Source organism: Drosophila ficusphila, unplaced genomic scaffold (assembly GCF_018152265.1).
Source record: "Drosophila ficusphila isolate 14025-0441.05 unplaced genomic scaffold, ASM1815226v1 contig_106, whole genome shotgun sequence".
NCBI lineage: Eukaryota > Metazoa > Arthropoda > Insecta > Diptera > Drosophilidae > Drosophila > Drosophila ficusphila.
This window is the reverse complement of record NW_025063993.1, coordinates 707,115-779,203: the sequence shown is the minus strand read 5'-3', so window position 1 is coordinate 779,203 and position 72,089 is coordinate 707,115. Positions and strand designations below refer to the sequence as shown.

Here is a 72,089-nt window from a genome sequence, read left to right as displayed (position 1 = left end):
AGTAGTCTTTGAGATCCCGGAGCAGCAAGTCGCAAATTATCGGAGTGGAAAATACCAAGCAACCAGAGCACGTGGACATGGAGTCCAAGGAGTGAACGGGTGAGCCGGCCGTGGGCCAACCCTACGGGGTGGCCAGGATGTGCGCGTAGGGAAGTAGGGACTGTTAGGTTTGGCATATATTATAATAAAACTATAAGAAGAATATAAACTACCATCGGCTTGAAGTTATTTTCAGTAAGGGGCGGTCTCCGGGTGACGGAGCCGCCCATTTCTCCCCATATCTTTCCCTCCCTCGTAGCTAGGAGCACCGGCCACCGGATGACAGGGCCGGCTAACCGATTCCCGGGTGACGGGATCGGCCGCTCATATCCCCCCCGCAATTAGAAGCACCGGCACCCGGATGACGGGGCCGGTCAACCGATTCCCGGGTGACGGGATCGGCCGCTCCTACCCCCTCCCTCGTAGTCCGAGCACCGGCCACCGGCTGACGGGGCCGGCTAACCGATTCCCGGGTGACGGGATTGGCCGCTCACTACCTCCTTCTCCTTGGAGCACCAGCAACCGGCTGACGGGGCCGGCTAACCGATTCCCGGGTGACGGGATCGGCCGCTCACTACTTCCTTCTCCTTGGAGCACCAGCAACCGGTTGACGGGGCTGGCAAGCCGATTTCCGGGTGACGGGATCGGCCGCTCATAACCCTCCACCCCTAGTAGGGCTCCGGCACCCGGTTAACGGGATCGGTCGCCCTTGGCCTGCCCAGGTCCGCTGGTCGCCCGGTTGACGGGCCGACGGCGTGATCACGGCACGCAGAGAACCCCGATTTTCCCCCTCGAATCACACACCTAATTAGGAAACCCGCCTCCTTGTCCTGCCTGTCTCCGTAAATAATAAATATTTCTGTAGGGGACCCTGGATAGACTGAGTATTTATCCTGGCCCGTGATTAGCATCCTTACAGATGGCGCCCGAGCAGGGACTAGGCAGGATAATGAAAGGACATTTTCGTCCTTCGTGGTGTAAAGAACCACCAGAAGAAAAATCAGGTCGAAATTAGGTCAAAATTTGAGGTTAGGGACGAAAGCTAGGGAAACGCGTTTTTTTTAACGAAAGAGGAATAGGGAGGAGAGAAACTATAAGAGAGGGAAAGTCGTCGCACACGACTCAAAACAAACGCAAGCAAAGTACAGTCGTACGAGAGAGTAAAAATGTCGTCGCACACGACACGAAATAAAGGCAAGCTAGTACACACACACACGAGAACGTAGACGCACGAGGGAATAAAGGGGAAAGATAGAGAGAAAACTTAAGCCACGTGGACGCCGCAGCCGGCAATTAGAAAATTTAGTTCCCTTACGCACTACTGGTCCCTTACCAAACGGGACGCCCGACGCCGGCAAAGCCGAGAAGTATTTAGGTCGCCAGCCGACACACACAGAGGACAGTCAATCAACAGAGCCACAGGAAGACAGTCAATCAACAGAGCCACAGGAAGACAGCCGATCACCAGGAACACTCAAGGACATCAAGGGTACACATCCCCTCAAGGACCACAAGGATACACACCCCTCAAGGGTAACAAGGATACACATCCTCCTCAGGACTTCAAGGACACTCAACAATCCAAGGACACACATCGCCGCTCCTGCACCCTAGCCAGGACACTCAAGGATACACAGGACTACAAGGACACACAGGACTACAAGCACAACCAGGACACACCAAGCAACATGGGAGTCTCTTGGATCTCATACAGGAAGAAGCACGAGCTCGAGGCTATCCTTCTCGATCTCGGCCTGGAGCAGAACGGCACAGTCGAGGATCAGCGAGCCCGACTCTTCGCGTTCGCCAGGCAACCGGAACACTCCGAGGACACACTGATCCGGCTTGGGGAGTTGGGACGCAAATACACCCCCTCCGGGGACATCAAACCACCGTCGCCGATACCCCCTACCAGGAGAAGGTACCCAGCAGCAACCACACGCTGGCAGTACCACGCAGCACTTCCCCGTCCCCAGGGACGCGAGGAAAATCAGAGGGCACCGCACGCGCCAGTGCATCCCAGTCCGACACAGGCGTCTACGCGATGGTGGTCGACAAGGCGACCAAATGGGGACTGTTTTTCAACGGCACCTCCGACCCGCTCAGCTTCGTGGAACACATCGAAGAACGAGCGGATACCTACCGGATCGACCGGAAGTATTTGTCGCACGCTATCACCGTCCTCTTGGCTGGTCGGGCGGAGAGCTGGTTCCGAACCAGCGATCTACAGGGACATACCTGGACCGAAGTCCGCCGGGAATTTTTGGAGTTTTTACTGCCGCCCCGGTATTATTAACGCCTCGACGACGAGATCCGCTCTCACTTTCAGAAAGCGAACGAGCCGTTCAAGGAATACTTGGTCGATCTTCGCCTCCAGATGCGCCGTGCTGGATTCTCACCGGAGCAAGAATTGGAACGAGTCTACGAGAACATGCTGCCCGAGTATCAGATGTTCACCCGCCGCCAGGACTTCAAGACGTTGACCGAACTCACGCACCTGGTGGCCAACTTCGAAGATGCCCGCAGCCGAGGAGGCCGAACCATCCGTGGATACCCATCAGCAAGCCCAGACGCTGAGTATCCATCCCATAGCAGAGTCGCACGACCCAGGGCGAACCCTGCTCACACACCGCAGGTGCCACGCCCTGGGAACGCGACCAACGACGCCGCCAGCCGAGGCAACGGAGGAAACTCCAACCAAGGGGCCACGCCCACCAGGTCAACCGACCCCAGCACCGCCTGCCGAAACTGCGGCCAGGCTGGTCACTACGCCACGGAATGCCGGAACCAGAGGACTATGTTCTGCTGGGACTGCGGCCGCCAAGGCATACGCACTGTCGAGTGCTGCCGGAATCAGACGACGGGAAACGGGCAAGGGCCTCGAGTATCAGGGAGTCGCTCGAGGAACCCACCGAACTCCCACACCCAGTAACCAACGCCATCCAACAGGATCGGAACCGTATCCGCGCACAGGTCACGGTCGAGGGACGCCCGCTCACCGCCACCTTGGATACGGGGGCCTCGCATAGTTTTATAAGCGAGCGCCTGGCAAGGGTACTCCACGATGGAAAGAATCATCGCGCCGTACGAACGCGGGTGAAGTTAGCAGATGGAACCGGCAGGGAGCTCACGCAGGCCCTGCGAATCACAATCCAGCTGGGAAAGGCTCGGGTCAGCGTCTCCGCCCTCATCATGGCGGATGTGCTGGACGACCTCCTACTCCTCCTACTTTCAGCAGGAGTTCCTCAGGGCTCTGTGCTGGGCCCTACCCTCTGGAACTGCATGTACGACGGAATACTTAACCTACAGCTCCCTGAAGGAGCTACGATCATTGGCTTCGCAGATGATATTGCCGTCGTCGCAGTAGCGAAGCAGTTAAATGAAGCCGAAGCTGTAACAAATGCGTCCATCGAGCAAGCTTCCCACTGGCTATGTGCCAATGGCTTGAAGCTAGCCGAGCACAAGACGGAATCCGTCTTGATTAGCAGCAGGAAGGCGGTAGAAACCGCCCAAATAATAGTGTGTAGGACTACTATACGGTCCAAGCCCTTCATTAGGTACCTTGGCGTAATGCTGGATCACCGGCTTACGTTCAAATTCCATTTAGAAGCGACGGACAACAAAGCGGCCAAAGTTGCTACGTCCCTAGTTAGGATGTTAGGGAATGTAAACGGGCCTAAACAGCAGAGTAGGCGCCTTCTTGCCAGTGTGGTAAAATCCACTATTATGTATGCGGCACCGATCTGGGCTCCGGCCATGACCTCGCCAACTTATAGCCGCTCGTGCAGGGCGGCATACAGACGCGCCGCACTCCGAGTCATTTGTGGCTTTCGGACCGTTTCCGAGGATAGTGCGCTGTTCCTATCCGCCATGACGCCCCTGGACCTGCTCGCAAATCAGGCCCAGGAACGGACCGGCGGAGATGCATCGATGGAGGAGACCAGCGCCTGCGTGGTCTCAGCGTGGCAAAGTCGATGGAGTAGCAGCTCCAAAGGTAGGTGGACATATAAACTTCTGCCCGATGTGGAGCGTTGGACAGAAAGAAAGCACGGACATGTTGACTTCTACATGACGCAACTATTGACAGGTGCTTCAAATCCAATCTCCATAGGTTTGGGCACGAGACAGACCCCTTTTGCACACACTGTGCGGGGGCAATTGAAGACGCAGAACATGTATTCTTTGTCTGTCCGAGATTCGAAGCTTTAAGGCATGAGCTCAGCTTAGCGATTGGGAAGCCGTTCACGGTCTCTGACCTGATGGATACGCTACTGGGCTCGCTACTGGTGGCCTCCCTGTTCGAGGCTGGAGAAGGAACGGACGCCGCCATCCAACCGGCCACCGCCACGCCGATCCCCGTGGGCCCACTGGGCGCCACAAACGAGGAGGTCTCCGATGCTGAGGTTGTGACCCTCAGCTCGGACGACGAGGAGCCACGGGGTCTGGCGACGATCACGATCGTCCTGTCCGACGGGGATGCAGAAACACTGCCTTGGGCACCACCGCGCCCGAGATATTCAGGCCGGGTCCGTACCCGGAGCCCGACCTTTCAGCCTCAGCCGGAGTCAGCACCGCCGCCACCATGGCGGTGCGGGCCACCGACGCCGCTGCCACGGGACAGACCGCCCCCACGCCTGACAACGCTGACGCAGCAACAGCCCGGGCGGGAGCCAGCACCCCCACGGGGAATGACATGCTGCAGCTGCTCCTGGGCAAGCTGACCGCGTCCCCCGACGGGCCCACCACATCCGCCGCTTCCCAGCAGCGGGAGGCCGTGCGGACCATCCTAGCGGCGATCCCCCAGCCGAACGCAATCACCCAGCCGGACGCCGCCATCCAGCCGGCCGTCGCCACCCAACAGGACGCCACCACCCCACCAGACTCCACCATCCAGCCGGACGCCGCCACCAAGCCAGACGCCGCCACTACGGCACGCGGACCAACGCCGCCGGATGGTACCGCGGCCATTGCGGCAGCCGGCCGCCCGGGCATCTTACGCCGCCGCCCGGCCCCATGGCCCATGGAGGAGGCCGACACGGAGGAGGACGCCGACTCGGAGGAGGAGCCTCTCCCGGAGGATCCCCTGCCACTGGACGCCCAGGTCCGCGCCCTCGACGGGTGGGTCACCGCCGACGGGTGGGTACCCATAGTCCTGCTGAGGCGTATCGATCAGCATCTACGCCAGCCGAGGCACCGGGAGGTGAGATATTTAGAGGAAGTAGCCGGCGTCCGCTACCAGATACAGCTTTTCCTAAACGGCCGAGTAAAAGTCCTCCCTCACCCCCGAGGAAGGGAAGGGGTGTGAGGTAACCCTCACAAGGGCCCCCTCCCCATTTGTACGTAATGTATATATTAGTTAGGTATAGTTTATAAGGTAGAATATTAAGGTAGAATATTAAGGTTTAGGCTAAGGATAGTTAAAGACCCATGGAGGGCACCTTATTAGTAGTTTAAGGCCCATGAAAGACACTCTTTTCCTTAGCTAGACCTACGGGCGAGCACCCGTACATACGTTGCCCGGCGGGCGCACTCGCCACCCCGCCCCGGCAACATAGCCGCTAACACCTGCCCCATCCCCGGCCACGCCAGCAACACCTATCGGCAACATTGCCGACATCATCAGCAACACACTTCGGCAACATTGCCGACATCATCGCCAGCAACACACTTCGGCAACATTGCCGACACAACGCCAGCAACATCGCTTCGGCAACACTGCCGACACAACGCCAGCAACATCATCACCGGCAACATCGCCAGCATCATCTCCGGGAACACCACCGGGATCATCACCGGCAACATTGCCGACACCATCTCTCCAAACTTACGCTCTCGGCAGCCGACTACCGGCAGAGCCGACGGCCGAACCAGGAGAGCCACGCACGAGAGGAGAGGAGCACGATCGCGTAGAGAGACGCGGGTGCAGGGAAGCTGCAGAGGAAGCAGGACGTCGACAACTGCACGGAGGCAGCGTAAGGGCGGCTGCCGCGGTCGGCAGCAGCAGCGAGAGCTTCGAACAGCCTCCGCTGTTCGCCGATCGGGGAGTAGTCTTTGAGATCCCGGAGCAGCAAGTCGCAAATTATCGGAGTGGAAAATACCAAGCAACCAGAGCACGTGGACATGGAGTCCAAGGAGTGAACGGGTGAGCCGGCCGTGGGCCAACCCTACGGGGTGGCCAGGATGTGCGCGTAGGGAAGTAGGGACTGTTAGGTTTGGCATATATTATAATAAAACTATAAGAAGAATATAAACTACCATCGGCTTGAAGTTATTTTCAGTAAGGGGCGGTCTCCGGGTGACGGAGCCGCCCATTTCTCCCCATATCTTTCCCTCCCTCGTAGTCCGAGCACCGGCCACCGGCTGACGGGGCCGGCTAACCGATTCCCGGGTGACGGGATTGGCCGCTCACTACCTCCTTCTCCTTGGAGCACCAGCAACCGGCTGACGGGGCCGGCTAACCGATTCCCGGGTGACGGGATCGGCCGCTCACTACTTCCTTCTCCTTGGAGCACCAGCAACCGGTTGACGGGGCTGGCAAGCCGATTTCCGGGTGACGGGATCGGCCGCTCATAACCCTCCACCCCTAGTAGGGCTCCGGCACCCGGTTAACGGGATCGGTCGCCCTTGGCCTGCCCAGGTCCGCTGGTCGCCCGGTTGACGGGCCGACGGCGTGATCACGGCACGCAGAGAACCCCGATTTTCCCCCTCGAATCACACACCTAATTAGGAAACCCGCCTCCTTGTCCTGCCTGTCTCCGTAAATAATAAATATTTCTGTAGGGGACCCTGGATAGACTGAGTATTTATCCTGGCCCGTGATTAGCATCCTTACAGATGGCGCCCGAGCAGGGACTAGGCAGGATAATGAAAGGACATTTTCGTCCTTCGTGGTGTAAAGAACCACCAGAAGAAAAATCAGGTCGAAATTAGGTCAAAATTTGAGGTTAGGGACGAAAGCTAGGGAAACGCGTTTTTTTTTAACGAAAGAGGAATAGGGAGGAGAGAAACTATAAGAGAGGGAAAGTCGTCGCACACGACTCAAAACAAACGCAAGCAAAGTACAGTCGTACGAGAGAGTAAAAATGTCGTCGCACACGACACGAAATAAAGGCAAGCTAGTACACACACACACGAGAACGTAGACGCACGAGGGAATAAAGGGGAAAGATAGAGAGAAAACTTAAGCCACGTGGACGCCGCAGCCGGCAATTAGAAAATTTAGTTCCCTTACGCACTACTGGTCCCTTACCAAACGGGACGCCCGACGCCGGCAAAGCCGAGAAGTATTTAGGTCGCCAGCCGACACACACAGAGGACAGTCAATCAACAGAGCCACAGGAAGACAGTCAATCAACAGAGCCACAGGAAGACAGCCGATCACCAGGAACACTCAAGGACATCAAGGGTACACATCCCCTCAAGGACCACAAGGATACACACCCCTCAAGGGTAACAAGGATACACATCCTCCTCAGGACTTCAAGGACACTCAACAATCCAAGGACACACATCGCCGCTCCTGCACCCTAGCCAGGACACTCAAGGATACACAGGACTACAAGGACACACAGGACTACAAGCACAACCAGGACACACCAAGCAACATGGGAGTCTCTTGGATCTCATACAGGAAGAAGCACGAGCTCGAGGCTATCCTTCTCGATCTCGGCCTGGAGCAGAACGGCACAGTCGAGGATCAGCGAGCCCGACTCTTCGCGTTCGCCAGGCAACCGGAACACTCCGAGGACACACTGATCCGGCTTGGGGAGTTGGGACGCAAATACACCCCCTCCGGGGACATCAAACCACCGTCGCCGATACCCCCCTACCAGGAGAAGGTACCCAGCAGCAACCACACGCTGGCAGTACCACGCAGCACTTCCCCGTCCCCAGGGACGCGAGGAAAATCAGAGGGCACCGCACGCGCCAGTGCATCCCAGTCCGACACAGGCGTCTACGCGATGGTGGTCGACAAGGCGACCAAATGGGGACTGTTTTTCAACGGCACCTCCGACCCGCTCAGCTTCGTGGAACACATCGAAGAACGAGCGGATACCTACCGGATCGACCGGAAGTATTTGTCGCACGCTATCACCGTCCTCTTGGCTGGTCGGGCGGAGAGCTGGTTCCGAACCAGCGATCTACAGGGACATACCTGGACCGAAGTCCGCCGGGAATTTTTGGAGTTTTTACTGCCGCCCCGGTATTATTAACGCCTCGACGACGAGATCCGCTCTCACTTTCAGAAAGCTAACGAGCCGTTCAAGGAATACTTGGTCGATCTTCGCCTCCAGATGCGCCGTGCTGGATTCTCACCGGAGCAAGAATTGGAACGAGTCTACGAGAACATGCTGCCCGAGTATCAGATGTTCACCCGCCGCCAGGACTTCAAGACGTTGACCGAACTCACGCACCTGGTGGCCAACTTCGAAGATGCCCGCAGCCGAGGAGGCCGAACCATCCGTGGATACCCATCAGCAAGCCCAGACGCTGAGTATCCATCCCATAGCAGAGTCGCACGACCCAGGGCGAACCCTGCTCACACACCGCAGGTGCCACGCCCTGGGAACGCGACCAACGACGCCGCCAGCCGAGGCAACGGAGGAAACTCCAACCAAGGGGCCACGCCCACCAGGTCAACCGACCCCAGCACCGCCTGCCGAAACTGCGGCCAGGCTGGTCACTACGCCACGGAATGCCGGAACCAGAGGACTATGTTCTGCTGGGACTGCGGCCGCCAAGGCATACGCACTGTCGAGTGCTGCCGGAATCAGACGACGGGAAACGGGCAAGGGCCTCGAGTATCAGGGAGTCACTCGAGGAACCCACCGAACTCCCACACCCAGTAACCAACGCCATCCAACAGGATCGGAACCGTATCCGCGCACAGGTCACGGTCGAGGGACGCCCGCTCACCGCCACCTTGGATACGGGGGCCTCGCATAGTTTTATAAGCGAGCGCCTGGCAAGGGTACTCCACGATGGAAAGAATCATCGCGCCGTACGAACGCGGGTGAAGTTAGCAGATGGAACCGGCAGGGAGCTCACGCAGGCCCTGCGAATCACAATCCAGCTGGGAAAGGCTCGGGTCAGCGTCTCCGCCCTCATCATGGCGGATGTGCTGGACGACCTCCTACTCCTCCTACTTTCAGCAGGAGTTCCTCAGGGCTCTGTGCTGGGCCCTACCCTCTGGAACTGCATGTACGACGGAATACTTAACCTACAGCTCCCTGAAGGAGCTACGATCATTGGCTTCGCAGATGATATTGCCGTCGTCGCAGTAGCGAAGCAGTTAAATGAAGCCGAAGCTGTAACAAATGCGTCCATCGAGCAAGCTTCCCACTGGCTATGTGCCAATGGCTTGAAGCTAGCCGAGCACAAGACGGAATCCGTCTTGATTAGCAGCAGGAAGGCGGTAGAAACCGCCCAAATAATAGTGTGTAGGACTACTATACGGTCCAAGCCCTTCATTAGGTACCTTGGCGTAATGCTGGATCACCGGCTTACGTTCAAATTCCATTTAGAAGCGACGGACAACAAAGCGGCCAAAGTTGCTACGTCCCTAGTTAGGATGTTAGGGAATGTAAACGGGCCTAAACAGCAGAGTAGGCGCCTTCTTGCCAGTGTGGTAAAATCCACTATTATGTATGCGGCACCGATCTGGGCTCCGGCCATGACCTCGCCAACTTATAGCCGCTCGTGCAGGGCGGCATACAGACGCGCCGCACTCCGAGTCATTTGTGGCTTTCGGACCGTTTCCGAGGATAGTGCGCTGTTCCTATCCGCCATGACGCCCCTGGACCTGCTCGCAAATCAGGCCCAGGAACGGACCGGCGGAGATGCATCGATGGAGGAGACCAGCGCCTGCGTGGTCTCAGCGTGGCAAAGTCGATGGAGTAGCAGCTCCAAAGGTAGGTGGACATATAAACTTCTGCCCGATGTGGAGCGTTGGACAGAAAGAAAGCACGGACATGTTGACTTCTACATGACGCAACTATTGACAGGTGCTTCAAATCCAATCTCCATAGGTTTGGGCACGAGACAGACCCCTTTTGCACACACTGTGCGGGGGCAATTGAAGACGCAGAACATGTATTCTTTGTCTGTCCGAGATTCGAAGCTTTAAGGCATGAGCTCAGCTTAGCGATTGGGAAGCCGTTCACGGTCTCTGACCTGATGGATACGCTACTGGGCTCGCTACTGGTGGCCTCCCTGTTCGAGGCTGGAGAAGGAACGGACGCCGCCATCCAACCGGCCACCGCCACGCCGATCCCCGTGGGCCCACTGGGCGCCACAAACGAGGAGGTCTCCGATGCTGAGGTTGTGACCCTCAGCTCGGACGACGAGGAGCCACGGGGTCTGGCGACGATCACGATCGTCCTGTCCGACGGGGATGCAGAAACACTGCCTTGGGCACCACCGCGCCCGAGATATTCAGGCCGGGTCCGTACCCGGAGCCCGACCTTTCAGCCTCAGCCGGAGTCAGCACCGCCGCCACCATGGCGGTGCGGGCCACCGACGCCGCTGCCACGGGACAGACCGCCCCCACGCCTGACAACGCTGACGCAGCAACAGCCCGGGCGGGAGCCAGCACCCCCACGGGGAATGACATGCTGCAGCTGCTCCTGGGCAAGCTGACCGCGTCCCCCGACGGGCCCACCACATCCGCCGCTTCCCAGCAGCGGGAGGCCGTGCGGACCATCCTAGCGGCGATCCCCCAGCCGAACGCAATCACCCAGCCGGACGCCGCCATCCAGCCGGCCGTCGCCACCCAACAGGACGCCACCACCCCACCAGACTCCACCATCCAGCCGGACGCCGCCACCAAGCCAGACGCCGCCACTACGGCACGCGGACCAACGCCGCCGGATGGTACCGCGGCCATTGCGGCAGCCGGCCGCCCGGGCATCTTACGCCGCCGCCCGGCCCCATGGCCCATGGAGGAGGCCGACACGGAGGAGGACGCCGACTCGGAGGAGGAGCCTCTCCCGGAGGATCCCCTGCCACTGGACGCCCAGGTCCGCGCCCTCGACGGGTGGGTCACCGCCGACGGGTGGGTACCCATAGTCCTGCTGAGGCGTATCGATCAGCATCTATGCCAGCCGAGGCACCGGGAGGTGAGATATTTAGAGGAAGTAGCCGGCGTCCGCTACCAGATACAGCTTTTCCTAAACGGCCGAGTAAAAGTCCTCCCTCACCCCCGAGGAAGGGAAGGGGTGTGAGGTAACCCTCACAAGGGCCCCCTCCCCATTTGTACGTAATGTATATATTAGTTAGGTATAGTTTATAAGGTAGAATATTAAGGTAGAATATTAAGGTTTAGGCTAAGGATAGTTAAAGACCCATGGAGGGCACCTTATTAGTAGTTTAAGGCCCATGACGGGCACTCTTTTCCTTAGCTAGACCTACGGGCGAGCACCCGTACATACGTTGCCCGGCGGGCGCACTCGCCACCCCGCCCCGGCAACATAGCCGCTAACACCTGCCCCATCCCCGGCCACGCCAGCAACACCCATCGGCAACATTGCCGACATCATCAGCAACATACTTCGGCAACATTGCCGACATCATCGCCAGCAACACACTTCGGCAACATTGCCGACGCAACGCCAGCAACATCGCTTCGGCAACACTGCCGACACAACGCCAGCAACATCATCACCGGCAACATCGCCAGCATCATCTCCGGGAACACCACCGGAATCATCACCGGCAACATTGCCGACACCATCTCTCCAAACTTACGCTCTCGGCAGCCGACTACCGGCAGAGCCGACGGCCGAACCAGGAGAGCCACGCACGAGAGGAGAGGAGCACGATCGCGTAGAGAGACGCGGGTGCAGGGAAGCTGCAGAGGAAGCAGGACGTCGACAACTGCACGGAGGCAGCGTAAGGGCGGCTGCCGCGGTCGGCAGCAGCAGCGAGAGCTTCGAACAGCCTCCGCTGTTCGCCGATCGGGGAGTAGTCTTTGAGATCCCGGAGCAGCAAGTCGCAAATTATCGGAGTGGAAAATACCAAGCAACCAGAGCACGTGGACATGGAGCCCAAGGAGTGAACGGGTGAGCCGGCCGTGGGCCAACCCTACGGGGTGGCCAGGATGTGCGCGTAGGGAAGTAGGGACTGTTAGGTTTGGCATATATTATAATAAAACTATAAGAAGAATATAAACTACCATCGGCTTGAAGTTATTTTCAGTAAGGGGCGGTCTCCGGGTGACGGAGCCGCCCATTTCTCCCCATATCTTTCCCTCCCTCGTAGCTAGGAGCACCGGCCACCGGATGACGGGGCCGGCTAACCGATTCCCGGGTGACGGGATCGGCCGCTCCTACCCCCTCCCTCGTAGTCCGAGCACCGGCCACCGGCTGACGGGGCCGGCTAACCGATTCCCGGGTGACGGGATCGGCCGCTCACTACCTCCTTCTCCTTGGAGCACCAGCAACCGGTTGACGGGGCTGGCAAGCCGATTTCCGGGTGACGGGATCGGCCGCTCATAACCCTCCACCCCTAGTAGGGCTCCGGCACCCGGTTAACGGGATCGGTCGCCCTTGGCCTGCCCAGGTCCGCTGGTCGCCCGGTTGACGGGCCGCCGGCGTGATCACGGCACGCAGAGAACCCCGATTTTCCCCCTCGAATCACACACCTAATTAGGAAACCCGCCTCCTTGTCCTGCCTGTCTCCGTAAATAATAAATATTTCTGTAGGGGACCCTGGATAGACTGAGAATTTATCCTGGCCCGTGATAGCATCCTTACACTCTTCACATTTCTGCAGAAAAATATTAGTGAATTGCCGAATTCGAAAAGAACAGATGCGATTATCGACTTAAGACAGTACTTTAATCTAAAGCACTATGAAGAAATCCCAGAAATCCCGAACGCGAGAAAAGGGGAAGAAAGAGAAGAGGGTCCTTTTTGGCTTTTTGGTTCGAGATCGTGTGACGGAGCAGACGTGCGCTCCTCGGGATCTTTTCGCCGGCACAGGCAAACTTCGACGCCAAACGCGACCACGTGCGGGCGCTTATTTCGCAACGGCTCGAAGCGACGAAGCTCAGGCAGGGTTTTTCGCGGGTGATCGTAGAGAAAACTCTATTGGATATTCAAGAAACGGGGCAGTCAAGGTTAGTACGGCTAGGTCCACGTGTGTTTAAAACGGTGTAGCGGACTCCGGATGTTGTGACAAATGCTAAGTTGTCAATGCTGAGCGTCTACCGCTCTGGGGACTTTCATTTGACAAGAGAAAAATAGGTACAACTGAAGTAACTTCAAGATTAAGTTTATTTAACAAATTTCACTAGATATCAAAACAAACTAATTAAATTACGAAGGTTAAGTTATATCAAAATTTTAGGGTTCTTCAAGGTATAAAAATCAAAGACACAGGCCGACCAGCACCGAACACCGCTTGCCAAAGAGTGGTTCGTCGGATTTTGGCATTCGTCTTTTGTGCTGCTGGGACGTCTCGAGAGCGTAGAAAACTGCATTAAGCACACTCTTTGTCTCCTACGAAATACTCTTAATAGATGCTCGAACATGCCGCCCGCCAATACTGATCCCAGTATTAAACTCCAGTGTTTTCCCTTGTTGTCAATTAAACGCTGTGAAAAGACAAGTGTTTGTTAGAGCATACATGTGTTGGATCAAAGATGTGCAAAATAATTGTCGTTAATTTGATGAATCGAGACCTTTAGCTACTGAGCTGCAAACTAAAGGCAGAGGACAAAGTTTTGAAAGCGATCGCTTATATATTCCTGACGAGGTTTTAACGGAAGCCACACGTACGAGGTTGTCTGATCCGGGATGCAGTTCTATAATTCGCCCAAGTTTCCATTCCGCCGGGGGAATCGATCATCCTTTATGATGACTATATCATCTACCTTTAGATTGGGTTTTACTTGCCACCATTTTGGGCGAGCTTGTAAATGTGACAACCAGTCTGCGCTCCAACGCTTCCAGAACTGTCTTACCAGGCGTTGGCCGTCAAAAAACTGCAAGTCCAAAGATTTATCCGCTGTGGTGAGATTTGGTAGAGACATCATGGAATCACCGATCAAAAAATGAGCCGGAGTCAAAGCCGAGAGATCCTCAATATTGGACGTCAACGGGCACAAGGGTCGAGAGTTTAAACATGCCTCTATTTGCACAAGAACTGTGTTCAACTGCTCGTAGGTCATCTTGACCCCCTGGAAAGTACGAAACAGATGCCTCTTGACTGTTTTCACGTTCGCTTCCCACAAGCCTCCGAAATTAGGGCTGTGTGGAGGATTGAAATGCCACTGAATGTTGCGAGATGTTAATTCAGGCAGCACAGTCGTTGTCATTTCTTTTACAAATTCCTTCTTCCACAATTGAAGCGATTTATCCGCACCCATAAAATTTGTGCCGCAGTCGCTGTACAGATGCCTGCAAAATCCGCGACGTCCAATAAAACGCTGCAAAGCCCATAGGAAATGCTGGGTAGACAATCCTGTGACGGCCTCCAAATGGATTGCTTTGGTTGCTAAGCAAACGAAAACAGCGAAATATGCTTTGTAGGTATGATGTCCGCGAAACCGAGATGCCTTAATTTCCAAAGCGCCAGTGTAGTCCACGCCAGTAGCTTCAAATGCTCGTTTTGGGGGGTTTACCCGATGAAATGGCAAATCTGCCATTAACTGCGATGCTGGTTTTGGACGATGTTTGAAACAGGGAACACATTTACGTAGGACTCGTTTCACTGCTTGTTTTCCGTTTACAATCCAGAAAATCTGTTGAATAGTCGCTAGTGTGAGATCCATTCCTCCATGTAGTGTATTATGATGAGCATTTCGGATCACAAGCTCAGTGAAGTGATGTGACTTGGGTAGAATGATCGGAGTGCGTTGGTTAGCAGAGATGTGGAAAGCATTCTTTAATCTCCCTCGCACCCGCAAGCTACTCTGCTGATCTACAAAAGGACATAACTGATGAAGTTTATTAGAGCCAGATAAGGATTTATTTGATTGTAATCTAGAAATCTCACATGGAAACGCTTCCCGCTGCACCAGTCGAACGACTTGAAGCATGTCATCTTGAAACTCCTGTGTTTTTTTTTTGGGCCTGTTCGACGCAATGCCAATGCAGATTTGGAATTGTGTACAAAGCGTAGCATATAGGCCACAACAAAGATGAGTCTGTTATAGGAAGAAAATGAGGTGATGATTGATTCATCAATCGCAGTGGTACAAGTGAGTGTTGATTTTTTAAGATCTCGCTGCTCAGCTCTGGCAACGTTATCCTCCGGTGGATCCAAGCGATTAGTTGGCCATTGCGTATCCGGTAGCTGTAACCATGGTGGGCCACACCACCACAAATCGTGATTTGCCAGCTGCGTTGGGGTAAGACCACGGGTGGCGCAATCTGCGGGGTTCATATCATATTGATTCCAAAATTTGTCCCACTCGATTGGCAGCAAAAGTCTTCAAGCGCATTGGATCTCCATTAATCCAGTACAGTATGATCATTGCATCGGACCAAAAATGAAGCGACATTGCTTGGTCTTGTAAATGTAGCTGTTGGCAGCACCACTTTGCCAGCTGGGTGGCTAACAGAGCACCAGAAAGCTCCACTCTCGGAATTGTCATTGGCTTCGTGGGTGTAACGCGACTACGTGCAGTAAGTAAATGGGTATGTACAGTATCATCCATCCATTGAACTCTGAGATACGCACACGCAGCATATGCAATGGTCGATCCGTCACTAAATACATGGAGTTGAAGAGATTTTAGACTGCTACGCTGAACATTTAACCACCGCGGTACTTGGATTGCCTCGACATCTGGTAATCTCGTGATATAATCGTTCCAGCGTTCTCGTAAATCTAGAGGAAGTGTTTCGTCCCACTCTAATGGCGAGGAAACTCCAGCAGTACGTTCCATACGAACACTCCAGACGTCCTTCAAAATTGCTTTGGCAGTGTGATAACTGGCACAATAAATCCTAATGGATCGTACAACCGGGCCACTGTGGAAAGTAATGCTCGTTTAGTAAATTCTTGACTAATTTTGAATTTTATATGAAAGCCATAAACATCTCTTTTAGGATGCCAATTCAAACCAAGTGTTTTTATTGAATCATGATTGTCGACTTCTAAAATGGTTGAATTCGACATATGTTCTTGCGCAATGTTAACCAGCAAGTCAGGATGATTAGATGCCCATTTCCTGAGACACATGCCAGCGGATTGAAGTGCAGCAATTAGATCCTCTCGAATTTTGATGGCTCCATCAACGGTGTCATGACTACTTTGAACGTCGTCAACATATATTTCCTTTTGCAGTACATGTTGTGCCAATGGATATCTCACACTTTCATCCTGAGCTACTTGATGCATAATCCTGATTGCCGTATATGGAGCCGACGCTGTTCCAAAGGTCACTGTAGTTAAACAATATTCCTGAATTTGATCCTGTTCGTTTCGCCAAAAAATCCGTTGAAACTGGGCATCATCCCGGTGCATGTCTATGCATCGGTACATTTTTTGGATATCTGCCGCAAAAACATATCGATGCATGCGCCAGTTTAGTATGACTCCCCCAAGATCAGTCTGCAACGCGGGGCCTGTGCAAAGGACATCGTTGAGAGAACGGCCATTGGAAGTTTTGCAAGACGCATCATAGACCACGCGTAATTTGGTGGTGGTACTCTCCTCCTTTAGTACAGCAAAACCGACCTGCCCCAATGGCGTGTGAGTGTGATGTTGCTCCTCAGTGCTTGCAGCTTCGATGATCTGGTTGAGATCAAAATACTCTTGGATGACGGCTGAATATTGCTAATGTAACGCTGGTTGTTTTTGAAACTTGCGCTTCAACATATGGAAGCGATTAAGGGCTATTTGCCGAGATTTCCCAAGAACTTGCGAGGAATCGAACTGCGTCTTGAATGGGAGCCGAACCATATATTTCCCATTGGGTTGACGTGTATGCGTGCGTTTGAAATGATCCTCGCACCATTGTTCTTCTGCTGTCAACTGTCGAGTTTCGGGAATTTTCTCTAGTTCAAAAAACTTATTGACCAAAGACTCCAAATTTGTCTGATGGCATCGAATGGATATGGCATGCGAAAGTATTTGGTTTGTCTTACCAAATACAATCCAACCCAGTTGCGTGCGCTGAGCTATTGGTTGATCCTGAGCTCCCTTCCGAACTTCAGGCAGCATGAGCTGAGGTATGACATCCACGCCAATCAGCAAGTCGATTCGACCGGATCGCGTAAAAGTAGGATTTGCCAATTCGAGTCCTTGGATATGCGACCAGTTTTGCAGGTGGATATTCATCTTTGGCAGAGGCGATGTTAAAGAGCGAAGCACAAACGCCGTATCCACTGACATTTGGAACTGAGGGTGTATACATGAGCTTAATGTAAACCCCGTGCGATGCTTGCACTTATTTGTTGAGTTTTCGCCAACTCCCGTGATTTCAGCAGAAACAGGGAATCGCTTTAGTCCAAGGGCTTGGACGACATTTTCCGTAACAAGAGTTCCCTCGGAGCCGTGATCAATTAAAGCGCGTACTATCATAGACTGACCAGTGATGTTGTTGTGCAGTCGAACCAGTGCCGTCGCTAGAATCACTGTAGGTGACTTATACGAGGCCATTGCACTCACGAGCTGAGTTGTGTTGGCTTGAATTGAGCTTGCCGATGAGGATGAATCCCTCGTTGACTGATGCTGTGGATCATTAGATCTAGCATTATTAGGCTGACTATGAAAATGTAAAAGAGTGTGGTGCCGTTGACCACACTGAGAACAATTCTTTGTACTACTGCACTGAGACCAATTATGTGAAGGGCTTAAACAATTCAGACAAACCTTGGTGTTTTCCGCTATCAGTTTTCGAGCAAAACAATCTTTAGACAAGAACTCTGGACAACGCCTTAAAATGTGGTTGCCACTACAATGAGTGCAACGCATTGCGGAATTGGTTCCGCTGGTGGTATGGTAGCTGCCGCGTTTATGTATGTTATTGTTGTTAGAGTTGTTCGGAAGCTTGTATGACGGTTTATGCGATGCATTTTGGACCGATGTGGGTTTTGCTGATGGGTTCCCTTTGCGACTTTCTATCATTTCGATGCTGACAAGGCGATTGTTTAGAAAATTTTCGAACATCGAAAAGGTTGGAATTTCTCCTGAGCTGCCCAGGTGATGCTCCCAGGCTTGGAGAGTAGTTGATAGGAGTTTCAGTGCATCATCTCGCGATGATGCGATCCAATGGTCACAAGTTGAGATTGCGATTTTGAGACGCTTGAATTCGTTTATACACACATTGGTGACGTTGAGTAGGTGCTTGAATTCCGTTGAACATTCCTTGACGATGACAGGCAAGTCGTATAGGGCATTCATATAGTGCATGAATAACAACCTTGGATTATTATACAATATTTATTTATTTATTTATTTATTTATTTTATTATTTTCCCAGGGCTACAAGCTATTGCTTATTTATTATTGCCCTAGTCACATAGAATTTAAATTAACATATATATATGCTTAAAGTAACTTAAAACTAACATTTAGACATTTAAAATTTAAAAAAGCTTTGCTTGAATTTAAGATCTAATAATTGAATTAATTTTAGTTTTAGTTTTATTTACTTTTATAATTTTAAGCTTATTTTCATTTTTATTTTATTTTCGTTTTTAATTTTAGTTTCATTATGCTGTATTTTGGTAAACTCTTAATAGCGCCCTTTTGAAGAGCATATCATTTCCAATCATTTTTATTGAAGAGGGTAATTGATTCCATATGCGAATAGCGTGAATAAAGAATTGCCTTTCTGAGGTCAATGTTTTGTGCCTTTTAACTATAATGTTTTTAATACGTTCTGAAGAGGCAAACTGAAGTTTTCTGTACAGGTACGCTGGTTCTTTTGAATAAATAATTTTGTGCAGTAATATTAAAGTTCTAAAGTTCATATAGTCTTTTATACTTAGTCCCAATATATTACATGCCAGTGTCGAGACATGGTCATATAACCTCAGACCGTACACATATCGGACAATATTATTGAAGCAAACATTGATTTTACGGAGACTAACTGAATCACAATTCGCAAAAATTTCAACACCATACATTAAAGTTGGGAAAGACAGGTTTTGGCAATTAAGAGCCGAATGTTCGTCGGTAGATAGTTTTTTGTTGTATGTAACATTCTCAGTAGACCATAAGTCTTGCCAGTAGCTTGATTTATATTGTTGTTCCACGTTAATGTTTTATTAAATATGACGCCCAAATTAGCCGTATGGTCCACGTAGTCAATAGGTGAATTATTGACATTGAGTTTGAGTATATTGGATGTGTCGATATTATTTTTGTATATTATCAATGCTTTTGATTTTGATGGGTTTAAACCAAGTCCATTTTGTTTTGCCCATACACTTATTTTTTTAAGTTGCTCATTACAAAACTCAATACCTTCATTGATTTGATGTAGTGGACGACTAACATACATTTGTACATCATCAGCATACAAGTGAATCAGTGGACCATCACACACAACATTGACTAAGTCATTGACATACATCACAAATAGCAAAGGACCAAGAACAGAGCCCTGAGGTACACCACGTTTCACATATTTAAAAGACGAAGAACAAGTAGACGTTACAACAGCTTGACATCTATTACTCAAATATGACGAAAGAAGTTTAATTGCCGTGTCAGAGAAGAAAAACAGTGAACGAAGCTTTGTGCAAAGTATCAAGTGGTCAACAGTGTCAAACGCTTTGCTATAGTCAAGGAGTGTTAAAATAGTGACTTCGCCTTTATCTAGGTGTTCTCTAATTTCCTCGGATATTTTAATGACTGCCGAGGTACAGCTTTTGTTTTTCCTAAAGCCTGATTGCAGATCGGTTATTAATTTGTTTTCAGAAATAAACTTGTTCACTTGTGTAGCCATTACATTTTCAAACACCTTCGATAAAAATGGCAAAATCGATATAGGCCTGAACTCACAGCTTCGTCCTTTGGGTACAGGAATAATTTTAGCCGCTTTCCATGCATCAGGAAAAGTGGATGTCATTATTGCTGTATTAAAAATGTGGGTTATATATGTCAAGATTTTGGGAGTGAGGATTCTCAAAAATTTAGGGCTTAGGTCATCCAGTCCCACGGCGTTAGATTTTATCCTGCAGATGCCTGATAATACGTCGCTTGGGCTGACACATATAAAATTAAATCTAGTATCACAGGTATGAGTTGGGGGGTAGTTCAGATATATATTTTCAGATGCTTCAGGTACATTTATGCTAAGGAACTTATTGTTTAACTCCTCCACATTTATATTCTCTATTATTGCGTGCTTCTGTTTTCCTATACCTAGACTTTTAATTTGATTCCATGTCTGCTTGGTGTTCGCTGCGTTATCAAATTTACTACTCAGATAGTTTCTCTTGGCCGAACTAATAAGTTTGGTGACGGTTTTCCTTAATTTAGCAAAGACGCTGTAATGAGATTCAGTTTTATATCTCTTCCATTTATGAAATGCCTTATTTCGTTTTGCTATTGCCATCCTAATGTCAGTATTGAACCAAGGGTTTTCTTTCAGCCTTACTCTTTTCTTTTTAAGTGGTACGTGTCTGTTATATAAGTAGTTGATGTTCGTTTCCAGCTGTTGAATTTGACAGTTAATAGACGTTAAGCAAAAAATATAATTCCAGTTTATTGAATCGAAATCATAGGCAAGGCGGTTGTAATTTATATTTCTAAAGTCACGGAATTCTATGTAATGGTCAGTGTAGTCTGGGTGGGTATTATACGTCAGGAAAATTATACCTCCTAACGAGGAGATTCCAGGCCACTGCATAGTTTGCTTCCATCAAATCCATTTGCTGGACATCCTGATCGCAATCCCCTGGCAAAGCTTGCTTAAGAAATGGGAATTTTTGAATGCTAGAAAGTGCCGTATTCTCGTTTATAAGCTGTGAAAATACATCAAAAAATGCTGGCCAATCTGTATGTTTGCCAGAAAAAGTGGGAACCGGTAACTTAGGGAGCTGAACTGAGGACACTGCTGTAGAAACCACCGTAGAATTATGGCTCGGAGCTCCAACTGTTGTATCAGTATTTGTTGTTGTCAGCAGGGCATCGTAGGCATCCAAAAAAGCACAAAAAACCGTGGTATAACTTTGCTCAAACTTATCTTCAATTGCATTTTTAAAATACGCATGCGTACGCGGACATTAGGAAATAACAATCAATTGGTGATTTTTATTAAATTGTCTAGAAAGTTCTTCTAATTTATCGCGACGGAGTTGAAAATAAGCTTTGGTTTTTTGAGCTGCACTATCTTTTTTAAAATTCGTATGCAGCTGTGTTAATCGTGTAAGAATATCAAATTGAAGAGCACTGAGATCTTCATAACCCGCTCTCTCCAATGAGACTTCTAGTTCACTTTCGTTTTTCTCCATTTGACTCAAAGATAATTGCACTCAATCTATGACCAACATACAAGCATGCAAATAACAAAACACTCACCCTTTCTGTGAAAGAACACCTTGTGTTTCGCAGTCGTTAGCGTTTAACGTTTGTTGTTGTTGTCGTCCGCCAGGCAGAGTAGAGCGACAAAGGCGAAAGCAAGGCGGTGATTTGCTTGTCACTGCAGCTGCGCTTCCAGCGGTCCAGCGAAGTGACGTGGGTGTATGTGGTCGTTGCACTCGGCCGTTCATCCAACGGGGCAAATGTTGAAAAAGAGACGCCGTTATTTAGCGAATCACTGCCGCTGCGCTTCTAGCGGTCCAGCGACGAAAGCACAAAGTATAGAAAGAGACGCCGGTAACTTAAGAACGGCGTCTATGTACCAATTAGGTTTGGTATTTGGCGGACTCTTTTTTGGGTGCGTGCTGGCACTGAACCTTTAGATTTTTATGAACACACAAAGAACCACTTTTGCCAATTTATGGGCAGATAACTGTTGAAAATTAATTTCACATGTAATCACGAAGTTATGATCAAATGGTTCCCCTCATGGGCCACCAAAAATGTTGTGACAAATGCTAAGTTGTCAATGCTGAGCGTCTACCGCTCTGGGGACTTTCATTTGACAAGAGAAAAATAGGTACAACTGAAGTAACTTCAAGATTAGGTTTATTTAAGAAATTTCACTAGATATCAAAACAAACTAATTAAATTACGAAGGTTAAGTTATATCAAAATTTTAGGGTTCTTCAAGGTATAAAAATCAAAGACACAGGCCGAACAGCACCGAACACCGCTTGCCAAAGAGTGGTTCGGCGGATTTTGGCATTCGTCTTTTGTGCTGCTGGGACGTCTCGAGAGCGTAGAAAACTGCATTAAGCACACTCTTTGTCTCCTACGAAATACTCTTAATAGATGCTCGAACACCGGAAAAGGATATATGAAAATAAATGGTAGAGAGTACCTAAAATTATTCCTCGCAACCGTGTGTTCTCCTTTCGTAGACTGAGATAAAAATAAAAAATCTAAATCTAACCTCACCTAACCCCGTTCCCATCGTTGCTTTGGACGCGAACGTGGATACCCTTCCCGTTCAGTCCGGCAGACGCCTCCCATCTTCTTGTACTTTTAGGGATTCGAGCGTGGACACCCCTCCCGCCGGATCCGACTCTCAATTAACCGTAGTTAGAGTTTCGAGCGCGGACACCCTTCCCGCCGGATCTGACTCCCAGCTAACCGTAGTTAAAGATTCGAGCGCGGACATCCCTCCCGCCGGATCCGACTCCCAATTAACCGTAGTTAGAGATTCGAGCGCGGACACCCTTCCCGCCGGATTGGACTCCTAGCTAACCGTAGTTAGGGATTCGAGCGCGGCCACCCTTCCCGCCGGATCGGACTCCTAGCTAACCATAGTGAGTCTACCCCCAGTTGGTCGTAGTTAGAGATCCGAGCGAGGACACCCTTCCCGCCGGGTCTGTCGAACCGTGCCGTCTCGCTCCCGCGTACGGAACCCACTCGCGCCCGCCGTATAGTCTCCTGGCTTGGCCTCGCCCGGAGATCCAGCCCCGTAAATTTTCCGCCCCGCCGCGAAAAGGGCTCTTACGCCCGCTGTATAGTCTCCCGGCTTGGCATCGCCCGAAGGTCCAGCCCGGTGGATTTTTCGACCCAGACACGAAACACACATCGTAGCCCGAGGATTACATTCCGTATTGGAGAAGTCGTCTGCGTATCCTTCCTCCCTCGCCTCCGGTGAAGACTCGACCCTCGAAATCACCCGTTTCCTTGTGGAACGAAACCCCCAAGTCTGGTGTCTCGGTGAGTTACTAATTTTCTTTTAAAGGACTCTGGTACTCGACTGAGATCTGTACCCCGGCCGAGAAAATATCCTTACAACACCCAGTATTCAGAACAAGGCGAGAGAGTAATTTCATATTCAAGTCGCTCCCTAAATGGAGCGGAAAGAAATTACTCCGTGACAGAAAAAGAATGCTTGGCGATTGTATGGGCCATATGGAAGTTGCGACCGTACCTGGAGGGATATCACTTTAAAGTCATCACGGATCATATGGCACTGAAATGGCTCAACAGTATAGAGAGCCTGTCAGGAAGAATTGCGAGATGGGCGCTGGAACTCCAGCAGTATGACTTCGAGATATCCTACCGAAAACGCCAACTTAATGTCGTGGCGGACGCCCTGTCGAGACAGCCATTGCCAGCGGAATGCCACCGAATGAAAACAGCAAAGGCAGGCACGAAGAGAGATGAGAAACAAGGTGGAGCAGAACCCGCAGAAATACCCGGACTACATGCTGGAGGGCGAGCAGATGTATCGCCACATACCACACAGGTCAGGAAACGAGGACCCGGTCGCGTGGAAGCTATGTATAACCAGAGGATCAAGACAGGGACAGGGACGTCAGAGCCTACGTAAGTGGCTGCGAGAGCTGCATGAAGTACAAGCCGAACCAGCTGCAGGCAAAATGTTGACTTCGTCGGGCCACTGCCGCGAGTGAATTTTGTGCATTTTATCATGAAATAATAAACTTTAACGATCTGATTTTTGTCTTTTTGACTACTTTCTTTTGTGCTTCGTCCGTCATCAGTAGTGTTGTTGTTAGAAGTGCATGCATATTAACTGACCCGCTCTCCCGCTTTTCTCTTTTGTACTAACATACTCGAAAGTTCTAAGCGTGCAATTTATACGCTCTTGCGGTACATTTGAGTTGCTCGCTTACCAATTTCGATTTGATTTTCTCTCGGCACAGTGGTCCGTAACATAATTAACATGGAATCCTACAATGTCTGCTTAAAAAAAACCTGCCTTCAGGTTATAAAGCCTGAGCAGGCTAAACTCGCTTGTTGGCTTTGTGACAGGATGGGGCACACTAAGTGCGCTGGATTCACAGGGCGGACAAGCGACTATCTTAGTAAAGGCCTTGGTTTGCAGTTCTGCTGTGAATCTTGCAGCGAAGTTGCGAAGGAAATGAAGTCCTTCATGAGCCAAACTAAAGGCGGCCTTAAGGGGCTGATCACTAGTTTTGGCATAGCTAGAGATATTCGAGTTCGAACGCCGCCGCGTATGGACGTGTTTTTCAATCGCTCAGTGAAAACTCCTATTTTACCAGCATCCAACTGCGAAAATATAGGCCCACTAGTGAACCCAACAAACCCCAGCGAAAAGACGCTTTCCCACACAAAAAAAAACCCTGTGTTTACCTTATTAAACCTATCATAAACAAATAAGCAAGCTCCAAACAAAAATGAGTGAGCGTTGCGCTCAAACTCAGAGCGCGCGCCCTCGTTCAAGCATCAACAACGCTTACTTTACAATAAAGTCAAGCGCCGACAACAACAGTGCACATAGCACCCTCTCAGTGCAGCCTCAGGGAGCACGCTCTTGCTCTCCCGCGCTTTTACAAGCAACGCCAAACACACCAACCGCTCTCCCTATGGAGCAATTACCTTGGAGCGAGCAATGCACCTCACCGCTGCCCCCGCTCTCTACTCTTCCGCCAACCTCAACGTCAACACAACCCACAAAATTATCAACAACGATATCCAATACCGCAGCAAGTACCAAACAAATAAACTCCAAGCTTTTAACATCGTCTCTGCCACTCTCCACAACATCTGCAACAACTACAACAACGACAGCTCCCCTAACAACAACAAGCTACTCCTCTAGATCGTCCTGTTCTATAACAACAACACTTACCGAATTAAACTAACAAAGCCTTAAACGGACTCGTGATAGACAGTCGCCTGGACAAGTAAACGAGCAAACGAACTCAACCAAAAAACAACGGAGTAAAAACCAAAGAGCCACTCAAAAAACACTCAAAGAGTATTGACTAGCAGAACCACGCTCAAACAACTGCTTTGAGTTGCTGGCGCATGAGCAAGACGATGAAGCTCAAAGCGACAATGGGACAGACCGGAACCTAATCGCGCAAATACAGCGAAAACCCAAACCTCCACAGATCTACGTACAAAATGTAGAAAATATCCACGCACTAACAACTGCACTAAACTCACTGCCCGAGACAAAACTCGAGCTAAAAGCACTCTCAACGAACGAAATAAAAATACAACCGCAAGAAAGTATACACTCTATACACCATCTATTACACAAACATCCTTAAGTTGCTTAAAGATAAAGAGGCAAAATTTTACACGTACAGACCGAAAGATCAGAGAGGATTTAAAGTACTACTCCGCCATGTACATCATGCTACCGAAAAAAACGAAATAAATAACGAACTAGCCGACCTTGGGCATACAGTACTAAACATCCACAACATTCAACGCAATGACACAAAAAAAACTCCTACCCCTCTTCTCAATTGAACTTAAATGGCAAAATAACAATAAAGACATATACAAAATAAGCCATCTATTACACTGCAAAGTTACTTTTGAACCACCGCACCAAAAACGTATAATACCGCAATGTACAAACTGCCAAAAATACGGACACACAAGAAATTACTGTACGAGAGATCCTATTTGCGTAAAATGCGCTGGTAAACACCAATCAGCCAACTGCCACCTACAAATAACCAACTCTGACAAGAGCCAAATAAAATGCGCTCTCTGTAGCGAGAACCACACCTCCAATTATAAAGGTTGTATGGTCTATAAAGCCCTACAACTTAAAAAAATATCCAAGTCTCCGGCAAAAAGAAATACCACAAATCCAGACCCCACCCGAAATTGCCACAAAAAGTACACCTGACCTGATCAATCCTAAAATATCATACGCAGAAGCCCTACAAAACAACAAACCTCCAACATCAACCCACCAAACTTTCCTACACAATGATGAGCCGTCCATTCCAACAAACAATAACCAACAACAAGAGGACATGCAAGAACTGAAGACACTTATGAAACAACTGATTGCACAGATGTCATGCATGATGAACATAGTTACCATACTTGTAACCAAACTTGACAAACAATAATTTGATTATCGCAGTCTGGAATGCAAATGGACTATCGCGCCATATCCTAGAAATAAAGAGCTTTCTACAAGAAAACCATATTGACATAATGCTAATTTCAGAGACCCACGCCACAGACAAAACATATATCAGCATTCTTGACTATAACATATTCTTCACAAACCACCCAGACAACAAAGCCCATGGAGGCACAGCAATCATAATCAAAAATGACCTAAAATGTGTAGAAGTAGAAGGCTATAAGGCTGCAAAAATACAACCCACGACAATAACAATTTCGGACCAGTTTGGACAACTAAACATCTCGGCTGTTTACTGCCCACCCAAATTTAATAACACGAAAGAGTAATACCTAGACTACCTAAATTCGCTTGGGAATCGATACCTGGTGGGAGGAGACTACAACGCCAAGAATGCCATGTGGGGATCGCGCCTGACAAATGCAAAGGGAAGACAACTTTACGAAGCTATCAAAGCAAATAATAGCCGTACAATAAGTACAGGAGAGCCAACATACTGGCCAACTGATACAAAAAAACTTCCCGACTTGATTGACTTTTGCATTACCAAAAACTTGACACACCAAAACATAAAATTAAAGTCAAGCCTGGACCTATCATCAGACCACTCACCAATCTTAGTAACTATAAAAAGCACACCAGACCTGACAAGCAACACTCCGAGCCACAACCACAAAACGAACTGGAACAAATTCAGGGAGATATTACTTGACAACATGGATACCATGGCCTCTCTAAAAACAAATGGAGAACTAGACTCTGCTATAATGCACTTAAACGACAACATAATTAAAGCTCTATGGCAATCGACGCCGGCTCTGATCCCCGTAATAACCAAATGGACTCCATCACACATAAAAGACAAAGCGCCAACTAAGAAAAATATGGCAGTCCACCAAGCACCCAAATGAAAGGCCAAGCTAAACCATGCAACAAAAGATCTCAAGCAAACGCTTCAAGAGTACAACGAAAGCCAAATCAGGAGTCAGCTGGAAAATCTGGGAACAACGACATCTACAAACTACTCCCTATGGAAAGCAACTAAAAAACTGACAAAAGCAATTATACATAAACATCCAATAAAGACAAAGAAAATTCATGGGCAAGAACAAACAAAGAAAAAGCTGACACACTGGCAGAACACTTTGAGGAAATTTTTACGAACAGTATGGACAACCAAAACGTTGAGCTTTTATCACATTTACCCAAACCCAACTGTGCAATCAGAAGAACAACGATAAACGAAATAAGAGAACAAATATTAAAAGTCAAAGAAAAAAAGACATCGGGCTATGACCAAATCAGTGGTAAAACACTAAAAGAGCTGCCAGACAATACGATTAAGTTTATAAGAGACATTTTTAATGCAGTGATAAGACTGAAGTCCTTCCCTTCGACGTGGAAAATGGCGCAGATTACAGCAATCCCAAAACCTCATAAAAGTGCATCTCTTGTTAGCTCATATAGACCAATCAGCCTGTTACCAATTTTATCAAAAATCTTCGAAAAAATTTTACTTGACAGAATCAACCCAATCTTAGTAGAACAAAATGTAATCCCACCCCATCAATTTGGTTTTCGAAAAAAACACTCAACGGTGCAGCAAGTGCACAAAGTTATCAACAAAATAACAGAAGACTTTGACAACAAGAAAGTTTGCGTAGCAGTATACATGGACATTGCAAAGGCGATTGACAAAGTATGGCATACAGGACTACTCCATAAGCTTCACAACATCCTACCATTTAACCTATTCACTATACTAAAAAGTTACTTGACTAACAGATATTTCTATATCAAATGCGACGATGAACGTTCAGATCTTATGCCTGTGGCAGCGGGTGTACCCCAAGGCAGCGTACTAGGACCAGTATTATACCCTATATACACAGCAGACATCCCAAACCCACTGGCCCATAGTTCCATGATTGCAACCTTTGCTGACGATACAGTGCTATTGGCCTCTAGTTACACAGAAAAAAGAGCAGCAAACACACTTCAAGAGATATTAACAACAACGATCCACAGAGAGCTAAGAATACAGACGATCTCAGAGATAATTAAGCAGAATTGCATTATCCACATCCAAAAATTACTTGCGCACCAGAATCATAGCCAAAAGACATTCCGAGAAGAGAAGCACAACCACGAAGACTAAAAGGGAGAACTCCCACAGCATTAGCGCACCATTAACAGAATAAAATAAAGTAAATAAAAATAAGCGAAATTAAAAGGTTATACCAACACAATGGTGTTGGTAATAAGTTAACCCCACATGTTGTCTTCCAAAACAATTACTTAATATTCTATTGAATAAATGTAATAAATAAAGGGGTTAGAAAAAAAAAAAAGTCCCCGAAGTGCAAAAAGGGTGCCGGTGCACTATGGTTTTTTTCGCGTTTTTTTTTTTTTTTGGCATAAAGTCAATTTTTTGTTTGTTTGTATCTTAAAATTTTTTTATTTTTAATTTTTAAACACCCTAGACAGATAAAAAAAATATGTAATTTTAATACATGGAGCAACACTGTCCTACTGGCGAGCTGTTAAAGTCAGCTAATTATGTACCACCTGTTTTGTATGAAATTGGCGCGAAAAATTGTGCAACTTTGATCGTTTGTTGTGGCAAAAGTTTACGAAAAAGTTAAGTGAATAAATATGGAAAACGATTGTCCAGGTATCCAAAACTAAAGTTTACCAATGTTTGTGTCGTTGTTATGTGTTTTTTCCAATTGTACCGTGTTTTGTTTATGTGTATTTTTAGAACGAGCTAAACAAGTGTAGTTGTGTTTCGTGGATCAGTACTTTTGCATGGCAAAGTGTTGCAAAAAGTTGTAAATGAGAAACTATTAACCAAAGTGTGCAGATTAATGAGAAACTAACCATTTTTATCCGAATCCACACGTTTTCGAAAAAATCAATAACAAAATTGAGTAACTTCTATAGTAATTAACATAACCAAACTTATTACAAATTTTGTAAAATGTATCTTTACTTTCAGATTGAAGCACTAATAATGGAGATGAATACTAAAATTTGATCTTGGATAATTGTTTTTTTTTTTTTTTATTAAATATAATATAAAAAAAATAAGAAATAAAAATGTTTAATGGAGCTTTTTTGTATGTCGGCCAGATCGGTTATATGGCAGCTATATGAAATAGTGCTTTAAATCATTTAAAATTTGGCAGGTCATCTTGGGAGCTTCAAAAATGTATACAAACCAAATTTAAATTCAATAGGTTTAAAATTAGAGTTTATGCAAAAAAAAAATCGAAAAAAAAAACCATAGTGCGGTGGTAGGCCTAAGGGAATCATCCCGCAACTTCAAAGCGACCAGCAGAACTCCTCTGCGGATAAGCAGCCGACTTTAGCAACCCCTCAAATGTTGCTAAGATCGGCAGCTAAAAAATATTCGGACCCCGATTAATCCACAGTGGAGTGTATGAGACCAATGCCTATAAAAAGTTCCGATTTGTCTGAAGGTGGTTCTCGACCTGTAATTCCACCTAATCCGCTAAATATTCCCCCACAAGAGGTTTCTGAGACCGGACTACCGGCCCAAATTGTCACTGCAGGTCCATACCCCTCATTGTGATTCCACAAACGAAACAAATATTTGTTTCTCGGCTACACCCTGATCTCACATCATTTGATGTTTCGTCTTATATCAAAGCCAAAATAAATGCCGATAACGTGAAGGTGGAAAAATTTAACTTTTCATATTCTACGAACATTTCATCTTTCAAGATAAGTGTTCCTGACGAACTTTTTAACACCATATGCTCGAGCGATTTTTGGCCGGCAAAAATGGTGGTTAAGGAGTTCGTGGAAAAAATAAAAAAGAAAGGTCCTACGGGAATAAAACTCCCCGGTCGGGACCAACAAACTGCGCCGTCCTTAGCTCCTTCCCCAAAAAACTAACCACTAACTTCTTAATTAGCTATCAGAATACAAGAGGTTTGCGTAGCAAGCTAATCAAATTGTATACTGATAGCTTTTCGTTTGCATTCCAAGTTATTGTGTTTACAGAAATCTGGTTAGCTCCGAAGTTTTTCCCGGTAAGTACACAATATATAGGCATGACCGTCCCTCTAGACGGGGAGGGGGCGTCCTTATTGCAGTGGACGCTAACCTCACGTCAGAAAAGGTTTTGACAGATGATCCTTTGAAATTAAAGTAAGAATTTTTATGGGTAAAACTGTCTGTCGCTGGCAGGTTAATTTTTATTACCTGCTCTTACATACCTCCTTCGTCCGATCTTGAGGACTATTTTAGGCACCTATCAGCTATAAAGTCAATTTCGATTTCTTTGTCCGATATGGATCAGTTAGTAGTTCTAGGTGATTTTAATATACCTGGAACTTCGTGGTCCTCGGATGATAATTCCAATGCTTTACAACCTATAGGCCAAAATAAATTCATTGACGGTCTACTTCACATACCTCTGTGTCAGGTAAACCATGTTCGAAATTCATTAGATCGTTTACTTGATTTGTGTCTTGTCTCAAATCCTGAAAGTGTTTTTCTTTCTAGAGCAACACCATTTACGCTGCCTGAAGATCCCTATCACCCTGCTTTCGAGGTGACTATCGACACTGGTATAACAGTTAAAAATAATGCTATAAAGGCAGCCAAGCGAACTCATTGTTTTCGCAGGACTAACTTTCTGAGACTTAATCAACTTATATCTGGCAATGACTGGTCCGATCTCTACTCCTGGCATAACATGGAAGAAGCCATTACAATTTTTTATTCGGCAATCAAATCGTTTTTTAGCTCGTGTGTTCCGCTATATATCCCATCAACATCCAATAAACCACCTTGGTTTAGCAAGAAGTTGTCACACCTTAGGAATTTAAAGTCCAGACTTTATAAAAAATATAAGATTTCAGGTTGTCAGTCTGTTTTTGGAAAATACATAAGAGCTCGGTTAAACTTTACCGTGCTTAACGCTCAGTGTTACAAAAATTATTTAGTTCGTTGCAAGTCCCAGTTTTTACGGGATCCTAAACGGTTTTATAATTTTGCTAACACTAAGCGCAGATCATCTTCCTTTCCGCATTCGCTTTCGTTTGAAACTGCTAATACTGACCAGGCAATAGCCGATCTGTTTGCCCAATTCTTTCAAACCACTTACTCCACAGTGTATCATTCAAATGAGCAATATTTATACGCCATACCTAAGTCGAACTTAATATTTCGTCCCTTTTTAAACGAAAGCTCCCTTCTTTTGGATCTTCAACGTGTTACACCAGTTTACTCCCCAGGTCCTGACGGGATTCCTGGGTGTGTTCTTAAACACTGTGCTAATGCATTGTGTAAGCCCCTTCTCAAGCTGTTTCCCCTATCCCTACAAACTTGTCAGTTTCCCCTTGTTTGGAAGGAGTCATTTGTTATTCCCCTTAATAAAAAGGGAATCAAGTCGGATGCTAGCAATTATAAAGGTATTTCTAAATTAGCAATTCCAACGCTTTTTAAGCGAGTAATAACTCCTCACTTGCAGCACCTATGTATATCAGTCATATCTCCATGCCAACACGGATTTATGAAGCGCAGGTCTACTACAACAAATCTTTTAGAGCTCACATCCTTCGTGATAAATGGCTTTAAAAATCATTTTCAAACTGATGTCATTTACACAGACTTCAGTAAAGCATTTGACTCTGTAAATCACTTCCTATTGATTCGCAAACTTGACATGATAGGGTTTCCAGCAGATCTTTTAAGTTGGCTCCTTAGCTATCTCAGTGGCCGAATGCAAAGAGTCCTTTTCAAAAATTCCTTAAGTAGTCTCCTCAGAGTTACCTCTGGTGTACCACAAGGAAGCCATCTGGGACCATTACTTTTTACCTTGTTTATTAATGATCTTCCATCGATCATTGCGCATTCCCGCGTACTTATGTACGCGGACGATGTAAAACTGTGTCTGCAGTGTAATAAATACTCCCGTCACTCAAACCTTCAAGCAGACCTAAACAATTTTCAAAACTGGTGTCACGACCATGGTACAATTATATAAGGTAGTCCCGTCGGCTGCAAAATCGTTCGGGTTCTTTCCCCCTATCGACCCGAACCCATAGGAAAACACTCTCTCTCTCGCTCTAATTGTAGTGTCGATAGGGGGAAGAAAAAGCCGACGGGACTACCTTATATAGTTGTACCATGGTCACGACAATTTACTGAAATTAAACAATTCTAAGTGCAAGCTGATGAAAATTGTCGGGTCAATCCGCATATTGTCACCTATTCGCTAAGTGGTAATGCCTTGGAAAGGATAACGCTTGTTGACGATCTTGGCGTCCTCTAGTCCTCTTCTCTTTATATCGTTGGTCCGACCAATCCTTGAGTATGAGGCACCTGTACTGGATAAAGTAGTGACAGTGTAAGATCCTTCGTGTCGCTGCTACAACCACAAGCAAAGGTGCCGATCACTAATAAATACATACATTTCTAACAGCGTGTTTTGATGCTTAAATTTTGCACTATTGCAATGTATTTTTTTTCTGCACGACGCAATATCCGGTAAAATTTTTCAATTTTCTTGAAAAATTTCGTTCGTATAAGCGGTTTGTCGCCAAAAGCGGCAACGCTCTAAGCGGAGGCCCTTTCATATAAGTTTGTATGGGGACCAACCAAACCATCGAGTTTTCGTCACACAACCCGGACGGACACTATAAGCGGAGTCGTTATAACAGGCTTGTACTGTATTTACAAAAAAAAATATAAGTTCGACAATTTAGAACCGGTGAAAACGACAACATGAAAGAACTGTGACGACGAATACCGATCAAATCATGGATGATGTTTGGGTGCCTTATGAATTGACGCAAAATACCCTTCTGGACCGAAAATGTGCATGCGATATGCTGCTGAAACGGTACGAACTCGACGTTTTGCTGTGTTTGGCATGATTGGTAGCGTATTATTCACCATGATCTGCTGGCGCTTGATTCTTCTATCTACTGCGGAAAACTGGACAGCTTAAAGCAGGCGGTCGACCAGAAACGTACAGAATTGGCCAACAGGAAGGGGGTAGTAGGAATTCACCGGGACAACGCCAGACCATTCACTTCGTTTATGACTCGTCAGAAGCTACGGGAGATCCAATGGGAGGTTTTATCGCATCCACCATAAAGGCCGAACATAGCGCCAAGTGATTACCACCTTTCCCTGTCCACGTCGAATGCTTGTAAAAAGTTTCCTTCGCTTCCACGAAGAGGGTATTATGAAGTTGCCGTCTAGATAGAAACAGATTATCGAACGTCGCATATTTTAACTAAATCCGATCACTGTAAAACTTTTAATAAAGCATTAAATAAAGAGCAAGCGGATGGGAGATATTCGACAACCTTATATATATTCTAACAGTTTATTTTTACTGTTTTATGTGGATAACCTCCTAGTGAGTTTACAAAATATTTGTAACTTACATTTTTTAACAACACCAAAATATACTTTTCTATTATTCAGAAAAACGTCAAGAGGATCTGTTTCTTGGTAAAAGATCTTCGCGTTTGGAAATAAGAATTAGTAAAAGTAAAGCGTATATATGAAAAAAATGATTTTATCTGAACTGATAAAAAAGAAATGTGTTTTTATAATATTTTTATATGTATATATTAAATGTTGACCATAAGGATAAGTATGTATTAATATTTTATACTAGTGTTTTAATATTTCTGCAAAAATTATGTGCAGATTAAAAAATCCTTTTATGTTAGTCCCACTTTTAAAAATACTTTACAAAACTAGTTTCACTGTGAGAAGTTATTTAACTTTCGTGTTTATTTCCTCTACAAACAGTTAATCAATAGTTTTTTAAGACAGTAGCTTATTATATTTTATTTCTCTTCTGATTTTATATTTTTCATAATTATTATCATAAATGTTTAATGGCTGCTATCCCGTTTTCGAAAATACAGTATTTGTAATAATGAAATAACCACTTATTGCTGATTATTGGGATTCATTTGTCCATTGACGATAGGTAAAAAATATGGATGAGCCATAGCTTCGCGAGCAGTGAGTCGGTCAACATGATCATAGCGTAATAATTTATCAAGAAAGTCTAGTGCTTCAGGAGAAACTAGATGTTGGTTGTCTGAATGAACAAACCTTTCCCATCGCTTTCGGGAGTGCCGTTGTAGAATGTCGTGAAATCTTGGATCTAGGTCAATATTGTATTTATCTAAATACGCGTAAAGTTCTTCAGTGCCCAGCACCTTAGCAATGCGTACTAACTGATCATAATTGTCGTGTCCATGGAAGAACGGCTCTTTTCGAAATATCATGGATGCCAACATACATCCTAATGACCACATATCAAGTGAATAATCGTACATTTGGTAATCTACCAGCAACTCGGGACCTTTAAAGTATCTGGACGCCACACGAACATTATACTCTTGCCCAGGATGATAAAACTCCGCAAGACCCCAATCTATAAGGCGCAATTTTCTATTTTCATGATCGATCATAACATTATGGGGCTTTACATCGCGATGCATTATTCCCATGCTGTGACAGTAGTCAAGTGCCTTTAGAAGCTCAAACAAATAATAGCGAATCTCATAATCAGTTAATGTTTGGTAAAGTTGCTTAAAATCCGTATTATTAACATGTTCGAAAATTAGCGCCGGGGTCCGAGAAACTGGATCCTTTACAACGGCTAACAGTGTTATTATATTGGTTCCGCCACGCAAGTTCTCCAAAATTTTAATTTCACGCTTTATCTTCTTCTTTTTCACAGGTTTTAGAATTTTCACAACACACTTTTCTGTGGTTGTAATATTTATAGCCTCGAATACCTCAGAATACTTTCCACGCCCTAATTTTCGGACCAATTGGTAATCGTCTTGATTGCCCCAATCAACAACATAATTCTCGTAGTCCCAATATTCATCTGGCTTGTGCGCATTCACATCTGTGTACACACGAGCCGCACTTGGTAATGTCATTTCGTGTAATGTGTCCTTTTTTTGCTGCTCTAATTTAAACCTCGGATAGGGGTGAATCAATAACTTTGTGTGAGCTGTTTCTGTTTTCAGTCGAATGGTCCAAGCAACACTCTTTTTGTTGAACAACAGTCTGAAATAAAGAAGATGTAAATTATTTTCTTATATAATATTATGCCCTAATCCAAGGGTGCTCTTCTTTTTGTAACTTTTGGGCTAGGCTTTGCTGATTCCCAGCGATATCTCCTATTGAAAAAGCCAAGCCATTATTTAAACACACTTTTTTATCGTTTAGACACCCCTGCCTTACAAAAATTGTAAAAAAAAAAAAAACAACCATGTTATATATATTTTTTATACCCTTTTGAAAATGTGTTTAAATTTCAGTGAGATGTTTCCAGTGGCATAGGAACTATAAAAAAATAATGGAGTTCAAATTATAACGACGTTGTTCTTTATCATACGAACATGAATATAGATTTTTATCGATATTTGATATAGAAATATCGATTTTTGCTTCACATATCAAATAGTTGCCATAGAAAAAGTTAAAATTAATACATAGGTCGAGAAGTACTATAGTACGCCTAATTGTTATTGGTGTACGTCGGGCCGTTTTGACTTACAGACAGCACAGGATTTATTCGGACACCCGTGATTATTCACCAATAATTCAAAAAAATATATAATGAAAATAAAAATGTAATATTTCATATTGAAGAACAACATCCTTCGCATATTTTAAAAGACTAAATACGAAACTTTTAACATAAATACTAATAGTATTTTAAAATAACCTAAAAAATCATTTTTTCTCGCATAAATATTATTCTTAGACTTTAAGGAATCCGGATAAAAACAACTTTTTTTGGTAAAATTTGTTTTTAACATTTGGTGAGCCCTCCCTTACCATCAACAAACGCTTGTAAACTTCTACCCATGCTGTTGACCCACTTGACTGTCTCATTAGCGCTTATTTTATCTCATTCCGCCTGCAAGGCGGTTCTTAAAGATTCCTTTGAGGATATACTGTGCTTCCCTGTTTGATGTTCCATACGTGTTCTATTGGGATTAAGTCTTGAGAATGGATAGCTGTTTGCAGTTCATTGGCCATTCTTGCACCAAATAGGAAGAGTGCTTCTTGTTAAAACATGAGTTTCACTGGATCAAATCCAAGGTTTAAAACACTAGGAATTTAAATAAGGCTTAGAATATCCTTATACAAATTATCCTTTGTCAAAATAAAAGTGAAATATACTCGAAACTTGAACTTGCTTCTTTTAACTTTTGGTATCAATGGAAAGGTAATTCAAATGCCGTTTGAATAATACCATACTTTTCTCAACTCATTCGATATTTATTGAAAAGGGCCATTTTAAACAAAAAAGTCAAAAAAAAAACTTTTTCCCTCGGCTTCAAAACTAAAATTTTTGGATGCAAAAAGTTTCTTTAAACAAAAATAATAGGAACTGCAAAAAGAATTTTTCAAAAATAATTTTTCTTCTATTTTTAATGATTTTTTGAAAATGATTAAAAATACGCATTTCAGCCGTATTTTTCTCTTTTCCATACAAATTTTTTCCGACATTGTCACCTTTAAAAAATCATTAAAAATAGAAGAAAAATTTTTTTGAAAAATTCTTTTTGCAGTTCCTATTATTTTTGTTTAAAGAAACTTTTTGCATCCAAAAATTTTAGTTTTGAAGCCGAGGGAAAAAGTTTTTTTTGACTTTTTGTTTAAAATGGCCCTTTTCAATAAATATCGAATGAGTTGAGAAAAGTATGCTATCATTCAAACGGCATTTTAATTACCTTTCCATTGATACCAAAAGTTAAGAGAAGCAAGTTCAGGTTTCGAGTATATTTCACTTTTATTTTGACAAAATACTTATGGCCACCATTGTATGTATATAGTTTCGCTCCTTTTATCTTCTATAAAAACCATTCTGCCGTCTCTACACGAAGCTACAGACCCCCAAACCATCACATTCCCGCCACCATGCTTAATAGATGGTAACAAGTTTTTCTCTTGCACAGCTTCACTTGCCCTTTTCCATACTTAGGGAGGACCGTCGTGTCCAAATATGTTGTATTTCCATTCGTCACTTAAAACTAAGTTTTCTCAGAACGAATACCTCTTGCTTAAATACAATTTTGTAAACTCCAAACTTTTTTTGTAGATGGCTGAAATAAAGTCAGCTTGTAGCAGATATTGTTTTTTCCGCTCCCGGCGTGGTGTCAGTATGGTCTGCAGCAAAATCTCATGTTTCAAAATATTTTGTTGTCACGCTATGTATTGTGGAAGGTGATTTGCCAATTAACTACCAATTTCCCGATAGCCACGAGTCTCCATATGCTGTTTTAGTATCGATTTTCGTAACTTCAAGGACAAATCTTGACTACGTGCCATTTCGTCAAATATTATTAATAAACGCAGCGAAAAAAACACAAAGTGATTACAAGTTAAATACAAAATAAGAATGACCGATTTACTGTGCAATCAGAAATAGAAGACAATAAATAAAAAAGGGTACAAACAACTTGTGTGCCGTTTTGGATTATATTTGGATGGCCCTGATGGGCTCAAATTAAGTTTTTTTTTCATCGGAAAATATAATCCAAACATTAAAAAAAATTAAAATGAAGCTTAGCAGGAGCCTTTAAGAATAGCTTACTGAGCGCGAATTCGTTGCAAAATTTTCTTCTGCAAAATTGTGCCGCGTGTGCCTCATGAGTTATCCCAAAAAAACCTTTTCGACCGTGTATCAATCTGCGAATCTTTGTTGCACCGTAATAAACTCGACTCATTTCTGGATCGGTTAGTCACTGTTGATGAAAAATGGATCACATATGACAACATAAAGCGTAAAAGATCCTGGTCGAAGCACGGTGAGTCGTCTCAAACGGTGGCAAACCCAGGACTGACGGCTCAGAAGGTGTTGCTGAGTGTATGGTGGGATATCAGAGGAATTATCCATTATGAAGTGCTGCCCTATGGCCAAACCATCAATTCTGACCTCTACTGTGAACAACTGGAGCGATTGAAGATTGCACTTGAACAGAAGCGGCCAGCCATGGTGAATCGTAATGTTCCATTGTGTTCCATCATGACAACGCCAGGTTCCATACATCTTTGGTAACGCGTCACAAGCTACAGGAGCTTGGTTGGGAAGTGTTAATGCATCCACCTTATAGTCCGGACATTGCCCCAAGCGATTACCATCTGTTTTTGGCCATGCAACATTTTTTCAATGGACAAAAATTGAGTTCAAGGGAGGATTGTGAAAATCGAATCGCCGAGTTTTTTGCCAGTAGGGACAAGGAATCCTTAAGGAGAGGCATATACAAGTTACCATCAAAATGGCAGAAAATCATCGAAGACAACGGTACACATAGCACTTAAATCGGACAATAAATAACTATGTTAAAATCGTCGTCAAAAATCAATAAAGAAACCGGTATATCATTACCAAACAACCCAATATATATACACTCAAAATCGTCAAAAAAAAATTTCGATTTTTTCGAAATTGCAACTCGATATAACCCCTTAAACGTCGACCCATGCTGTTGACCAAATTGGCCGGGTCTTTTATCCAATTCCACCTGTAATGCGGTTTTTAAGGATTCCTTTAAGGATATACTGTCATTCCTAATTTTTTTCTCAAGTTTGTCCCATACGTGTTCTATTGAGTTTAGGGGCACAAGTAGTGCGACGGCCTAAAAAAAAGGTGATTTTTGGGTTTTTTTTTTTATTAAAAAAAACTACTTTATCAATTATTTCAAAATTTTCAGAATATATTTATACATGTTTTAAGAATATACAGTGAAATTTTTGAAAAAAAAAAAAAAAATATTTTTTAAGTTATAATCGATTCTCTTTCAAAATTTATTTTTATATAGCTGAAATTAAAGCCTTTCGGCGATGTAAACCATCCTTGTACAGGTTGCGGATTGTTGGGGGCAAATTATTAAGGTTCAAGGGGTTATATACCTTTTTCAAGCTCAAAAAATCGAAAAAATTTTTATGATTTTTTTTTTTCTATTTTTCTGCAAAATTTTGTAGAGATCAGGGCACTAGAACCTAAGATACAGCCGTTCATAGCGCACGGTGTACGGTGTACCTAATGTCCACCTAAAACTTTAAAGGCGATTATCTCGGAATCGCATTTTTGAGAAAAGGTCATTGCGGTGAGCACGATATCTCGGTAACCACTACATCGAGCGATTTGAAATTTTGGGGGATTGTTTGTAGATACAATAGCTAGTTCGTGAACGAAGGAATTTTATTTTCGACAAATTTTTCTATTTTTTTGGGGCGAAAAACTAAATTATTAGACCTCGAAAAATCGGTTTTTTTGAAAAAATAATCACTGTAACTTTAAAAAATTTTTTTTCGTAAAATCCTTTGTTCACGAACTAGGTAACACTATATACTAACGAAGTTTTTTTTTTTTTTTTTCGTTGAGCCGTTTTCTTGTTTTCTTGTTTTCTTGCTCACCGTTAGCCACTACTTAAAAAAGGACATCTGCGGCAAGGACTATAACTTCCACAATTCTCAAAATTTTCACTCGAAATTTTTTTACGAATTAAGTTAAGGACACGTACTTTGATAAAATTTTTATTGAATTTAAATAAAACAATGGTAACATGCTAAAAAAAAATAAATAAAAACCCTGTATTTCTCTGGTGAAAAAGGTACCTATATAGCCCCTTAAGGTTTTAAAGGCAAAAAAGGCTATATTTGTCTTTTTTGCTGCGACATGAGTAATTTAATTTTATTAAGTTTAATGACATATTATTGTTCAACTTTTGAAGAGTATTAGAAATAATTTTGAATGAAAATATTAATAGGCTTTGACGGTTATGTTGAACAAAATACGTGAAGGCTAAACAACATCGAAGCTATGACCATTTTTCTATTATTTTCCAAATTTTCGACCAAATTTTTTTTTTTTATGAAATTTAATTCGTTATTCAAGAGTCGTAAAAAAAACTCTATATTCCAAAAATCACGCTTGACTGATGAAAAACAACGATGTTATAATTTTATTTCAGTTGTTTCTATATAGATTTTTCGATCTTTCCTATGGCAGCTATATGATAACGTTGTCGGATTTTAATAATGCTCATGGGAATAAAAACAACGACGTTATAATTTTTTTTGGTAAAGTTGTGCTTTAGCGGCTTTTGCTAAAAATGGGCTAGGATTTTTTTTTTTCTTTTTTAAGGGATACCTTGGGGCCTAAACATTAATAAAAAAGTGCTTAATATATTTTAATTAATAGATATTGAACTTGCATAAAACGCTTATAACGGTGAAAAAATATTTTCCCAATATGGTATTATAAGGCTGTGAAATATGCAAAAACACGCGTTTTTGGGACCTTTGAGTGTGCGTAGAAGCTGATTGGCTATTGATATTAACAAATCCAAAAACTTGTATTCTTATTTTGACTAGTAGAAGTGAAAAATAAGAAAAAATCAACTCAAACATTTTTTTGTCGCACAGTGTAATCAGCACATCACATGCAAATACGGATTTCCAACGGATTTCGAAATTTTGGAAAAAAAAAAAAAACACATCATTTGCATATTTTACTTTATTTTTTAAGCTGTTTTTACCGTGCACCGCACTTGTAAACAATTACCCATATATGTATACTCAAATTAACTTTAAATTTTATATCACATATTCAATAGCTTTTCATGAAATTTTTGAAGTGAAATTGTTTTTGTTTTTCGCAAAATTTTTTGATTTATTAATTTAAATTATAAAAGTCAGGTGAAGCATTTGTTAATATATTTTATGTAAAGATATTTTATGCAATATTTTTTCTCTGTTATGTCGAGAACGATTTCCTTTTGTTAAAAAAAAACATTTTAAAAATCAGTCAATGGTTTTATATTATTAATAAAAAAAATAAAGGCATGTTCTTATTGAAATTTAATTGTTTATATTTTATGAATGCTTTCTAACATTTAACCAAATATATGTATGTTCATAATTATTCAAAACAGGAGGCCTATTAAAAAGCCGAGTCCGTAAAGAAATCTCGGAAGCCAGACATGTTTTAATTTTTTTCTAATTTATATAATATGCACATTTACTGATGTACATATGTAGCTATATTCTTGTTTTTCATTTGCTTTATGCTGTTATAAATATATATATGTATATATATATACATAAGTGTGGAAGGGTGATACATATGTAGATATGTATATATACCTTAATATAGTAAAATGTACTCCTAAATGTATGTATTCATGCGAATGGAAGGTGGTCTACTTAATATTAGTTTCAACTCGCGCAAATAAAATAATTTCTGTCTCTACTTAATTGACATATGAGCTATACACTATAGATTTTACCGGCTTTTGCATAACAAGAAAACACAATGTGTGGATACTTGTCTATATGTAACCACCATATTGCCACATTAAATACTGATATTAGCTAAGACACATCGTACTTATACAAACACAGGATTTAACACTGAACACATGCTTTATTTCAGTTTTCAGTCATGTACAAAATCAGGCCCATTTCTACTCACGTCTTTAATAAGGCAGCATGCGTTTTTAGGACAATTTTTATATTTTAAGAAGGTTAACTTAACCACTGTCTGTTATAGAATTAGTACTGCATAACAACACAGGTGAAAGTAAAGACTTGACAACAAATCATTGCCATTTTAGGAACAACGGCAGAGAAACAAAATGTTTCCAATCCGATTTTCTTTCCTTTTCTTTGTTGGATTGAGGCGTTATTTAATTTCTTTAGAATTTCAATAAGGAATTAACCAAGAGTTAATCAACAATAGGAAAAACTAATTACATGAAGAGAAATTAATTACTGATTTTTTGAATGTCATTGCACACTGTAATCATATCAGTGTAATAAATGTGTTGTTGGTATACAAAACCATATTCCCCATAGGCACGATTTTAGTTTCCGGGGCGCCAAGATTTGAGGATATGTTTTGGGTAATTGGCCCAAAATAAATACTTTTTACTAAACAAAATTTTTTGATATCTCGACCCGTTTACGAGATATCGAGCCTTAAATATCGGCTTATAGTGCGGCCGTTTCACTGGGAAAAAATTTTTTTAAAAGAAATTATCTCAAAAATAAATATAGCATATGTATCAGTGCATAAGTGCGCGCGCACTTATGGGACATTCTTTTACAAACCGTACGGGTTCGAGAAAATTTTTTTTTTCATATCTCAGAATTGAATGAAAATTTTTTTTATAGCTTCTATGGAAGATTTTATTCGACACGTGTAAAAGGATTTTACTCAAAAAAAATAGTTTTTTATTTATTTTTTCTATATATTAAATATATTATCTCCGCTTCCAGTAGTCACATAATAATTTTTTTTTTTATTCAATAGGTATTAATGTTGCCTTTCAAGTTTTTTACTTACAATTTTTTTATTTGTTCAGAAAAAAAAATTATAAACAATTTAATGGTTTCAAAGCTGATCCCCACAACATATATAATTAGGAAAATTACAATTTAATTCTATACGTCATTCCTAAGAAAAAACACTTGGATTTAGAGTGGGGTCTCGATTAGGTAATAAGATATAAAATAACATTGATCGCGCTGCGGCAGCATGTGGAGCGCGCGCTGCGCAAAGAGTCGAAAATTATTTAATTTCTCTTGATCTGATGAAGACCCCACTCTAATTCCTTTTACTGGTTATTAAGCGAAACATAGGGATAATAAATTGATTTTTTTCAATTAAATAAGTTGTGGGGATCGGCATTGAAATGTCGATATAATGATTAATTTGTTACTAATAAATAAATAAAAAATTAAATTGAAAAATAAAATTACTTTTTGAAAGCTGAATTCTTGAACTAAATAATAAAAAAAAAATTGTAACGATACGATTAATAGAACAAGAGATAAATGATTTAACGTGTTCAAGGATAGAGAGAACCATTGATATTGTCAAAAATCATAACTTTGTAAAAAAAAAATTTTAAGCAAAATACCGGATACACGTGTCTTTTTATTTTGCTTCCTACACCTGGAAAAAAATTTTGACAAAAATCGGAATTGTTACGCAAAAAAAGGTGTACGATTTGTAAAAGAATGTCCCTTATGCATTGATACATATGCAATATTATTTTTTGAGCCAGTTGTTATAAAAAAACTAAGCTTAAAACTGAACAAATAAATTTAAGTGTTCGTCTTCGACCGAAAGTACCGCAAATCTTGAAAGTTCCACGAAAAATATGTGCAATATGTAAGTAATTTCGCCTGCTACCAGCGCTCACTATAATTCGAAATTTAGGGCTCGATATCTCGTAAACGGTGCGAGAAATCGAAAAATTTTATTTAGTAAAAAGTGTTTATTTTGGGCCAATTACCCAAAATTTGTCCTCAAATCTTGGCGCCCCGGAAACTAAAATCTCCCCATAAATATAATAAAAGCATAGTTTTTCCCTTTTAATTCTATCATCTTTTTAGTTTCATATATATAGTTTTCATGCATAGCCACCCAGAAAAAAATCATCATGTTAACATATATGTACAAACACGCTCAAATATGTCATCCTTTTGTTTTTTGGGAAAATAAATTTTTCCGTTTTATATCAACACTATATGTGTTAGGTTATGAAAATGTATATTTTGTATTTTGGAAAATGGGAAAATTCCCTTTTTTTAAGCAGAGAATATACATATGTATTTAAGTAATACCTACATATATACATTTTTATTATGGCGTCTGTAAATTTAATTATGAAAACGTTAATTACAGAACACATTCCCCGACAATAATGATTTTGGGAAAAAACTAGTTTTTACTAAGAAAATGTACTGCTTTTGAGCTTTTTTTATCATCAATAAGTAACCACACTAGAGCTGGGATAAAATCGATGTCAACATCGATTATATCGATTCTTTTTTTTTAGGCCGATGCATCGATTTGGTTTTTAGGGAATCGATGTATCGGAAGCCTAAAAAAAAAAAATGCCATCACTGTGAATAAGAAAAGAGAAAAAACTAGCAAATAAGGGTAAGTTAATTAAAATTGTGATTTAAAATGATAAAATATATCTAAAAAATAAAATATATCTAAAAAACATAAATATTTGTTTTTTTTTAGCTTTTTAAGTTCATTGTTCCATAATTTATAAGATCTTACTGAAAAAAAATATAAATATTTGTTTTTTTTTAGCTTTTTAAGTTCATTGTGCCATAATTTATAAGATATCACTGAAAATAAAATAAATATTTGTCTTTTTTTTTAGCTTTTTAAGTTAATTGTTCCATAATTTATAAGATATCACTGAAAATAAAATAAATATTTGTTTTTTTTTTCGATTTAATCGATTTAAATCGATGTTTTTTTCTGAAAAATCGAAAAGAATCGATGCACCGAGAATCGATTTTATCCCAGCTCTAAACCACACATTTTAAATTGTGAGATGACATGTTAACTTTTGCTTTGGTTGTAAAACATGTACAGATCTATGTATAAAACGGTAGTATCACACAACTCACCGTATTGAAACGATTGGGAAATTTGAAAGATGTGAAATTTACCATTAGTGCACAACTTCCATTCGACAGTGTCGTGAACTATTGTTCTAATTAAATGTTTGGCTCCCTAACTGATCTTAAGAAAAATCTTTATGTCCTAGAACCCTTAAATTGGCATTTTTCGTGCCTGTATTCCGTGCGGTAAATCGCTGATTGCAGCTGTTTTTCAGGGATGCATGCGTAAGAAACTTTACCAAAGCATAACCCGTGCGTAATCGGTTTTACAGGCAGTTTTGCACCAGATTTTTGACAGATACGGTACTTCCTGAATGAAAAGGCAACAAAAAAAGCTAGAGAGTAAAGTAACGGTGAACAGTGAAGTAAGAAGAGTAATGTTAGAATAGTAAAGAATAATAAAGAAAATATATAATAACAAGTTGAAAGCAATGTTTGTTAAAATCGGGGGTTCGGGTTTTGGCCGACCTCAGCATCTCCCTCTAGGCGCCTCTGCTCTTCGCGCGACTCCTCCAATCGAGAAATACCAAGTGCAGTCAGGTTCTCCTCCATTTGGTCCTTCCATCGGAGCTTTGTTCGTCCCCTTCGTCGTCGCCCGTGGTCGACTCTCGCTTCAAATTCCTTCTGAGCTGGAGATTCTTCATCCATACACACGACTTGGCCGAGCCAGCGCAGACGTTTTATTGGGATGCGCCGGACCACGTCCATGTCGTCGTACAACTCGTACAGCTCGTGGTTCATCCGAATGCGAAAGTCGTCCCCAATCCGAACGGGACCAAAGATCTTTAAAAAAAATTTTTCTCTCGAACACTCCAAGCACGGCTGCATCCGGCAGTGGCATTACCCATGCTTCTGCGCCGTATAAGAGCACGTGTAAGATAAGAGTCTTGTTGAGTGTCAATTTTGTTCGGCGAGAGAGGTCTCTATTGCGCATTTGCTTACTCAGACCAAAGTAGCATGATTGATTCTTCTCAGTTATTAAGGCTTTAGATAGCTTCCGAAAGACTTCTTTAAAGCTTTGTTTAGAGGCTGGGGATCGGTGTGTCTGCCAGTTTCGGCGAAGTCTACGCTTTTCTTGAAGGAGCGATTGGATCTGCATGTTTGTACGCATAGTATTTGGGAGGGATGTAGCTAAAGGGTCAGGTGTAGAGTGTTAGGCAGCTGAGGACATTACATCTGCTATGTGCTTAAGTGAGTTTTCAATGTCAGCTTCACACGAGATATTGGGTTCGATTTCAATGTGAGAGCTGATATATTTTTTATACTTTAGCCAGTTTGTTGTATTGGAAGTCAGAAATTGTGGTCGCCCACAATTGTAGAAGCCCAAAAATTCATTTTCTGGAATATTGAATCGTGGGGGACAATACACAGCTGATAGTGTGAGTGGACCGCTGGTTATATTGATACGTATGGATGTGGCCTGCAAGTAGTTAGTAGCGAATGCGTCCTAAGGATGATGCTTTATGCGCTGTTTGACGAGAATGTCGGTGCCTCCATGCGCTTTGCCATCTGGATGGTTGGTCGCGTGAAATACATAGCCGGTGAGATAAAAATAGTTTTTATTGGTTAGATGTGTTTCCGAGAGAAGCATGATATCGATATCATGGTTGTTTAGGAATTGAAGGAGTTCGTATTTGTGTTGGGAAACGCCGTTGGCGTTCCAGAAGCATATTTTTAAGGGATTCATTTAGATTGTTTAATTAAAAGCTCCAAAAGAAGATTTTGGTTTCGCGTTAGGTCTTGCAGGGTACTTTGTATCGATAGCATAATTTTTGTAAGCGTAGCTAGTGTGTGTTCAAGTCCGCTATGTGCTGGTGGGGGGGGGGAAGCTGGTTTTGCTGAGTAGTGGGTTGAGTTGTTCGCTGGGTATTTTGCTCTGGCAGCGAGTCATCTTTTCGATTTGGTATGTGCTGGAGAGAATGCACAACTTCAGGGTGAGAAAGACTTACTGGCACTGGCGATGCTCCAGAGTATCGAAGAGCTCTGGCAAAGGAGACTCCGGGTGTTGTTACTGATGGCGTGAAGTAGTTTGGTTGAACAACATGTTGAGCGGTAGTCGGTTTGCTGCGCCTCTGAGTCAGACGAGTCTTGAGTTCTTTATAGATAGGGCAGCCCCTATAGTTGGCAGTGTGGTTTCCACCACAGTTACTACATTTCCTCGTTGCAGGATCTTCTTTGTTTCTCAGACATGCATCTATGGAGTGCAGATCACCACAGGCGACACAGACTGATCGCAAGGTGCAGTAGCTCCTTGTGTGCCCAAACTCCTGACAGTTAGTACATTGTACCGGGCCGTTTCGCTTGTGTGGTTCCTCTACGGTAATTCTTCGGTGAAGAAGATATTGTAACTTGTAAATAGGGTGGACTGCATTTTTCTTAAGAGGTGCAGTCTCTGGCGCCAGTTCAATCTTAAATAGCGGCTGAGGGATTTTTGCCCTGTTGATTATATTGGTTACATGTTTAACGTCAAAACCTTGCTCTTTTAGTCCCTCGGCTATGTCAGCTACTGGGACGGTTGATTCTATTCCTTTTACTACAACTTGTAGCCCTTTGCTACTTTTGAGCTGGTAGGTGTAGTAATTTACCGGCACATGGTCGAGGAAATTCGTCACAGTGAGGTAGTTGCTTTCATTTTTTATTTGGATTGACCCTCATCTTCTCCAAGGTCACCAAGTATGGAAAATCTATTTTCAGAAGTTGCCTTGTTGTTGTTGCCTGAGGTTTTCGATACTTTCGGCAGGTTTTTTTTTTTTTTTTAATTACGGTATTTAATTATCGGACCTTCTCACAATGAGACTAACGACAAGTATTCAAATCTTAGCCTAATACATGTAATTAATTAATTAAAATTAAGTTTTTGATATAACGGCCCTAGCTATTGTTGCTGGGTGGGGAGATCTCTTCGCCGGAGTCGTGTGTGGCTAGTGTTCCACGTTAAAGACCGCGCCAGCCTGTTTGGATGATCATATACTTTGCTTTTACTTTGTCTATTTCCTCTTTAACAGATCCCACGTTTAAATCCTTGTGAATATTTTCATTTCGTATGTACCACGGTGCACCCGTTATTGTTCTTAGTATTTTTGATTGGCCTCTCTGGATCACTTCTAGGTTACTAACGCATGCGTTCCCCCATAGCTCGGAGCCATACTTCCAAATTGGTTTGAGAACTACATTGTACAGAAGTACCTTGTACTCCAATTTAAGCGGAGAGCGAGCATTTATTAGCCAGTGTAGGCTTCTTGCTTTTAATTTTAGTTGTGTTCTCTTGGCTTCTATGTTCCTTCTCCAGGTAAGCCGTCTATCAAGGTGGACTCCAAGATACGTTACTTCCGTTGTTTGTGGAATATGGATGTTGTTCAGAGATGGTGGGGGGCAAGTTTGTCTATTAAGGGTAAAAGTAACGTGTTTGCACTTTTGCTCGTTAACCTTTATACGCCAATCTGCTAGCCATTTCTCCAAAAGCCCGAGATGAGCTGATAGATTTTGCGTTGCTCTCATGGGGCACTTAGATCGACTTAGAATGGCAGTATCATCAGCAAATGTTGAGGTTATTGTAAGGCCGGTTGTCGGAAGGTCTGCTGTGTAGATTAAGTACAGCGTTGGTCCAAGCACGCTTCCTTGAGGTACTCCAGCTTCGATTGGATGGTAATCGGAGAGGAAATCTTTACACCGTACTGCGAAACTTCTATGCACAAGATATGACTCCAGTATTTTGTGGGTGTTCTGTGGTAGCAAATTTTGAATTTTATAAATCAGGCCGTCTAACCAAACGCGGTCGAAGGCCTGAGCGACATCCAGAAAGACTACGGAACAGTACTCTCGACTTTCAAATGTATTTCGTATCTCTGCGGTTATTCGGTTCACTTGTTCAATGGTTCCGTGTTTCTCGCGGAAACCAAATTGGTGGCTTGGGATGGCATTATGGGACTGCAGGTGTTCTTTTATACGATTCAGCAGAAGCTTTTCAAATATTTTTGATAGGCACGGGAGAAGACTGATTGGCCTATATGATGAAGGCAGGGACTTGTCCTTTCCAGCTTTATGGATCATTGTGATAACGGACTTTTTCCATTGTTGTGGATAATAGCCCCATTTCATCATGCTGTTGTATATGGTGGTGAGAAGATTTACTGCACAGCTTGGCAATTCCATAATCATTTTCGGGGAGATTAGATCGTGTCCTGGCGCTTTCTTTTTTTCCTGAGCCTCGATCACTCTTGTCACTTCTCTTGATTCGAATGCGATAGGCAGGGTAGCCTCTGGAGTGATGATTGTTGGGAGCACAAAGCTGTTTGTTGATGGAAGCGGTTTGAAGACGTTTTCCAGATGCGCAGCAAATACATTCGCCCTCTCTTCGTTGCTGCGAGCCCACTCTCCTGTTTGTGTGTGTAATGGCGATTCACTTTCGATTGGTGGACATATACCCGATTTAGCTTTCCACAGTGGATATCGTCTGCTGTTAGGGGAGAGATTCTGCAAATAGAATAATTGAGATCGATTACTTTCATCTTCTAGGGCTGTGCGTAGAAGATAGTTGGCTGTTTTGAGCCGCTCCTTCGAGGCAGGCGATCTGTGGGCTTGCCACTCCCTCCGCAGCCTTCTCTTATTGCGTAGCAGTTCGTTGATATGCCCAGAAGCTCGACTGTTGCTAAAATTAGAATTAAACTTACAAGCCGATATAGTAGGTGTGGAGTGTTGAGCAGCTAGTGACATAACAGACACTAGTGCTTCGACTGAGCTATCAATCTCTTCTTTTTGGTACATGTTTGGGAAGCCATCAATATGGGTACTTACATACTTTCTGTATTTAAGCCAATCTGTTTTACTGGAAGTTAGGAGATGTGTTTGTTTAGAAAGCTGTGGATGGGCGAGTGATCCGATGAAAGATCTGATAAGTGTTCCACATGAACATGACCTCTAGGCACTCTTCTTGTGACGGCAAAATCCATCAGGTCAGGCTTCTTGTTAGGATCTGTTGGCCAATATGTAGGCTTACCTGGAGAGATAAGGTCAAGCTTGTTTCTTGGTGTTATTATGGCGTTGTACAGCTGTCTTCCTTTCGGATTGGTGAGTCGAGAGCCCCAATGGGGGTGTTTCGCATTGTAATCACCAGCCGCTATAAAACGGTCACCTAATAGGTTAAAGAACTGTACAAATTCATCTTCGGAAATGGAGAAGCGTGGTGGGCAGTATACAGCAGATAGGTTTAAGAAACCGCTTTGGGTATCGATGTGTTTTGATGTAGCTTGTAAAAAGGTTGTTGCGAAAGATGGCAACTCATAATGCCTGATGCGTTTCTTGATCAGTATGCCAGTGCCGCCATGAGCCTTGCCATCAGGATGGTTTGTTTTATAAAATGAGTAGCCATTTAGGTAAAAGTAGTTTTTGTTAGTTAGATGAGTCTCTGATATAAGCATGGCGTCAATGTCATACTGATCTAAGAACTGCAAGAGCTCATATTTGTGCTGAGAAATGTCATTCGCATTCCAGAAACATATTTTTAAGGTAACCGATTTTTGTTTAATTAATAGCTCCAAAAGGAGATTTTGAGAGCGCATAAGTTCCTGCAGCGTTTGCTGTATTGCTACCATTGTGTTGGTTATAGTTACCAACATTGCTTCTACGCCATTAGGCAATTGAGTATTTGCATTCGCATGTTGGCCAGTAGTTTCTGGAGTCTGGTTCAATAGTGGTTGCCGCACTGTATCAGCAGTGGTTTGCCGAACTGTCACCTTAGATACTGGGGCGTTCGCCCCGTTGTTGTTGCTTAAAGCCTGTGCAAAAGAGACTCCCGGGATCGTGGTCGTTGATATAAATGGAGAACTGTTTCGGGTTACAGGATTTCGAGCTGCAGTTATGTGTTGGCCTAGTCGCCTTTTCAACTCTTTATAGACAGGACAACCTCTGTAATTTGCAGTGTGGTTTCCTCCACAATTACTACATATTATTGCAGAATGGTTATCCTTATTTATTGGGCAGGACTCAGTTGAGTGTGCATCTCCGCAGCCAACGCAGACTGCACGTAGAGTGCAGTAAGTCTTCGTATGACGGTATTCCTGCCAATTCATACATTGCACGGGCCCATTCCGCTTGTGGGGCTCATCAACAGTGATCCTACGGTGCAGCAGATATTGAAGCTTATAAATTGGGTGGACTTCATTATTTTTTAGTTTCAAAGTTTCCGGCTCCAACTCTACCTTGAACATTGGCTGCGGAACTTTGTTTTTATTTAATATGTTCATAGCCTGTTTGACATTAAAGCCCTTTTCTTTAAGTCCAGCTATGATCTCAGAAATAGGGACTGTTGCTTCGATGCCTTTTATTACTACTTGTAGTCCTTTGCAACTTTTAAGTTGGTAGGTGTAATAATTTATTTTTCCATTGTCAAGGTGTTTGACAACAGATCGATAGTCTTGTTCGTTGTTCACTTGTATTTTTGTTTCATTTATGTTTCCCCTTTTTAAGGATTTAACATAGAAGTTGTTTGCTCCTATTTGATCAGTTATTTTTTTGACCAATTCAGAACAATTTGCCTGACGTACAAAGATTGGTGGTGGCCTTAGTTGCTTGGTCTGAGGTTTTTGAGCGGTATCATCTTCTTTTGGGTCACTCAAGATAGCAAATCTATTTCTTGATAGCGCATTGTTTGATACAGTGGCTTCAGCTTTCTTCGTGACTTTTGATGCATTTGTTTTTTTTGCTGCTTGTGGGCTTAATTTTCTTTTAATTTGCACATAACGATCGATTCCGGTTTGAATTAACGAACCGTTAACATTTTTGTTATTTTTGGGTTGGGTATTGGCTAGCTTGTCAGTAAGGGCTGACGAAACAGAAACTGCAGTTGATGTGGTTGTTGTAGTGGTTGTTGTCGCCGCTAGTGTCGATGTCACCGTCTTAAACGATGGCATTGTGCTGGTCGTTGTTGTTATCAGCAGATTGTTGGTAATGTTGTAGGGGTCGGGGGACGGGCATTGGGCACTCCACGGCTGATTTTGTGATGCGCCGCTTGGACATAATAAGGCGGGAGAGAGCGAGCGTGCTCTCTCCGTACTCACTTTTAGTGTTGCAGTTGTTGTCGGTTCTAACTCTTCCGCTCTTATGGAGAAGTAAGCGTTGTTCCTAAATGACGAGAGCCGACATTCGTCTTGTTGTTGTTGCCGAGCCTTGCTCATTATCGCTCTTCGTTACAGAGCTGGTGCTCTTAAACGTTGGCTTTGTTTATGATCAGCTGTATTATTGTTTATTTTCGTAATTTGAACACAACTTGAAATATTTCCATAGGCAACACGAGTACATGTACCCATGCGTTACCTCAGCGTCTTTTCGCGAAATGGAATTCGGATATTTACGATGTATTTTTAATTACATGGCGGAGCGATATAAAACACGTCTGTTCTCATTGACAGTGGCAAGAGAAAAAAAATGCAGGTTTGCATTAGTTTTTTGTGGGCTAAGCTTTCTTTTTATTTGTACATACCGATCGATCCCGGTCTGTACAAGCGTAGTTTGTGGGAGAGAGGCAGCAGAGACACATTTTAATTGCGATGATAATATCGGCCACAAATTTGCCACCGACGTTAAAGTTGTTGTTGTCGTCGTCGAAACAACAGTTGTAATAGAGGGCACCGTGCTGGTCAGCGCAAGAGCTGACGTAGTCAGTGCAATGAGTGGTGAGAGTGGAGATGGGCATTGGGAGCTCCACGACTGGGCCATGGCAGTGCTGCTTGAGCTTAGGAGTGCAGGTGACAGTGAGCGCGCTCTCTCGGGAGCAGTCAATGACATTGCTTTTGTTGTTGCGTCTTCGTTCGACTTTGACTCGTGGGCATACTAGTTGCACTTATTATTGATTTGCCCGCAGGCATTGTATTTTGTTTGAGATTAATTGTTTTCTTCACTTTGATCATTTAGAAAACTAGGTAATGGAGCTAATATGATTTGGCATTGCTGCCAGCGTCTTTTCGCTACTATTTCAGTTTTTATTTCACTTAAATATCGAGCTAATTGACTCGCTTGGCGGAGCGATCAAGAAACACGTCTGCACGGGGCAAAAGTAGAACTTGCTCCCGTTTTTCTTGCTCCCGTTTTTTCTGTCTGAAAAGTCGCCTCTCTTCCTTCCTTTTCTCCCTGTAACGTTCACACGTAACTCGTGTTGCACCAGATTGCAGCGTTTTTCTGTGGGCGGCGTTTTTTGCCGCAGCTGCGAAGCGACACTCCTTAACACCATCGTCCTTCTCCTCCGTCGGGACGTGCGCGCAAATTATGCTAAGATTGAAATCTAGCTTTGACGCTGATTATAGCCAGCTGTTCACTCACTGCACACTGGTCCCAATGCCCAATATTTTTGCAAAAACCCATTTTTTTTTTGTAAGTTACGAAAAAAAAACTTTTTAATTTCCATAGAATAATATACGTTGCATTTAAAATTCGCAATTTCGTTACTGAAAATGCAGCACTGCTAAATTCGGTGGCCCTGAAAGTTAGCTGTTCATTGATCAGAAACGTTGACTTTTTGGCGCGCTAAATAATAACACATTTTAAAGTAATATTGCAAAAGTTCAACTTAACATTTTAAAACAAAGTAAAATGGAACATTTTGGTGGAGGTATGTAAAATTTAAGTATTTAATTCAATATTTGTTTAATGTGAAGTGTCTGTGTGTATATGTGCTTTTGTAAAGTTGTATATTATGTTATGTGCGGCCAAACAAACAAAATTTAATAGACCAAATAAAATGTAAACAGTGTTTGTTTACCAACGGCCGACGATAATAAGTATCGATAGACTCGTGAGTCCGGACAGGGTTGCGACCGTTTAAGCCTCTGGAACTGGTTCCCCAGGAATGACTAACTCCAAAAAGGTGAATTCGAAAATTTCTGAGTATTTTTTTTGGCAAAGAGAATATAGAAAGGAAAAAAGTGCATGAGGTCCAGAGGTTAGATCGAAGTTTTCAAGGAGGCAAAAAATTTTCTAAAATTATAGAAAAAAGTGCATGAAAAGTGAGTTAAAAAAAAAATATAAATAAAAGATAAAGTGGTCAAAGTAAAAAGGAATAAATCGTTGTTTAGGTTCAATCACGGAGAGGATCTTGGAGTTAATCTTTTTGGACAAGTGGAAGGAGGAGGCACACCCAAAGAAGAGGGCAAATTTTTTTTGGAAAGGAAAAATTGGCCACTCATGCTGGGTGGCCCCAGGTTTTTTTGTAGCTTAACTATTTATTTATCAAAATTAATTAGACTTAAGTAAACAAAAAACAGAAACCCCAAGATATGAAGTCCATGTGAGTGAATTAATTATATAGGCCAAATATTTATTCTTGAAAATCATCACATATTTATTTATTTATTTATTTATTGATATTAACATGTGATACAAGCCTTATTTATTTATTATTCTCTGTTCAGTTAATTATTATTTATTTATTATTTATTTATATACGTTCTATGTATTCGTCCCGCGGTACCGTGGTTAGGTGTTAGGTGTTATATGTGTTAATGTATAAGTGCAAGATTGAACTTATAATGAATTAAAAAGAAAGATGAACGTAAGCGAGTAGATTCCTCAAGTGGGGGGGAGTGAGATGGTATAAAAGATGTTTCCATAAAAACTATATTTGGGAGATGTGTCCGAAATTGGAACGAGGATGCACTCATGGTTGGGTGGGACTCCGAGGGCTACCCAATTTGGTGAGGTGGTCCAATCTGGATATTCCAAAATTTTCCGTTGTGTTCAAATTAGTTGTCCAGATCCAAAAAGATTCCGTTTTGTTTGTTCTTTTTTTTTGTTGTGTCTGCTGCGCGAATATTTGTGGTTGTTCCCCCCCTGGGATCACGCTAGTTAGCCGGCAACACAACCGCGCGAAACGGCAGGACATGACAATTAAACATTTTTAAACTAGCATTTTTCGTGTTTCGTGAAATAAAAGTAGGTTGGAATGTGCCGGATTATAAAAACTATTAACGCAGTTTTCTTCTTGAGTTTATTTACAATACGATAACAGAAACCTTTTTTGCTCGTTTTTGCTCCATTTTACAAAAAAAAACTTTTTGCTAGACAACATAAACCTGAGTTATGCAAAAATGCTAGACTATTGGCTGGCACATGGACGCGAAACCGAAAGCCTTTATAACTTTGTGTTGCAGCATCGAATTGGAAACCTAAAGAAAAACATAGAGGATCCTTTGAAATTAAGAACTTTGTTACCCGTTAGAAGTTATTGATCTTTTAACACCACCAAATGTCAATTTCCTAAATAGTTATCCTACGACAGATAACGATGATGATGATGACTTGGATACATTTGAATGTAGCGAAGCCTATTCCTTTGATTTAGACGTTGAAAGTGATTAAAAATTAATTTAATAAATATATTATAATTGTTCAAGATGCATTTTTTAGTTTGAAAGCTGAAGATTGGTAGGGCGGGAGGGGAAAGGGGACTGAGGGTATATTTAATAAACTTATTTTCTATATATTTAAAATTTATTGGATATATTGGCCCAATTTTCATGGATATTTTGTAAATTTTTGTCCCAGGGTGCATTGGTTTCTATGGGACGAAAATGAAGGCGTGGCCCGATCGGCACAAAATTTTGTCCAGACTTTTTATATATAATAACTACCTATATAGTGTGCCAAGTTTCAAGTCTGTAGCTTCATTTTTCTAGTTTATGTGTGTCAACTTGCAATCATTCGAAGACAGAGATCGCACTGGCGTCCACCAAGATGACCGCCATCAGAAGACTTTACTCTGTACGAATGAAAGACATTCCATCCCACAAAGTAATTTTACTTATAGCCCCCAAATTGACTAGGTTCATTGTAACGGCCCGAATTGGTCGTACAACTATTTATAGTTATATAGTGTGGTTATAATGAATATTCCTATAGTTTAGGAACATTAATTCCCAGGTTAATTTTATTAATAAATAAATACAAGTTTGATCTTGAACTTGAAACCTGACCTACGAAGGCGGCAGAGCGAGAGGAACATTACACGAAAGCCATCTGCAAGCTCAAGGCCCCGATCGTGCGAGCAGAGGACGGAGGTAGAAGGAATGAAGGAAGGGAAAGAACTTCGGCCGCGGCATTAGCTGTCGCCATAATTTAATAAGTACAAGGTAGTCTCGTCGTCAGCGTCGTCCCCCTATTGCGCACTACAATGAGTGCGAGTAAGAGGATGTTTTCTTATACGTGCTAAAGAAAGAGGAAAAGATAATGTCGTTTAACCCTTATGCTGTGCATGGAGCTTTAAAAGGACTTTTATATGTCAATGAGAATTAATTGCACCGTAATTTTTGGTTTTTACAAAAATCTGCCCCTCAGGACTTCCCTTTTTAAAATATTTTTTTACTAAATTAAATGTTACTCCTTGTATGTGCTGGCTGCAATAATTAAAACAAGTGTTCTTCAAAGGCACACAAGGGTTAACATTTTGAAAAAAAAATCGTCCGCGTACAACCTCTCACTTCGCGACGCTCTGCAGTGCCGTCCTTGTCTTTGCCCCACGTGCCAGGCCCCGCTTCACCCGCCACAAAAAACCGCCAACTGCTTGCCGAACTCTGTCTGGATTGTTTTTGGGATTAAGTGAGCCTGCCTGAGTGAGTAGCGTTAAATCAAGGAGTGCGGTATAAGCAGGATCCCATCGATTGCTCAATAAGAAATGTTGTATATGAAGCTTGAAAATTCGAGTCCAGTCAGTGCGAGAAGCCGTCCATAGTTCCGGGATCCCGGTGCCCTTCCCCGCGTGCATCTTTCGATGATCGCCAGCCTCTGTGTCCGCGAGTGTACCGTCACCCGTCTCTGTGCATATCCAGTAACCGCACCAGTAGAACATCCTCTGCCAGTGTACAGCCGCCTACTTCTCCGTGCATGTCGCCTATGTTTCCGCAAGTTCACGACCCGCCCAGCCGATAGGGCGAAAAGCCTCGGCCGAGACCAGTTTCCCCTGGCAACTGCTACCGGCGACCAGCCTCAGTTGTTTTCCCACTTTTTCCCTTTTGGGCACGGTTAAACTACCAACACTACCGTGAGACCGACAACTCACACCTTAGTCGGCTCACCCTCTACGAAATTTTCCGAAAGTCCCAAATTACACATTTTCTGTAAGCGACCCTGAGCGAACTGAGACATATCCCAGCCAGGACACTACTTTACATCATCATATGAATATAAGACGGCTTTGTTTTAAGGGGGTTCATTTCCATCCTTCAATCGGTACCGTTTTCCTTAAAAGGTTCTATTGTCCTTGCTTTGCTTCATAATACAATACATAAAGCATAGTATTGAACAAGGAAGACTTCAGCGACCACAAGGGCGAAAAATTGCAATAAGCAAATTCAAGCGTGAAATTAGATCGCTAATCATATTTATTATTATTAGGGGGGGGAAAAGGTTACCTCGACCCAACTGGATCTATTGTACCCCCTATCTGAGCTTAGAGCTCACCCATCAACCCGGCTCCTTCGATAAGGTTAAGGAGCTTTATCGGGTCGATGCTTCCAGAGGTTCCAAGTGTAAGGAACCTGGACCCGAGGGTTCTGCTCCTCAGGCTTCTTAGTGCTGGGCAATCTGATATTATGTGTATGGAGGTTTCATCCTCGTTATCACAGAATCTGCATGTTTTCCTGGTTGTAATCCCTATATTAAATAGGTGTCTCCTTAGTTTACAGTGTCCGGTTAGTAAGCCGGTAACTATCCTAAGTGATCTCTTCCCTAGTAGTATAAGTTTCTTAAACCTCTTCATGTCATAATTGACGATGAGGGTTTTGGCTTGTCTTTGGCCTGTGGTGTCTACCCAGCAGGCTTGCCTCATATGTACCTCTTCTGTTCTTAGGTAATCTTTGACTGTGTGTCTTCCTATGCCAGAGTAAGGCTCGGGTCCTATAAGGGGTCGTTCGGCCCCTAGTTTCGCTAGCCTGTCGGCTAGTTCATTCCCGAATATGTCTTTGTGTCCTGGGATCCATCTTAGTGACAGCCTGTTGTTGCTGCCCAGAAGGTTCAGCTTTGTTCTTACTTCTCTAACTAGCTTCGAGGTGATTCTATTGCTGCATAGTGCAGTAATTGCCGCTCGACTGTCCGAGAGGATCGCAATGTCCTTGTTTGTGTACCCACGCTTCATATTGAGCTCTGCACACCGTCCTATGGCGCAAACTTCAGCTTGGAATATGCTGGTGTATTGGCCTAACGATTCATGGTACTTTATTCGTGGTCCTACTACTCCAAGGCCAGTGCCTTGGTGTGTTACAGACCCGTCCGTATATCATGCTATAGTGTGACTCGTCATGGAGTGTACTTCCTTCATGGTGGTCCATTCTTTCTTGTTGCTCAGATCAGCAGAGAAATTCTTTTCAAAGATGGATTCTACTGTCATTTCGTCCCTGGGGTGTGAGCTCAGGGGAAGTTCGACTAGTAGTTTTGCTGCATCCTTAGAACTGAGGATGCGGTCACTGCCATTACCACAAGAAGTGATTCTTAGTAGGGTGGCCTTCCGCTGTAACTCCGCTACGCAGTGTAGCGGAGTGAGTTCCATGAGAACTTCCAGTGCCGCAGTGCATGAAAAGTGAGTTAAAAAAAAAATATAAATAAAAGATAAAGTGGTCAAAGTAAAAAGGAATAAATCGTTGTTTAGGTTCAATCACGGAGAGGATCTTGGAGTTAATCTTTTTGGACAAGTGGAAGGAGGAGGCACACCCAAAGAAGAGGGCAAATTTTTTTTGGAAAGGAAAAATTGGCCACTCATGCTGGGTGGCCCCAGGTTTTTTTTGTAGCTTAACTATTTATTTATCAAAATTAATTAGACTTAAGTAAACAAAAAACAGAAACCCCAAGATATGAAGTCCATGTGAGTGAATTAATTATATAGGCCAAATATTTATTCTTGAAAATCATCACATATTTATTTATTTATTTATTTATTGATATTAACATGTGATACAAGCCTTATTTATTTATTATTCTCTGTTCAGTTAATTATTATTTATTTATTATTTATTTATATACGTTCTATGTATTCGTCCCGCGGTACCGTGGTTAGGTGTTAGGTGTTATATGTGTTAATGTATAAGTGCAAGATTGAACTTATAATGAATTAAAAAGAAAGATGAACGTAAGCGAGTAGATTCCTCAAGTGGGGGGAGTGAGATGGTATAAAAGATGTTTCCATAAAAACTATATTTGGGAGATGTGTCCGAAATTGGAACGAGGATGCACTCATGGTTGGGTGGGACTCCGAGGGCTACCCAATTTGGTGAGGTGGTCCAATCTGGATATTCCAAAATTTTCCGTTGTGTTCAAATTAGTTGTCCAGATCCAAAAAGATTCCGTTTTGTTTGTTCTTTTTTTTTTGTTGTGTCTGCTGCGCGAATATTTGTGGTTGTTCCCCCCCTGGGATCACGCTAGTTAGCCGGCAACACAACCGCGCGAAACGGCAGGACATGACAATTAAACATTTTTAAACTAGCATTTTTCGTGTTTCGTGAAATAAAAGTAGGTTGGAATGTGCCGGATTATAAAAACTATTAACGCAGTTTTCTTCTTGAGTTTATTTACAATACGATAACAGAAACCTTTTTTGCTCGTTTTTGCTCCATTTTACAAAAAAAAACTTTTTGCTAGACAACATAAACCTGAGTTATGCAAAAATGCTAGACTATTGGCTGGCACATGGACGCGAAACCGAAAGCCTTTATAACTTTGTGTTGCAGCATCGAATTGGAAACCTAAAGAAAAACATAGAGGATCCTTTGAAATTAAGAACTTTGTTACCCGTTAGAAGTTATTGATCTTTTAACACCACCAAATGTCAATTTCCTAAATAGTTATCCTACGACAGATAACGATGATGATGATGACTTGGATACATTTGAATGTAGCGAAGCCTATTCCTTTGATTTAGACGTTGAAAGTGATTAAAAATTAATTTAATAAATATATTATAATTGTTCAAGATGCATTTTTTAGTTTGAAAGCTGAAGATTGGTAGGGCGGGAGGGGAAAGGGGACTGAGGGTATATTTAATAAACTTATTTTCTATATATTTAAAATTTATTGGATATATTGGCCCAATTTTCATGGATATTTTGTAAATTTTTGTCCCAGGGTGCATTGGTTTCTATGGGACGAAAATGAAGGCGTGGCCCGATCGGCACAAAATTTTGTCCAGACTTTTTATATATAATAACTACCTATATAGTGTGCCAAGTTTCAAGTCTGTAGCTTCATTTTTCTAGTTTATGTGTGTCAACTTGCAATCATTCGAAGACAGAGATCGCACTGGCGTCCACCAAGATGACCGCCATCAGAAGACTTTACTCTGTACGAATGAAAGACATTCCATCCCACAAAGTAATTTTACTTATAGCCCCCAAATTGACTAGGTTCATTGTAACGGCCCGAATTGGTCGTACAACTATTTATAGTTATATAGTGTGGTTATAATGAATATTCCTATAGTTTAGGAACATTAATTCCCAGGTTAATTTTATTAATAAATAAATACAAGTTTGATCTTGAACTTGAAACCTGACCTACGAAGGCGGCAGAGCGAGAGGAACATTACACGAAAGCCATCTGCAAGCTCAAGGCCCCGATCGTGCGAGCAGAGGACGGAGGTAGAAGGAATGAAGGAAGGGAAAGAACTTCGGCCGCGGCATTAGCTGTCGCCATAATTTAATAAGTACAAGGTAGTCTCGTCGTCAGCGTCGTCCCCCTATTGCGCACTACAATGAGTGCGAGTAAGAGGATGTTTTCTTATACGTGCTAAAGAAAGAGGAAAAGATAATGTCGTTTAACCCTTATGCTGTGCATGGAGCTTTAAAAGGACTTTTATATGTCAATGAGAATTAATTGCACCGTAATTTTTGGTTTTTACAAAAATCTGCCCCTCAGGACTTCCCTTTTTAAAATATTTTTTTACTAAATTAAATGTTACTCCTTGTATGTGCTGGCTGCAATAATTAAAACAAGTGTTCTTCAAAGGCACACAAGGGTTAACATTTTGAAAAAAAAATCGTCCGCGTACAACCTCTCACTTCGCGACGCTCTGCAGTGCCGTCCTTGTCTTTGCCCCACGTGCCAGGCCCCGCTTCACCCGCCACAAAAAACCGCCAACTGCTTGCCGAACTCTGTCTGGATTGTTTTTGGGATTAAGTGAGCCTGCCTGAGTGAGTAGCGTTAAATCAAGGAGTGCGGTATAAGCAGGATCCCATCGATTGCTCAATAAGAAATGTTGTATATGAAGCTTGAAAATTCGAGTCCAGTCAGTGCGAGAAGCCGTCCATAGTTCCGGGATCCCGGTGCCCTTCCCCGCGTGCATCTTTCGATGATCGCCAGCCTCTGTGTCCGCGAGTGTACCGTCACCCGTCTCTGTGCATATCCAGTAACCGCACCAGTAGAACATCCTCTGCCAGTGTACAGCCGCCTACTTCTCCGTGCATGTCGCCTATGTTTCCGCAAGTTCACGACCCGCCCAGCCGATAGGGCGAAAAGCCTCGGCCGAGACCAGTTTCCCCTGGCAACTGCTACCGGCGACCAGCCTCAGTTGTTTTCCCACTTTTTCCCTTTTGGGCACGGTTAAACTACCAACACTACCGTGAGACCGACAACTCACACCTTAGTCGGCTCACCCTCTACGAAATTTTCCGAAAGTCCCAAATTACACATTTTCTGTAAGCGACCCTGAGCGAACTGAGACATATCCCAGCCAGGACACTACTTTACATCATCATATGAATATAAGACGGCTTTGTTTTAAGGGGGTTCATTTCCATCCTTCAATCGGTACCGTTTTCCTTAAAAGGTTCTATTGTCCTTGCTTTGCTTCATAATACAATACATAAAGCATAGTATTGAACAAGGAAGACTTCAGCGACCACAAGGGCGAAAAATTGCAATAAGCAAATTCAAGCGTGAAATTAGATCGCTAATCATATTTATTATTATTAGGGGGGAAAAGGTTACCTCGACCCAACTGGATCTATTGTACCCCCTATCTGAGCTTAGAGCTCACCCATCAACCCGGCTCCTTCGATAAGGTTAAGGAGCTTTATCGGGTCGATGCTTCCAGAGGTTCCAAGTGTAAGGAACCTGGACCCGAGGGTTCTGCTCCTCAGGCTTCTTAGTGCTGGGCAATCTGATATTATGTGTATGGAGGTTTCATCCTCGTTATCACAGAATCTGCATGTTTTCCTGGTTGTAATCCCTATATTAAATAGGTGTCTCCTTAGTTTACAGTGTCCGGTTAGTAAGCCGGTAACTATCCTAAGTGATCTCTTCCCTAGTAGTATAAGTTTCTTAAACCTCTTCATGTCATAATTGACGATGAGGGTTTTGGCTTGTCTTTGGCCTGTGGTGTCTACCCAGCAGGCTTGCCTCATATGTACCTCTTCTGTTCTTAGGTAATCTTTGACTGTGTGTCTTCCTATGCCAGAGTAAGGCTCGGGTCCTATAAGGGGTCGTTCGGCCCCTAGTTTCGCTAGCCTGTCGGCTAGTTCATTCCCGAATATGTCTTTGTGTCCTGGGATCCATCTTAGTGACAGCCTGTTGTTGCTGCCCAGAAGGTTCAGCTTTGTTCTTACTTCTCTAACTAGCTTCGAGGTGATTCTATTGCTGCATAGTGCAGTAATTGCCGCTCGACTGTCCGAGAGGATCGCAATGTCCTTGTTTGTGTACCCACGCTTCATATTGAGCTCTGCACACCGTCCTATGGCGCAAACTTCAGCTTGGAATATGCTGGTGTATTGGCCTAACGATTCATGGTACTTTATTCGTGGTCCTACTACTCCAAGGCCAGTGCCTTGGTGTGTTACAGACCCGTCCGTATATCATGCTATAGTGTGACTCGTCATGGAGTGTACTTCCTTCATGGTGGTCCATTCTTTCTTGTTGCTCAGATCAGCAGAGAAATTCTTTTCAAAGATGGATTCTACTGTCATTTCGTCCCTGGGGTGTGAGCTCAGGGGAAGTTCGACTAGTAGTTTTGCTGCATCCTTAGAACTGAGGATGCGGTCACTGCCATTACCACAAGAAGTGATTCTTAGTAGGGTGGCCTTCCGCTGTAACTCCGCTACGCAGTGTAGCGGAGTGAGTTCCATGAGAACTTCCAGTGCCGCAGTGGGGCAGGTTCTCATCGCTCCTGTCATACATATGCATGCCAGTCTTTGCAGCCTTTGGAGCTGTTTCTGTGCGGTAACGAGCCTAGCTCGTTTACCCCAGGCTACTGACCCGTATGTGAGTATTGGCCTCACAATTATAAGGTATAACCATCTGATAATTTGGGGTGAGGTCCCCCAAGATCTCCCTGCAATTTTCCGACAGGTGAAGAGAGCCCTGAGGCACTTATCCACTGTCTTTTGCATATGGGTTGCAAACGTTAGCCTCCTGTCGAAGGTAACTCCGAGGTACTTAACTTCCCGGCTTATTGCTACGGGAGTACCTAGTAGTATGATTTGTCTCATCTTCTTTAGTTTGTACTTCTTTGTAAAAGGAACAATGACTGTTTTTGCGGGGTTGAGGTTAAGCCCAACTTCCCTGCACTAGTCGAGCGTTATCTTGAGTCCGAGTTGGACAATATCGCAAAGCGTTTCTTCAAATTTCCCTTTGGCTACTATTACTATGTCATCGGCATAGCCCTGACATTGTATTCCTCTGTCGGCGAGTTTCTTTAGTAGTTCATCTACTAGTAGGCTCCACAGTAAAGGAGACAAGACTCCACCTTGCGGACATCCTCTGCTTGTGGCAACGGTCATTGTGCTGTTGCCAATGGTCGCCATTGCCTGCCTGGAGCTTAACAAGGCTCCAATCCACCTTCTTGTTGTCGCGTCTATATTCCTTCTGGCGAGGGCCGCTAAGACAGCATCATGCGACGCATTGTCAAAGGCTCCCTCTATATCCAGAAAGGCGCAGATTGCAACTTCTTTGTTGTCTACTACCCCTTCAAGAGTGTGACAAAGTTGGTACAGTGCAGTGTCTGTTGAACCACCTGCCCTGTATGCGTGCTGCGTGGGTTGCAGCGGACAGTCCTTAAGAACTGTGCTCCTAATATGGTAGTCTACCAGCTTTTCCAACGTTTTAAGGCAAAACGAGGTTAAGCTGATAGGTCTGAAGGACTTTGGGTTGGTGATGTCTTTCTTCCCTGCTTTGGGGATGAAGACCACCCTAGCTCTACGCCACGCATTTGGGATGTGTCCAATTGCTAGGCTGCTTAGCATCAGTCTCCTTAAGCGGGTTAGGAGTAAATCCAGTCCCTGCTGCAGGAATGATGGAGAGATACCATACAGACCAGGTGACTTAAATGGCTGGAAGGTCCCAATTGCCCATTTAAGTCTCTCCGGAGAGAGGCTAGAGACTTGGCAATTGCCCAGTCCTCTGCGCTTGGTCTGAAGTGTCTTGGAGTGGACGATGCCTCCATTGGGTTGAACGTATCTTCCGCCAGGGGTGAGCTCCCGGGGAAGTGTGTTTTAAAGAGTAAAGCTAGTTTATCCCTGTCGTCGGAAGTGTAAGAGTTGTCACATTTCCTCAGGGCTAGGTTACTTTCTGGTGCAACTTTGGCCATAGCCTTGTGCAATCTTGCCCCTTCATGGGCTGTGCTGATTGCCTCACAGAAGTCTCTATAGTTCTTCCGTTTGGCCTTCCTGATCTCTTTGTTGTAGAGCGTCAGGCTTTGTTTAACTGGAGACAATCTGTTATCCTCGCTCGTTTTTGCTCTGTTGAAGAGCCGGCGGGTGGAGATTCTGAGCCGTTCCAGGTTGTCGTTCCACCATGGGGTTCTCTATCTGCTTTCCGTCTGCCAAGAGGGCAACTGTCCTCAAAAGCACTGGTTATCTTCTTGCAGAGGTTATCCACTGCCTGATCTAATTCTAAGGAATGTCTGGGTATACCTGACGGTTCGTTAGAGAGATCGAGCTCAAGAGAGGACTTGAACCGATCCCAGTTTGTCTTCTTGGGATTCCTTTTGGGGGCGTCCCTAGCGGTGTTGAAGTCTAATTCAAATCTAATGATTCAGTGATCCGACATTGATTCCTCTGGCGACACATGCCAGTTCTTAATAAGTGGTCCTAGAGACCTGCTCATCAGGGTTAAGTCTAGGACCTCTTCTCTTACTCTAGTAATGAATGTCGGTGTGGACCCGACATTACCGATTTCTAGGTTACTATTTACTATAAATTCTATTAGCTGCTCACCTCTGTTGTTGACATCGGTGCTTCCCCATATCACGTGATGTGCATTGGCGTCACACCCGATGATTAGGGGCATCTTCTTCCTCCTGCAGCATTCCACGAGCCCGATGATTTCCGGTGGTGGGCATGTTGCTGGGTATGCACCCAGCAAAATACGCCGATGCTATGGCGATCGCTGGTAATCTTCCTGCGCCGCTCACAGTTACTGCGACACAGTCACTGCTTAGGAACTCTGAAAAGATATTATTATTATTATTATTAGGGGGGAAAAGGTTACCTCGACCCAACTGGATCTATTGTACCCCCTATCTGAGCTTAGAGCTCACCCATCAGCCCGGCTCCTTCGATAAGGTTAAGGAGCTTTATCGGGTCGATGCCTCCAGAGGTCCCACGTGTAAGGAACCTGGACCCGAGGTTTCTGCACCTCAGGCTACTTAGTGCTGGGCAATCTGATATTATGTGTAGGGAGGTTTCATCCTCGCTATCACAGAATCTGCATGTTTTCCTGTTTGTAATCCCTATATTAAATAGGTGTCTCCTTAGTTTGCAGTGTCCGGTTAGTAAACCGGTCACTATCCTAAGTGAGTTCTTCCCTAGTAGTATAAGTTTCTTAAACCTCTTCATGTCATAATTGACGATGAGGGTTTTGGCTTGTCTTTGGCCTGTGGTGTCTGCCTAAAAAAAAAAAAAAAAAAAAAAAAGATGTTATAGTTGATATCTTTTCTTATTAATATGCATGCTCTGGGGTGTGCACCCCGTTGGTCGCATATTACCTTTGATTCCTTGGTGTACAGGCCTTTAATGCCCTGATTGCACCAAGGCTCCTGTATGAGAGCTAGCCCGAGATGTTGGTTGGTGAACAACCTGGCCAGGACGGCTGATGCCGCCTTGACTCGGTGTAGGTTCACCTGGGCTAGCCTCGTGCTGCTGTGTACAGCCATCATTGGAGCGGATGCTCCATCTTTGGTGAAGGGGGCAGGTGTTCCCCTCCACTGCCATCCGTCAGAGTGACGTCGGCCTCCATTTCGTCGTTACTGTCGGAGGGCGTAGGATGCTCCTCATCCTCATTCCTCACAACTGTAACGGCGCTAGGGTCCTCCTCCGTACCCATAGGCTCCTGTGGCTCGACGAGGGATTCCTCGACCTCCACTTTGCCATCTGGGGGACCAGAGGGCGCTCCTTCCGTTGCGGCCATCATGAGGAGTTCCTCATTATCTCTTTCCGCGCTTCTGGGGCAGAAGACCGTGATGTTATATGCCGCGGGGATATCTTCTCCCACCTTGGTTTCTAGGGGCACGCCCTTCCACGTCCTGAGCAAGGGCACAACGGCCCTCAGCCAGTCAGCTGAGTCCTGGTCCAGGCAGTCGATTATGAGGAATCCTACCCTGAAGTGGATGCCCCTAAATGCAACTGCCGTGTCCCATGCCGACGTGATTACGTCGTCCATGATGGTTAATCGCTAATCATAACTTATCTGGCAATGCGTTCATCTTATGTCATTTGTGTCACAAGTTGTCTACATAAATTCATTTTCAGGACTGGCGCAGAAATAACCTTATTTTGATAAATAAAATAAAACCCAAATAATAATCCCAACAATAACAGAAAACAAACATATATTAAAACACTTCAGATTTGAAAAAGCTTAACCTATTGTATGTTAAAGGTTCTTTAATAAAATCTTGTAGGCACGGAAACAAGTCTTGGCCGAAAGCCAAGAGCAAAATTATAACGCCGACCTTGGGCAAGATAAAAAATCTCAAAAGAAATAGATCTATCATCCTATAAGCTTGGATAGCAGACGAACAAAAAGTTTCCGACTTCGCAGACCCTAAAAAGACCACATTTTTCAGGAAGGCAGACAGGCAAAATAAAGTGCAGATCAAGATCAAGTAATTGAGAACGGCTTAGTTGACTCAAATTAACTGCTAAGTTTTTTTTTAGGGAAAGTCTTGAAAATTCTGATAGACATTAAATCGAAAAGCCCGTAGAGGAGCTTAAAACATTCAAATCTAGAAGCGTTTTTCTAAATAATTAATACCGAAAACTTGGGTGGCTAAATTAATATTTTTAATTGGCAAAACGACGAAAACGAAAAGATGCGTGTGCTCGACTCAACTCAATTTTACGAATGATCTATTCTCCACATTATTCTTAAGCCTAGATTACCGAAGGTTGGCGAAGACGGATCTAACTCGCAGAGAGCGAACGAAAGCTTTATTGCGCTCCCGCCTTCGCCCTAAACTAACTTATACTAGACTTCCAATTCTAATTCAATAATTCAACTTTAATTCAATTTAAGTAACAACAACAACAAAAAACTGGCTTCAGCCAACACCGGCCCCGTTGAAGGCCCTTCCGGCTTCAACATATGGGAAGCGGCGCCAATTTGTGGATGGCCCGCTTAAACATCCCTCCTCCGCTGGTCCTCACTTCGACGACCCTGACCATGCCGTCCTCTCCTGCGTGAGTGGCGACGATCCTCCCTATCAGCCATTGTTGAGGCGGCAGGTTGTCCTCGGCGACGACGACCAGTTGTCCTTCCTGGATTTTGAGCTGCTCCTGGTGCCACTTGCCCCGAATTTGCAGGCCCAGCACATAATCCAGGGACCATCGCCGCCAGAACATTTGCCTGGCTGACGAGACAAGTTGCCATGCCGCAAGCAACTGAGACCCGCCTGGTCCGGGGTCCGGAGTGCTGGGATGGGGAATAGTGGCCCGCCTGTCAGCAGGTGCCCGGGCGTTAAAGCTTCTCCGTTGCTGGGGTCGTTGCTTAACGCGCCTAGCGGCCGGGAGTTCAGCACCGCCTCGATCCCGACGAGCACCGTCTCCAGCTCCTCTGCGGTTAGGAGCGCGCTGCCTACCGCTCGTAGGAGTAGGTTCTTGGCAGACTTCACACATGCCTCCCAAAGACCGCCCATGTGCGGAGCCCGAGGCGGTGTGAACGCAAACTCGCATCCGCTTTTTGATGCGAATTCGCGTATGGCGTCTGCCTCCTTTTCGATCCGCTCCCGAAGGCCTTGGAAGTGGCGACTGGCTCCTATGAAGTTCGTCGCGTTGTCGCAATGGACTGTGCGAGGGCATCCTCGGCGCCCAACGAACCTTTGGAAAACCAATAAAAAGGAGTTAGTGGTTAAATCTGAAACAATTTCTAGATGAACCGCTTTGGACGCAAAACAAACAAACAGCGCTATGTAGGACTTATAAGGAGGCCTTCCACGAATTTTCAATGTCGTTTAGACGGGGACACAAAAATCAACGCCACAGATAGTAAATGGGCGGAGAGCACGGAGCCGATCTGCGGGTAAATTTCCCATAATTTGTGTCATTAGTCGAGGCTTACATTTAAAGCAGCGAATACATGATCGAACTATTTGACTGCAGACCACCTGAGCGTTCACGATCCAAACACCCTGTCGAGGAGACTCACAAGTGCTCGTGGCCCGACATGAAAATTGGTTAAATGAAGATGCCGGACATAGCTCTGAACAAATTGGAAGCATTTTGTCAACAGCAGTGGAAACTTGGCATCATACGATGTAGGAGCATTTGCTAATCGCCCCCCAACTCGCAACAACGAAAACTTACACCAAGTACCCGAGTCTTCAAGAATGAATGGGTTCAATCGTTGAAGACTTGGACCAACTTTGGAGTTTTTCCGAACTTTTTCTAGAACTTCGTGATACTCGTGTTTCTGGATGGTCTCGACAAATTTTAAAAAGGCTTCGTTGTACTTAGTCGGTGACAGAGTTTTTTCAAAAACTATACTATTGGCTCTGCATTTCCTTATAAAGCGGAACATGTAAACGAACACTCTAAGCAGCTTGAGGTGTGACGAAAATCCCTCGATGATATCTACCAGTTCCGACTTCCGTACCGTGGCGGCCATCGTTACCACAGTCTTCCGTGATTCCTCAATTAGGACCTTTTCATCAAGAACGAAGTGTGCATTTTTGGGACAGGTCTCTTCTTCATTCTTCAAAAAGGATGGTCCAGTTAACCAGATTGAATTGTTAATTTCATCTATGTCACAACCTCTTGATATAATATCTGCTGGGTTCTGTTTAGTTGGGACATGCCGCCACGTAGCTTCTCCTGACCACTCCTGAATCTCCGCTACCCTATTCGAGACGAATATCGACAAAGAAGACGGATGGGATCGAATCCAATGCAACGTAACTTCCGAGTCTGACCAATATACTATTCGTTCGATAGGGACCTTTAATAGGGGTTTGATTCTGTGACAGAGATCTGCGAGAAGGTGAGCGGCACATAACTCAAGCCTTGGGAGCGTTTTAGTCTTGAGCGGCGCTACTTTAGATTTTGACGTCAGTAATGACAGTTTAATACCTTCTGCAGTTTTGCTACGAATATAGACGCAAGCTCCATAAGCTCTCATGGATGCGTCGGCAAAGGCATGCAATTGAACCGGTGACATCGGATCGGTGTGCACATACCGCGGAATTGTTATCTCTTCCAAACGAGACAATGTATTTTTCAATTTACTCCACGCAGTTTCCAAATGCACAGGAATCGACTCATCCCAATCCAACTTGTTTAGCCAGAGTTCCTGCAATAGGATTTTTCCTCTGATTATGATAGGACTAAGCAAGCCGAGAGGGTCCAACAGCTTCGATGTCACCGATAGTATGTTCCGCTTTGTCGCTCTGAGACCCATGACGGAATTGTCAATTTCAAACTTGAAAGAATCTTCGTTAGGCAACCACTATATGCCTAACGCCTTCGTCGACTCTGAATCCGAGATCGGTATGGATTTAACTGTGCTCTCAGATGCGGTGACCTCAGGTGAGTTCGAAAACCACTTTGTCAATTCAAACCCGGCGGTTTGAAGAACCTGAGACACTTCAGACCTAATAGATCTGAGCTCCTCGACGCATGCAGCACCAGTTAGCATATCATCGACGTAAAAGGCGGATCCAATAACTTCAGCAGCTTTAGGGAATGAAAATTTAGCAGATTCACTCAACCTTTTTAAACACCGAATCGCTAGATATGGAGCTGGGCCAATTCCATATGTTATGGTGTTCAGCTGGTACAATCTCAAGGATTCTGAGGGGTCTCTTCTCCACACTATGAGTTGAAACGGAATCCAATGCAACGTAACTTCCGAGTCCGACCAATATAGGTACTATTCGTTCGATAGGGACCTTTAAGAGGGGTTTGATTCTGTGACAGAGATCTGCGAGAAGGTGAGCGGCACATAACTCAAGCCTTGGGAGCGTTTTAGTCTTGAGCGGCGCTACTTTAGATTTTGACGTCAGTAATGACAGTTTAATACCTTCTGCAGTTTTGCTACGAATATAGACGCAAGCTCCATAAGCTCTCATGGATGCGTCGGCAAAGGCATGCAATTGAACCGGTGACATCGGATCGGTGTGCACATACCGCGGAATTGTTATCTCTTCCAAACGAGACAATGTATTTTTCAATTTACTCCACGCAGTTTCCAAATGCACAGGAATCGACTCATCCCAATCCAACTTGTTTAGCCAGAGTTCCTGCAATAGGATTTTTCCTCTGATTATGATAGGACTAAGCAAGCCGAGAGGGTCCAACAGCTTCGATGTCACCGATAGTATGTTCCGCTTTGTCGCTCTGAGACCCATGACGGAATTGTCAATTTCAAACTTGAAAGAATCTTCGTTAGGCAACCACTATATGCCTAACGCCTTCGTCGACTCTGAATCCGAGATCGGTATGGATTTAACTGTGCTCTCAGATGCGGTGACCTCAGGTGAGTTCGAAAACCACTTTGTCAATTCAAACCCGGCGGTTTGAAGAACCTGAGACACTTCAGACCTAATAGATCTGAGCTCCTCGACGCATGCAGCACCAGTTAGCATATCATCGACGTAAAAGTCGGATCCAATAACTTCAGCAGCTTTAGGGAATGAAAATTTAGCAGATTCACTCAACCTTTTTAAACACCGAATCGCTAGATATGGAGCTGGGCCAGTTCCATATGTTATGGTGTTGAGCTGGTACAATCTCAAGGATTCTGAGGGGTCTCTTCTCCACACTATGAGTTGAAATGGCCTATCCGCTTCATTTACCATTACTTGGCGATACATTTTTTTAACATCGGCTGTCAGAGCAAACCTGTGCAGCCGGAAGCGGAGCAGTGTGGAGTATAACTCATCTTGGATAGTTGGACCTACCACCAAGATATCATTTAGGGACACCTGAGACGACGTTTTACAAGAGGCGTCAAATACGACACGCAACTTTGCAGACGTACTCTGGGGCCTAAGGACACACTGATGTGGAATGACATAATGTGGAGTCAAAGGAACTTTATTGTATGTAGGAGACATATGACCTAGCGCGAGGTATTCTTCCACGAATTCGAGATACATTTTCTTTAATTCAGGATCTCGAGACAATCTTCTTTTGAGCGACAGAAATCTCCTTTTTGCAACCTCGAATGAGTTGCCCAATACAGTGGGTTCAGATTTAAACGGCAATCTTACTTCAAACCGACCTGATGGCAGAACCTTTTTTTTTTTTTTTTTTTTTTAGACTTTGCTTGTTTATTTTGAATCTTCTCTTACGAGACTAACAAAATGTGTTAAAATCTTAAAGTACTACATTATTCTAACAATTTGTTAAACTGTATTTATGTTAAACGGTCCTAATAATTATCGCTGGATGGGAAGGTCGTTACGACGAAGGCGGGAGCGGCTACATACCAACGTCAATGCTCTAGCGAGGTGGTTTGGATGAGTTGACAGCTTTGTGTAGTAATTTTGCATGTGCTGCGCTATTACATCTCGGACGGGGAGTACATTCAAGTCTCTCTGAATATTTACACTCCGAACGTACCACGGTGCCCCAGTGATAATTCTTAGGATCTTTGCTTGGGCTCTCTGCACGATTTCTACGTTGCTGTTGCTGGCGCTGCCCCACAACTGTGAGCCATAAGTCCAGATTGGTTTCAAAACTGTTTTGTAGATAAGGACCTTGTAGTCCAG

At 43.7% G+C, this 72,089-nt stretch overlaps 2 protein-coding genes across 3 annotated transcripts; both read right to left on the bottom strand.

Moving 5' to 3' along the window:
• Nucleotides 1-16,328: 16,328 nt before the first annotated feature.
• LOC122320108 lies at nucleotides 16,329-18,455 on the bottom strand. The gene is made up of 2 exons (XM_043208226.1): nucleotides 17,863-18,455; nucleotides 16,329-17,721 (listed from the first exon to the last, which is right to left on the bottom strand). The coding sequence occupies exons 1-2, from the start codon at nucleotides 18,400-18,402 to the stop codon at nucleotides 16,825-16,827; spliced, it is 1,437 nt and encodes a 478-aa protein (XP_043064161.1). The 5' UTR covers nucleotides 18,403-18,455; the 3' UTR covers nucleotides 16,329-16,824.
• A 15,746-nt stretch (nucleotides 18,456-34,201) lies between these two features.
• On the bottom strand, nucleotides 34,202-42,070 carry LOC108099996 (casein kinase II subunit alpha). 2 transcript variants are annotated; one of them, XM_017203697.2, is made up of 2 exons: nucleotides 41,964-42,070; nucleotides 34,202-35,536 (listed from the first exon to the last, which is right to left on the bottom strand). In XM_017203697.2, exon 2 carries the CDS (start codon nucleotides 35,404-35,406, stop codon nucleotides 34,396-34,398), a length of 1,011 nt encoding a protein of 336 aa, XP_017059186.1. In that variant the 5' UTR covers nucleotides 35,407-35,536; nucleotides 41,964-42,070; the 3' UTR covers nucleotides 34,202-34,395. The 2 variants fall into 2 exon arrangements, with proteins under 2 accessions (XP_017059186.1, XP_017059185.1); XM_017203696.2 differs by lacking the exon at nucleotides 41,964-42,070 and adding an exon at nucleotides 41,779-41,901.
• Between the last annotated feature and the right edge of the window lie 30,019 nt (nucleotides 42,071-72,089).

What these genes read in the sequence shown, in the direction of transcription:
- LOC122320108 (XM_043208226.1), bottom strand. Translation starts at nt 18,402, where the DNA reads ATGCACTATATGAATGCCCTATACGACTTGCCTGTCATCGTCAAGGAA. An exon ending in TGATAGCGGAAAACACCAAG is followed by an intron (nt 17,722 to 17,862) that starts GTTTGTCTGAAT and finishes AATGATCCACAG; the next exon opens with CATCAGTCAACGAGGGATTC.
- LOC108099996 (XM_017203696.2), bottom strand. Translation starts at nt 41,837, where the DNA reads ATGGTGGTTACATATAGACAAGTATCCACACATTGTGTTTTCTTGTTA. An exon ending in TTCTTGTTATGCAAAAGCCG is followed by an intron (nt 35,537 to 41,778) that starts GTAAAATCTATA and finishes TCTTTATTTCAG; the next exon opens with ACTGTTGTTCAACAAAAAGA.